Raw genomic sequence first — 60,948 nt, 5'->3', positions numbered from 1 at the left:
TTCAGGACTTGTAGTTACAGCAACAGTAGTAGGAGACAGAGGGTTAACTGTTGTTTGGCTTATTGCTGGAGATGTAGTTGTTTTTTGTAATAGATTTGTTGTTATTATTGGTGAAGTTGTTGGTGAAGTTGTTAATTCTGTTGTTAAACTTTCAGTTGTTGCTGTGGTAGAAGAAAGAAGTGGCAAGCTTGTTTGGCCTGCTGATGTTTCAGGAACAGAAGTTGTGGTTTCTCCATTTGTTGATAAAGTAGTAATTGTTGTTGGTGATTCAGTTGTAGAAGCCGTTGTTTCTTGAACAGTGGTTGATACTATTACTTCAGAGGTTGTTTCCAGTTTAGTTGATTGTGTAGCCTCTGAAGAAGTTAATGACTCCACAGTGGTTGTTGCTGAGCTAGCACTTGTTTCTGTTCCTGTTGTAGTTGCTTCAGGACTTGTAGTGATAGCAACAGTAGTAGGAGACTGAGGGTTAACTGTTGTTTGGCTTATTGCTGGAGATGTAGTTGTTTTTTGTAATAGAGTTGTTGTTATTATTGGTGAAGTTGTTGGTGAAGTTGTTAAATCTGTTGTTAAACTTTCAGTTGTTGCTGTGGTAGAAGAAAGAAGTGGCAAGCTTGTTTGGCCAGCTGATGTTTCAGGAACAGAAGTTGTGGTTTCTCTATTTGTTGATAAAGTAGTAATTGTTGTTGGTGATTCAGTTGTAGAAGCTGTTGTTTCTTGAACAGTGGTTGATACTATTATTTCAGAGGTTGTTTCCAATTTAGTTGATTGTGTAGCCTCTGAAGAAGTTAATGGCACCACAGTGGTTGTTGCTGAGCTAGTACTTTTTTCTGTTCCTGTTGTAGTTGCTTCAGGACTTGTAGATATAGCAACAGTAGTAGGAGACTGAGAGTTAACTGTTGTTTGGCTTATTGCTGGAGATGTAGCTGTTTTTTGTAATATAGTTGTTGTTATTATTGCTGAAGTTGTTGGTGAAGTTAAATCTGCTGTTAAACTTTCAGTTGCTGCTGGGGTAGAAGAAAGAAGTGGCAAGCTTGTTTGGCCTGTTGATGTTTCAGGAACAGAAGTGGTGGTTTCTCCATTTGTTGATAAAGTAGTAATTGTTGTTGGTGATTCAGTTGTAGAAACTGTTGTTTCTTGAACTGTGGTTGATACTGTTGCTTCAGAGGTTGTTTCCAGTTTAGTTGATTGGGTAGTCTCCGAAGAAGTTAATTTCACCACAGTGGTTGTTGCTGAGCTAGCACTTGTTTCTGTTCCTGTTGTAGTTGCTTCAGGACTTGTAGTTATAGCAACAGTAGTAGGAGACTGAGAGTTAACTGTTGTTTGGCTTATTGCTGGAGATGTAGTTGTTTTTTGTAATAGAGTTGTTGTTATTATTGGTGAAGTTGTTGGTGAAGTTGTTAATTCTGTTGTTAAACTTTCAGTTGTTGCTGTGGTAGAAGAAAGAAGTGGCAAGCTTGTTTGGCCTGCTGATGTTTCAGGAACAGAAGTTGTGGTTTCTCTATTTGTTGATAAAGTAGTAATTGTTGTTGGTGATTCAGTTGTAGAAGCTGTTGTTTCTTGAACAGTGGTTGATACTATTATTTCAGAGGTTGTTTCCAATTTAGTTGATTGTGTAGCATCTGAAGAAGTTAATGGCACCACAGTGGTTGTTGCTGAGCTAGTACTTGTTTCTGTTCCTGTTGTAGTTGCTTCAGGACTTGGAGTTATAGCAACAGTAGTAGGAGACTGAGAGTTAACTGTTGTTTGGCTTATTGCTGGAGATGTAGTTGTTTTTTGTAATAGAGTTGTTGTTATTATTGGTGAAGTCGTTGGTGAAGTTGTTAAATCTGATGTTAAACTTTCAGTTGTTGCTGTGGTAGAAGAAAGAAGTGGCAAGCTTGTTTGGCCTGCTGATGTTTCAGGAACAGAAGTTGTGGTTTCTCCATTTGTTGATAAAGTAGTAATTGTTGTTGGTGATTCAGTTGTAGAAGCCGTTGTTTCTTGAACAGTAGTTGTTACTATTACTTCAGAGGTTGTTTCCAGTTTAGTTGATTGTGTTGCCTCTGAAGAAGTTAATGGCACCACAGTGGTTGTTGCTGAGCTAGTACTTGTTTCTATTCCTGTTGTAGTTGCTTCAGGACTTGTAGTTATAGCAACAGTAGTAGGAGACTGAGGGTTAACTGTTGTTTGGCTTATTGCTGGAGATGTAGTTGTTTTTTGTAATAGAGTTGTTGTTATTATTGGTGAAGTTGTTGGTGAAGTTGTTAAATCTGTTGTTAAACTTTCAGTTGTTGCTGTGGTAGAAGAAAGAAGTGGCAAGCTTGTTTGGCCTGCTGATGTTTCAGGAACAGAAGTTGTGGTTTCTCTATTTGTTGATAAAGTAGTAATTGTTGTTGGTGATTCAGTTGTAGAAGCTGTTGTTTCTGGAACAGTGGTTGATACTATTATTTCAGAGGTTGTTTCCAATTTAGTTGATTGTGTAGCCTCTGAAGAAGTTAATGGCACCACAGTGGTTGTTGCTGAGCTAGTACTTGTTTCTGTTCCTGTTGTAGTTGCTTCAGGACTTGTAGTTATAGCAACAGTAGTAGGAGACTGAGAGTTAACTGTTGTTTGGCTTATTGCTGGAGATGTAGCTGTTTTTTGTAATATAGTTGTTGTTATTATTGCTGAAGTTGTTGGTGAAGTTAAATCTGCTGTTAAACTTTCAGTTGTTGCTGGGGTAGAAGAAAGAAGTGGCAAGCTTGTTTGGCCTGTTGATGTTTCAGGAACAGAAGTTGTGGTTTCTCCATTTGTTGATAAAGTAGTAATTGTTGTTGGTGATTCAGTTGTAGAAACTGTTGTTTCTTGAACAGTGGTTGATACTGTTGCTTCAGAGGTTGTTTCCAGTTTAGTTGATTGGGTAGTCTCCGAAGAAGTTAATTTCACCACAGTGGTTGTTGCTGAGCTAGCACTTGTTTCTGTTCCTGTTGTAGTTGCTTCAGGACTTGTAGTTATAGCAACAGTAGTAGGAGACTGAGGGTTAACTGTTGTTTGGCTTATTGCTGGAGATGTAGTTGTTTTTTGTAATAGAGTTGTTGTTATTATTGGTGAAGTTGTTGGTGATGTTGTTAAATCTGTTGTTAAACTTTCAGTTGTTGCTGTGGTAGAAGAAAGAAGTGGCAAGCTTGTTTGGCCTGCTGATGTTTCAGGAACAGAAGTTGTGGTTTCTCCATTTGTTGATAAAGTAGTAATTGTTGTTGGTGATTCAGTTGTAGAAGCCGTTGTTTCTTGAACAGTAGTTGTTACTATTACTTCAGAGGTTGTTTCCAGTTTAGTTGATTGTGTAGCCTCTGAAGTTGTTAATGGCACCACAGTGGTTGTTGCTGAGCTAGTACTTGTTTCTATTCCTGTTGTAGTTGCTTCAGGACTTGTAGTTATAGCAACAGTAGTAGGAGACTGAGAGTTAACTGTTGTTTGGCTTATTGCTGGAGATGTAGTTGTTTTTTGTAATAGAGTTGTTGTTATTATTGGTGAAGTTGTTGCTGAAGTTGTTAAATCTGTTGTTAAACTTTCAGTTGTTGCTGGGGTAGAAGAAAGAAGTGGCAAGCTTGTTTGGCCTGTTGATGTTTCAGGAACAGAAGTTGTGGTTTCTCCATTTGTTGATAAAGTAGTAATTGTTGTTGGTGATTCAGTTGTAGAAGCCGTTGTTTCTTGAACAATGGTTGATACTATTATTTCAGAGGTTGTTTCCAATTTAGTTGATTGTGTAGCCTCTGAAGAAGTTAATGGCACCACAGTGGTTGTTGCTGAGCTAGTACTTGTTTCTGTTCCTGTTGTAGTTGCTTCAGGACTTGTAGTTATAGCAACAGTAGTAGGAGACTGAGGGTTAACTGTTGTTTGGCTTATTGCTGGAGATGTAGTTCTTTTTTGTAATATAGTTGTTGTTATTATTGCTGAAGTTGTTGGTGAAGTTGTTAAATCTGCTGTTAAACTTTCAGTTGTTGCTGGGGTAGAAGAAAGAAGTGGCAAGCTTGTTTGGCCTGTTGAAGTTTCAGGAACAGAAGTTGTGGTTTCTCCATTTGTTGATAAAGTAGTAATTGTTGTTGGTGATTCAGTTGTAGAAACTGTTGTTTCTTGAACAGTGGTTGATACTGTTGCTTCAGAGGTTGTTTCCAGTTTAGTTGATTGGGTAGTCTCCGAAGAAGTTAATTTCACCAGAGTGGTTGTTGCTGAGCTAGCACTTGTTTCTGTTCCTGTTGTAGTTGCTTCAGGACTTGTAGTTATAGCAACAGTAGTAGGAGACTGAGGGTTAACTGTTGTTTGGCTTATTGCTGGAGATGTAGTTGTTTTTTGTAATAGAGTTGTTGCTATTATTGGTGAAGTTGTTGCTGAAGTTGTTAAATCTGTTGTTAAACTTTCAGTTGTTGCTGTGGTAGAAGAAAGAAGTGGCAAGCTTGTTTGGCCTGTTGATGTTTCAGGAACAGAAGTTGTGGTTTCTCCATTTGTTGATAAAGTAGTAATTGTTGTTGGTGATTCAGTTGTAGAAGCCGTTGTTTCTTTAACAATGGTTGATACTATTATTTCAGAGGTTGTTTCCAATTTATTTGATTGTGTAGCCTCTGAAGAAGTTAATGGCACCACAGTGGTTGTTGCTGAGCTAGTACTTGTTTCTGTTTCTGTTGTAGTTGCTTCAGGACTTGTAGTTATAGCAACAGTAGTAGGAGACTGAGGGTTAACTGTTGTTTGGCTTATTGCTGGAGATGTAGTTGTTTTTTGTAATAGAGTTGTTGTTATTATTGGTGAAGTTGTTGGTGAAGTTGTTATATCTGTTGTTAAACTTTCAGTTGTTGCTGTGGTAGAAGAAAGAAGTGGCAAGCTTGTTTGGCCTGCTGATGTTTCAGGAACAGAAGTTGTGGCTTCTCTATTTGTTGATAAAGTAGTAATTGTTGTTGGTGATTCAGTTGTAGAAGCTGTTGTTTCTTCAACAGTGGTTGATACTATTATTTCAGAGGTTGTTTCCAATTTAGTTGATTGTGTAGCCTCTGAAGAAGTTAATGGCACCACAGTGGTTGTTGCTGAGCTAGTACTTGTTTCTGTTCCTGTTGTAGTTGCTTCAGGACTTGTAGTTATAGCAACAGTAGTAGGAGACTGAGGGTTAACTGTTGTTTGGCTTATTGCTGGAGATGTAGTTGTTTTTTGTAATATAGTTGTTGTTATTATTGCTGAAGTTGTTGGTGAAGTTGTTATATCAGCTGTTAAACTTTCAGTTGTTGCTGGGGTAGAAGAAAGAAGTGGCAAGCTTGTTTGGCCTGTTGATGTTTCAGGAACAGAAGTTGTGGTTTCTCCATTTGTTGATAAAGTAGTAATTGTTGTTGGTGATTCAGTTGTAGAAACTGTTGTTTCTTGAACAGTGGTTGATACTGTTGCTTCAGAGGTTGTTTCCAATTTAGTTGATTGGGTAGTCTCCGAAGAAGTTAATTTCACCAGAGTGGTTGTTGCTGAGCTAGTACTTGTTTCTGTTCCTGTTGTAGTTGCTTCAGGACTTGGAGTTATAGCAACAGTAGTAGGAGACTGAGAGTTAACTGTTGTTTGGCTTATTGCTGGAGATGTAGTTGTTTTTTGTAATAGAGTTGTTATTATTGGTGAAGTTGTTGGTGAAGTTGTTAAATCTGTTGTTAAACTTTCAGTTGTTGCTGTGGTAGAAGAAAGAAGTGGCAAGCTTGTTTGGCCTGCTGATGTTTCATGAACAGAAGTTGTGGTTTCTCCATTTGTTGATAAAGTAGTAATTGTTGTTGGTGATTCAGTTGTAGAAGCCGTTGTTTCCTGAACAGTAGTTGTTACTATTACTTCAGAGGTTGTTTCCAGTTTAGTTGATTGTGTAGCCTCTGAAGAAGTTAATGGCACCACAGTGGTTGTTGCTGAGCTAGTACTTGTTTCTGTTCCTGTTGTAGTTGCTTCAGGACTTGTAGTTATAGCAACAGTAGGAGACTGAGGGTTAACTGTTGTTTGGCTTATTGCTGGAGATGTAGTTGTTTTTTGTAATAGAGTTGTTGTTATTATTGGTGAAGTTGTTGGTGAAGTTGTTAAATCTGTTGTTAAACTTTCAGTTGTTGCTGTGGTAGAAGAAAGAAGTGGCAAGCTTGTTTGGCCTGCTGATGTTTCAGGAACAGAAGTTGTGGTTTCTCCATTTGTTGATAAAGTAGTAATTGTTGTTGGTGATTCAGTTGTAGAAGCCGTTGTTTCTTGAACAGTAGTTGTTACTATTACTTCAGAGGTTGTTTCCAGTTTAGTTGATTGTGTAGCCTCTGAAGAAGTTAATGGCACCACAGTGGTTGTTGCTGAGCTAGTACTTGTTTCTGTTCCTGTTGTAGTTGCTTCAGGACTTGTAGTTATAGCAACAGTAGTAGGAGACTGAGGGTTAACTGTTGTTTGGCTTATTGCTGGAGATGTAGTTGTTTTTTGTAATATAGTTGTTGTTATTATTGCTGAAGTTGTTGGTGAAGTTGTTAAATCTGCTGTTAAACTTTCAGTTGTTGCTGGGGTAGAAGAAAGAAGTGGCAAGCTTGTTTGGCCTGTTGATGTGTCAGGAACAGAAGTTGTGGTTTCTCCATTTGTTGATAAAGTAGTAATTGTTGTTGGTGATTCAGTTGTAGAAACTGTTGTTTCTTGAACAGTGGTTGATACTGTTGCTTCAGAGGTTGTTTCCAGTTTAGTTGATTGGGTAGTCTCCGAAGAAGTTAATTTCACCACGGTGGTTGTTGTTGAGCTCGTACTTGTTTCTGTTCCTGCAATATTATCTACAGTATTTGTTGTTATTAAATCTCCAGTAGTTATGGTTGTAGTTGCTGATTGGAAATAAAAAGAATATCATTATAAATACCATTATTTTTATAACTTTTTAAGGATGATCTTCAACTGTTTACTTTGATTTTCTTTGGAGGTGTGTTTGTGTTTTTTTATATGTTTGAAATGATATTACCATATTATGGCATTGTTTTATCATCATTATGTGTTTCACCTCCATTACACCTTACAGCAGAGCTGAATAACCCTTTTCTGTCATGTTCTGTACTATGATACCTTTCCTTCTTTGATGCAAGCTGATTAGCAGACCTTACATAATTGCCAGTAGACACTGTCTTTGTTATCAAGCCATTGTCTTCCTCCAGTAATTGCTAGTGGGGATGAGCTGTGCTCGCTGTTGTTAAACTTTAACCCCTTAACACCCGGAACTTTTTTCGGTTTTGCTTTTTCATTTTTTGCTTCCCTTCTTCTCAGAGCAATAACTTTTTTATTTTTTCGTCAATATGGCCGTGTAAAAAAAAAGTGCAATCCCACACTTGTTTTTTTGTTTAGCTTTTTTACTAGGTTCACTAAATGCTAAAACTGACCCGCCAATATGATTCTCTATGTTATTATGAGTTCATAGTCATCAGACATGTTTAGGTTCTTTTTTATCTAAGTGGTGAAAAAAATTCCAAACTTTGTTTTAAAAAAATTGTGCAATTTTACGAGACCCGTAGGGTCTCCATTTTTCATTATCTGGGGCTGAGTGAGAGTTATTTTTTGCGTGCCATGCTGATGTTTCTAATGATATAATTTTGGTGTGATACGATCTTTTGATCGCCGTTATTGCATTTTAACGCAATGTTGCGGTGACAAAAAAAACATCTTTCTGGTGTTTTGACTTTTTTTTATCACTACACCATTTAGCAATCAGGTTAATCCCTTTTTTATTGATAGATTGGGTGATTCTGAACCCGGAGATACCTAATATATTAACGTTTGATTTTGTTTAATTGTTTAATTTTGAATGGGATGAAAGGGGGGTGATTTGAACGTTTAGATTTTTTTAATTTTTTTATATTTTAAAAATATTGTTTTTTACTTTTGACATGCTTCAATAGTCTCCATGGGAGACTAGAAGCTGCCACAACCTAATCGTCTCTGCTACATAGAGGAGATGATCATATCACCTCTATATAGCAGAATTACTCACTCACTATGAGCGCCGACCACTGGATGGCGCTCATAGCAAGCCGGCACTAACAACCATAGAGGTCTGCAGGAGACCTCCGGTTGTCATGACAACACACTGGTAATCTGTGATCATGAGATGCGGGTCACCGGTTGGCAGATTTCTGGCGCGATTGTCGGAAGCACTTTTGGGTATGTGCACACGCTGCGGATTCTGCTGCAGATCCGCAGCGGATTTGGCCCTGCGGGTCCGCAGCAGATTCTGCTGCGCTGTACAGTACCATTATTTCCTATGGAAATAAAAAAACGCAGTGCACATGCTGCGGATTTTTCCGCGCGGATTTGCTGCTGGTTACAATCCGCAGCATGTCAATTCTTTGTGCGGATTCCGCTGCGGTTTCCTACCTTCACCATTGTGAGGTGAGAAACCGCAGGGCAAAACCGCAGGCTAATCCGCAGGTCTTTTGACCTGCTGAGTTACCTGCGGATTTTACAAAATCCACAGGGAGAAATCCGCAGCACTAAAAACTACGTTGGCACATAGCCTCAAAATGCCGCTGTCAGCGTTTGAGAGTGTCATTTAACGGGTTAATAGCCGCAGGTGGATTGCAATTCCACCCGTGGCTATTCCAGGCACATGTCAGCTGATCAAAACAAGATGTGGGCTCAGTGTCAGAGCCCACATCAATGGGTGGGAGTCGGAAAGGGTTTAAAAGCTGCTGTCAGTCTCTGACAATGGCATTTATTTAGCCCAAACCTGTGGGGAAATGCATCTATCTTCTCTTTGTAGCACGATTAAAGGCTGCTAATGGATTGCTATGGCTGTGGTCTGATGATTTACGTGCCTGCCATTTTATTACTCTGATGAAGAACAGTCTGTGCCTACTGCTGTTTTTAAAAAATTAAATAAATAAAATGAAAGCATTTCTATGTAAAATTATTTCAATTTTTTAGGAATTACCTCCTTTTTTCCCCCCAATAAAATTAATGACATTTTAAAAAATAAAAAAAATACATATATTTAGGATACCTGCAGCTTTAGAAGTCTGATTTATAAAATATAAAATCAATTATTCTAATCAGAAAATGCCAAATAGAGAGAAAAATGTGAACATTTTTTGGCCACCTTAACACCCCAAGGAAATGCAAAAAAGAAGCAATCAAACAATTGTAGCCATTCTAATATGGATCAATAAAAACATCAGTGTGACACTCAAAAAAAACATACCACCACAAAATGGAAAAATTAAAACTTTATGTGTCTCGGAAAAGGACAATACAATCTTTTTTTTAGGGTGAATTTGCTAATTTTTTCACACCTTTAAATAATAGCTATACATATTTAGTATTACTGTAATTGTACTAACCTAAGAGTATCATGTTGTTATTATTATTATTATTATTATTATTATTACTTTTATATAGCACCATTGATTCCATGGTGCTGTACATGAGAAGGGGTTACATACAAAATACAGATATCACTTACAGTAAACAAATTTAGAATGACAGATTGATACAGAGGGGAGAGAGGACACTGCCCTTGCGGACTTACATTTTATGGATTCTGCTATGCTGCCAGTTAATTTTTACTGCACAATGAACACTTTAAAAACAAAACTTAAAAAAAGGCACAATTATATTTTTTGTACAATTTTACCATGCTTGGATTTTTTTTTTGCCTGTTTTACAGTACATTGTAGTGTAAAATGAACATTATAATTTAAAACTAGCAAAAAACAAGCCCTCATTTGGCTATATGGACAGAAAAAAAAGAAATTATCTTGGCTCTTGGAATAAGAGGAAAAAACAAAAACACAAAAATGGAAAATCATTATGCCGAGAATATGTTAAAGGGTTTTCCCACGAACAACAAGTTCATTTTAATAATTAGAGATAATACAGGCATTACAGTACGGGATAGCAGCTTATTCTTTCTTTGAAGTAAAACATTGTTTAAAAACAGGCAGGGAAATCTTTTCCCTCACAAAAAGAATCAGCTGTGACCCCATGCTGTAATGTCTGTATACTCTTCTGCTTCCTCCCCTGCCCAGGAGCTGTGTTATATTCGACCATGTCCCTGCACAGACAGACACAGCCATTACACAGTACACAGCAGGGGCACATTTATAAGATTATCTCAGCACAGGAATATTTTATTTAATGGGAACCTGTCACCTTGTTTTTAGCTATTAAACTGGTCCCAGTGTACTGATAGTGATGCAATGTGCATCACTAACATGTTATTGCCATTTAAAATCTCCAAGTATTAGGTTTAAAAACACCTTATATCATTATAGGATTCCCTCACATACCTTTTCTTTCAGTCATAGGGGTGGTGGCTTTATCTTTTCAGTCATGGATCATTCAGTGTACTTTTAAAATTATGCACGCCCAAGGTATTACATTTGATTGCCGTGACTGGCCCAAAGTCACGGCAACCACATATCAAATCCCGAGCGTGTGCAGTGCCCAACCACTCCCCGGGCATGTGCACTGACTCTGGGTGTACAGCCTTAGCTTCATTTCAGATGCGCACATGCGCCGGAGCTGCTCTGAGTCTGTGGCCACATGATGTGTGAGCGCGCACACAATGTGTGCCCCTCCACTCTGCGCTCTGACACATGCTCGGATCTGTCATGAAGCTGGGGCTGTACACCCAGAGTAAGTGCACAGACCCAGGGAACCTGAAGGGCACTACGCACGCCAGGATTTGATATGTGGTTGCTGTGATTATGGCCAGTCAGGGCAATCAAATGCAATTCTGTGGACGTGCATAATTTTAAAAGTACACTGAATGATCCGTGAATGAAACGATAAAGTCACCACCCCTATGACTGAAAGAAAAGGTATGTGAGGGAATCCTATAATGATATAAGGTGTTTTTTAAACCTAATACTTGGAGATTTTCAATGGCAAAAACATGTTAGTGATGCACATTGCATCACTATCAGTACACTGGGACCAGTTTAATCGCTAAAATTTATGTGACAGGTTCCTTTTAAACACATCCCATTGTGGAACTTATTATTATTCCAAAATCTGTTGATTAAAATCAACTTTTGTTCATGTGAAAACCTCTTTAAGTGCTGCATTAATTTTTAGGCCAGGATCACTTTATCATATAGCATCAGATGTGAGAGCATCTGATGAGTATCTGATGACATTCGGCTCCAGATCTGCTCTTGCATGAGAGAATTGCAGCATAGGTGCGAAGAAGACGGAGAAAGTAATTACTCCATCTCTTCCACGGATGACATCCGAGTGCAGTCTGATGTTTCACACACACCTATAGACTTGTATGAGTGCATGTGAGTCGAGCCGGGCATGTTGCAGTTCTCTCATGCCAAATTGGGTGCTCCATAGTATAACATTGATCCAAGTGCTAAGCAATGTTTTATCGAGCGAGCCCTTACTTGAACGTCAGTGCACTTACTTTTTTCCCAGTTGCGCTGCTCACTTGTTAGGAATACCGCTATTTATACACAACAGGTGAACAGACAATAATTAGTAACTACATCGCTAAAACCACAAAGGTGCTTCTTTAAGGTGCTTTGATCGGTCCAATCAGTGGCTAAAGCGCTTTTCTAGGTCTTGCAATTTTTTTAATGAAACATCTCTAGGAAAGCTGCTCTAAAACTGTTAATCACAGCTTGGCTGTCTAGCTGCCAAACATACAGGGGTCCAAAATAATTAGCTCCCATAATGCAAAAACCATAAGATTATGGGAACATCAGTCGTTAATAAATAGGATCAGTTGGATTTATTTTCATTAAATTTATACAATAGTTATATTTAGCTTTTCTAATTTTTCCTTCAGTAAAATACTAGGGCCATTTAAAAGACAATAATTTTTTTTTAATTAGTAAATTAGTCACACATGCTATTAGACTGTGGTTAATCTTTCCTACCTGTAGACAGACTGTCGCCATTCACATCATTTTGGGATTTCGGGATTCAAAATCAAATCACTAATCACAAACAAGCATAACAACGCACTAAAGATAATTCCATAGGAAACTAAGGTATCAGTATATTTTCTGGAGCACCACTATTGTTTTAATAAAAATATGAATGTTGTGTCACATAAGGAATATGGCATCTACCCAACAATAAGGCAATGGAAAATATTTCATGGTCTTCGAAGGCAACTAAAGTGATGCAAAACAGCAATAATACCAATGAAATTGACCAGAGATCCAAGAGTTCATATTCTATACAGGTCGTTATGTATAAAAAAAAATACATGACAAAGGCTAAAAAAAGCTTTTATAAGACGAACATAATGTACAGCAATGTAAAGAGATCGTCAACATTCGCACATTTAATTTACTCCGTAGCTAATTTTAAAGGGAGCTAATAATCAGTGTTTTCGGAGTGTGAACAATTGTGAACAAATCATAACTATGAGGTTTTTTTAAATCAATTTTTATGTCTTAAAGATTTTATGCTGATATCACATTTAAAAAAAATGTGCATTGCTATTGATTTTTTTGTTTAAGTGCCATTTCTCTCATTACGTAGCCAAATGTGGTCTATTGCCTGTCTGGAAAACATGGCAAGAATTTATTTAGCATTTTTTTTTCTAAAAAGGCACATTTTCCCATTAAAATAAATGGAAGCGTATTTTTCGCACGCCCTCTACATCAAAATCCTACTAAAAAAACTCTATGGTAATAATCATATTGTGCGGATTATGTTCTAATTAGTCTTAAAATATCATCAAAATGAAGTGAAGGGAATTCTATACAATGCTTACAAAATAGCCACTAATATAACCAGAAGAATCAATGCAGATGACAATGTACATTAAGATATTCACTAACATAGAATGTTTTCTCATCTACTCCAACAGTGATTCTTAAAAAAGTCTCAGTTTTATCCACACTACTCATGATTACTTAAAAATTATGATTGTTTTATTTGCTATACATAGACAGAGCTCAATAGAAATTGGTAAGAAATGTGAATACATTCTATCTACACATATAAATGAATAACAGATAATAAAATAAATAAAAAATATTTTAAATCCATACCTATTTGCATGCTGAGAAGAACCATCAAAATCGCTGTACACCATAGTCTAGGCAGAAGAGCATGACTGTACCACTCCATTGCTCCTGCTTCGTATGAGAGGCTGTGAAAAATAATCCTTGCTGTGTCCCTTTTCTATCTCAAAGACTTATGATAACGAAAAGTTGCCGTTGCTTAAGCACCTGTGCTAACTTTTTTTTTGGAGTGAGGCAAGTGACACACCTGTGCCTGAAGCAAGTACAGTATGTCACTTTATGAATTCTATTCAGAGGTCCAAGGTAAAGAATTTTGGAAAAAGGTCATTGAATGAGTCATATTAACCCTACCCAAACAGTTGAAAGTTGAAATAAATATTGTCTGACTATGATCAGAGGAATGTACCATGATGGATTTGTGTTTATCTGAATCACTGTACTTTACTACCTGATATCCTTCAGCCACAAGAGGCACACAATAGCTTCCTCCCCAAAATGCAGTCAGTGTCTTAAAGTCTGGTATGCAGGTGAAAATTCAGGATGATATAGCTTATCAGATTATTTATGGTTTATATATTGAACCACATGTATTAACATTGACTCATTAGTAACTGTTCTAAATTCGAATTTGTAGGATTCGCCGAATTGTCCCCCCAAAGTTTATATGAAGCGAATCAGTTAAAAAGTACTGCAAAGCCTGTAATTGCACGGAATGTAGGTGCATAATGCAGAGGTCTCCTAGGACTGTATCGAATACATTTTCTGCACATTAGTGCAAACGCCGCTATATTAATGTCCATGTGACCTCAACCTATCTAGGTAGATGAAAACAGATGGTAAATGGTGTTAAAGGAAGTCTATCATCACAGAATGTCTGTTCACACAAAGTATAGTGCTTGAAGGTGAGAAGGCACTCATCTCAATGACGATCCGATATCTCAATATGCATATTCCCCAAATCCGGTGGCCATTTTCCAGAAGCCCACTGATCGGAGATCAATGTTCAGAGTGGAGACTCACTCAGCTCCTGCCTCACACCGCCAACATTTTCAAGGAGCCCACCGCCAGGAAATCAGAGGTTCTGTGCCAGGACTCTAATGTCAGGACCCTGTCAGCATCGACAAACTACCACGCAGAGCAGGGTGACTCACCCACACAATGGGAGAGCACGGGGTCCAATACTGTAGTGATAGTTCAAGCAGACAGGACCTGTGGCACTGAAAATAGTAAGGAGTCCCAGAACCTACGATCATGTGACTGCAGGGGGCGGGGCTTAGCGTCCTACTGCTGCAGATAATGTAATGTACCTACTGCAGGGCAAACGCAGGTCACACAAGCGAGGGTCATACACGGAGAGGGCTGTGCGGTACCAGAGGGACAAGCAGAGAATAGTCAAGTCACAGGCAGAGGGTCATACACAGAGAGGTAGTGCAGTACAAGAGGGACAGGCAGAACTCATAACAGGGACAGAACCGGATCAAAACCAAACAAGCAACAAGTTATCAGGCACAAGGCACATGTACGCACGAGGTCAACTAACTCAGCCGAGGGCAGGAGTATAACTGACACCGGACCTAGGTCGAGTGAGCATTAAATAGCCGCCCTCTGCCAGAGAGAGGCAGAAACAACCCCTGTCTGACCAGGACGGGCCAAAGACAAACCCCATCCTGGATCATGACAGTCTGTGCACGTGATTAGGACTGGTAGACCTTAAAGGTACATTGCCCCTTTTATTGATTTGGTATTCTCACCCTTGTCACTTAAAGCACTATGTGTGCTGCATTGGTTTTACAGTTAGGTCCATATATATTTGGACAGAGACATCATTTTTCTAATTTTGGTTCTAGATATTACCACAATGAACTTTAAACAAAACAATTCAGATGCAGTTGAAGTTCAGACTTTCAGCTTTCATTTGAGGGTATCCACATTAAAATTGGATTGGCTGTGAAGGAAACAAAGGAGCCCTCCATGCAGGTGAAACAAGCCATCCTTAAGCTGCAAAAACAGAAAAAACCCATCCGAGAAATTGCTACAACATTAGGAGTGGCAAAATCTACAGTTTGGTACATCCTGAGAAAGAAAGAAAGCACTGGTGAACTCATCAATGCAAAAAGACCTGGGCACCCACGGAAGACAACAGTGGTGGATGATCACAGAATAATCTCCATGGTGAAGAGAAACCCCTTCAAAACAGCCAACCAAGTGAATAACACTCTCCAGGAGGTAGGCGTATCAATATCAAAATCTACTATAAAGAGAAGACTGCATGAAAGTAAATACAGAGGGTTCACTGCACGGAGCAAGCCACTCATAAGCATCAAGAATAAAAAGGCTAGACTGGACTTTGCTAAAAAACATCTAAAAAAGCCAGCACAGTTCTGGAAGAACATTCTTTGGACAGATGAAGCCAAGATCAACCTCTACCAGAATGATGGAAAGAGAAAAGTATGGCGAAGGCGTGGTACAGCTCATGATCCAAAGCATACTACATCATCTGTAAAACACGGAGGAGGCAGTGTGATGGCTTGGGCATGCATGGCTGCCAGTGGCACTGGGTCACTAGTGTTTATTGATGATGTGACACAGGACAGAAGCAGCCGAATGAATTCTGAGGTATTCAGAGCCATACTGTGTGCTCAGATCCAGCCAAATGCAGCCAAACTGATTGGTCGTCGTTTCATACTACAGATGGACAATGACCCAAAACATAAAGCCAAAGCAACCCAGGCGTATACTAAAGCAAAGAAGTGGAATATTCTTGAATAGCCAAGTCAGTCACCTGATCTCAACCCAATTGAGCATGCATTTCACTTGTTAAAGACTAAACTTCAGACAGAAAGGCCCACAAACAGCAACTGAAAACCACCGCAGCGAAGGCCTGGCAGAGCATCAAAAAGGAGGAAACACAGCATCTGGTGGTGTCCATGAGTTCAAGACTTCAGGCAGTCATTGCCAACAAAGGGTTTTCAACCAAGTTCTAGAAATGAACATTTTATTTACGATTATTTAATCTGTCCAATTATTTTTGGTCCCTTTAAAAACAGGGTGGCACATGTTAAGGAGCGGAAACTCCTAAACCCTTCATCCAATTTTAATGTGGATACCCTCAAATGAAAGCTGAAAGTCTGAACTTCAACTGCATCTGAATTGTTTTGTTTAAAATTCATTGTGGTAATGCCTAGAACCAAAACTAGAAAAATGTTGTCTCTGTCCAAATATATATGGACCTAACTGTACTTGTTGTCTTGGCACCTATGCACTTTTAATCATTTCGCAATTGCTGAGTGATCTTTCCTCACATGTTCATTATGACTATTTTTCCTTGGCACTTTTTTTTTAGAGATATATACCCTTCCTCTTTTTTATGTTGTAATTCACGATCAACTGTGGTGACTTCTGTGACCTTATTCATATATATTTCACATAATTTTGATATATTTTGATTTGAATTTTTTATTTATATTTTGTTCTTTGGGGCTCCTTTTGTGATCATATACAAATACTTTATATATACTTCATACAATATAATTTTATGTGATAAAATATTTCATTTTTTCTTGGTTCACCATCTTTAGTATTGAACCTATATATATATTTTGCATCATTTTACATTTCATATTCCTAATACGGGCACATGTTTTTAAATGGTACCACTGTTTGCTATCTTTGTATAATAAAGGCAATTTCATTGGAACTTCTTCTGCCTGGTGTTTCCTTTTAGTCCATTGCTTTGGGTATTTTTTTCCTTGTGTCTGTGTCCTACAGTTTTCCAGTGTCGATCAGTAACGCATACTAATTGGCATCCGGCTGTTGTTTGTTTTTTGTTTTGTTTTTTTGTTTTTCTGTGATAAAAGAATACTAAAAAATAACTTAGATTAGTTGAAAGAACTACATTAGGGACAGTAAAAATATACTATAGCAATCAGCATCGTTTACAATATTTTTTACGGCGCATAGTCACCCCCTGACGAAGGAAATCATTTCCGAATCGCATGTTGGGATGTGCTCGTCATTAGGACCTGGCGGACCTTAAAAGTATACAGTGGGGAAAAAAAGTATTTAGTCAGTCAGCAATAGTGCAAGTTCCACCACTTAAAAAGATGAGAGGCGTCTGTAATTTACATCATAGGTAGACCTCAACTATGGGAGACAAACTGAGAAAAAAAAATCCAGAAAATCACATTGTCTGTTTTTTTTTCATTTTATTTGCATATTATGGTGGAAAATAAGTATTTGGTCAGAAACAAGCAATCAAGATTTCTGGCTCTCACAGACCTGTAACTTCTTCTTTAAGAGTCTCCTCTTTCCTCCACTCATTACCTGTAGTAATGGCACCTGTTTAAACTTGTTATCAGTATAAAAAGACACCTGTGCACACCCTCAAACAGTCTGACTCCAAACTCCACTATGGTGAAGACCAAAGAGCTGTCAAAGGACACCAGAAACAAAATTGTAGCCCTGCACCAGGCTGGGAAGACTGAATCTGCAATAGCCAACCAGCTTGCAGTGAAGAAATCAACTGTGGGAGCAATAATTAGAAAATGGAAGACATACAAGACCACTGATAATCTCCCTCGATCTGGTGCTCCACGCAAAATCCCACCCCGTGGGGTCAGAATGATCACAAGAACGGTGAGCAAAAATCCCAGAACCACGCGGGGGGACCTAGTGAATGAACTGCAGAGAGCTGGGACCAATGTAACAAGGCCTACCATAAGTAACACACTATGCCACCATGGACTCAGATCCTGCAGTGCCAGACGTGTCCCACTGCTTAAGCCTGTACATGTCCGGGCCCGTCTGAAGTTTGCTAGAGAGCATTTGGATGATCCAGAGGAGTTTTGGGAGAATGTCCTATGGTCTGATGAAACCAAACTGGAACTGTTTGGTAGAAACACAACTTGTCGTGTTTGGAGGAAAAAGAATACTGAGTTGCATCCATCAAACACCATACCTACTGTAAAGCATGGTGGTGGAAACATCATGCTTTGGGGCTGTTTCTCTGCAAAGGGGCCAGGACGACTGATCCGGGTACATGAAAGAATGAATGGGGCCATGTATCGTGAGATTTTGAGTGCAAACCTCCTTCCATCAACAAGGGCATTGAAGATGAAACGTGCCTGGGTCTTTCAACATGACAATGATCCAAAGCACACCGCCAGGGCAACGAAGGAGTGGCTTCGTAAGAAGCATTTCAAGGTCCTGGAGTGGCCTAGCCAGTCTCCAGATCTCAACCCTATAGAAAACCTTTGGAGGGAGTTGAAAGTCCGTGTTGCCAAGCGAAAAGCCAAAAACATCACTGCTCTAGAGGAGATCTGCATGGAGGAATGGGCCAACATACCAACAACAGTGTGTGGCAACCTTGTGAAGACTTACAGAAAACGTTTGACCTCTGTCATTGCCAATAAAGGATATATCACAAAGTATTGAGATGAAATTATGTTTCTGACCAAATACTTATTTTCCACCATAATATGCAAATAAAATGAAAAAAAAACAGACAATGATTTTCTGGATTTTTTTTTCTCAGTTTGTCTCCCATAGTTGAGGTCTACCTATGATGTAAATTTCAGACGCCTCTCATCTTTTTAAGTGGTGGAACTTGTACTATTGCTGACTGACTAAATACTTTTTTTCCCCACTGTATACCCTCCTTTTCTCTTACATTGCCACTTTTTTGCACTTTGCACTTTGTGTGCTGCATGGAGTTTATTCGCTAGTTTTGATACTTTTGTACTTTATCTCCACTAGGGGGTGATTTCCCCTCACTTTTGGATATATATAATTATATTTTTTTTGAATGATGTTATTTATCTTTTTTTCGCTGCTATATACAAATTTCACTTGCCAATTGATTTTTTATGATTTTTTACGATTTTTAATCAACACTCTTCCCCCATTTTGTTCTCTTTTGGGGTTTCCTTTATGTGCTCTTCAGTAGCGTAGCTATCGAGGGGGCAGAGGGGCGGTGGCCCCGGCCCCGCACTCTGAGGGGGCCCAGCCGAGCTACGCTTAACTGTTCCATTCTGCAGCAGAGCAGGGAGAATCGATCTCCCTGCTCTGCCGCCCGGCTGCTGCTATGTTGTTCATCCCTTCAGTGCGCACAGGACCTGTGATGAGGTCACAGTAGGGGAGGAGTCAGGAGTCACATGATCAGGAGCCTCAGTGTATGCAGGACGCTGCTGTCACTCTGTGCTGGTTGTCATGGTGCTGAATGAGGTGAAGTTTATGTGTGGGGTCAGGAGGGGTTTACAGGGTGGATGTATCAGAGCTGTGTGTGTAAAAGGTGTACAGAGCGGAGATGTGTACAGAGCGGAGATGTGTACAGAGCAGAGATGTGTGTGTACAAGGTGTACAGAGCCTCATGTGTACTCGGTGTACGGAGCGGAGCCGCGTGTGTACGAGGTGTACGGAGCGGAGCTGCGTGTGTATGAGGTGTACGGAGTGGAGCCGTGGGTGTGCGAGATGTACAGATCAGAGCCGCGTGTGTACGAGGTGTACGGAGCGGAGATGTGTGCGGAGCAGAGCCTCATGTGTACGAGGTGAACGGAGCAGAGCCGCATGTGTACGGAGCAGAGCCACATGTGTACGAGGTGTACAGAGCGGAGCCAGCGGGGGATCACCTTAGGCTTGGGGATATCGGCCATGTGAGCGGATCATGATATGTCCTGCACTGCGAGGCTCAGGTGAGCACTACAATGGGAGCCGGGCTGCTATAGCATTTTTCTTTCTTTCTTTCTTTTTTTCTCCAATGTAGCCTCCTTCATATGGTATAATTCAGTCCCCCAAAGAATATAATGTAGCCCCCTCAGAATATAATGCAGCCCCCCCGCTTGGGGTATCATGCTGCCCTCCCTTGCATGGGGTATCATGCTGCCCCCCCTCATATGGTGTATCTTACTGCCCCCCATCATACAGGGTATATCATGCTGCCCCCTCATAATCATGCAACCAGGACTCACTATATAAATAATAATAAAAAAAACTATACTCACCTCTCCTCCTCGCTCCCACGCTGATTTCGGTGACGGCTCTGCTCCGATGTCAGGAGCTGCGCTGCAGTCAGACCTGCACACAGCGGGGATGCGATGAAGTGATGTCTTTGCACACCCGCTGTGTGTCAGAGGAAGATGGTAATGATGGGAGAGGGAGCGTCATGTGATGCTCTCTCCTCCATTATTGCGGTGCACACTAGGGGCCATGCTGATTCTGCGTCCCCCTGTCTTTTGGCCCCATGGGCTGGGGGCCCCTAGGGGGTGTGGGGGCCCTGGTCTGCAGGCCCTTATAGCGGGCAGTGTTAGCCACAGCTTGCGGCAAACACTGCCCGCTTAATATTCAGTCCTCTCCACACCCATGGGAGCATGGGGAAGTGTGAATATTCATTTCTCTTTAGCAGCGGGAACAGGCTTTTGCTTCCTGTCACCCGCTGCTGCTCTGCTGGCACCGGGGGCCCCATAGCAGATGCTGGTGTGCCGCTATTAGCGACACACCACTGGCTGGGATCCCCTGGAGCAGCAGGGACCCTAGGCAGCTGGACCTATATGCCAGCAGGTTTCAGTGCCTGGGCCCACCGGAGAATCCTCCGGTGGCCCAGTCCGACCCTGAATGTGGGCACTGTTTTCTAAGGCACTTGCACCAGGCATTACTATATTCTAGAGAGTTGCTTTAGAATTTATAGGTCACACAGAACCACACAATAGGTGCAGTAATAGGGACACATACGGCAGCAGCAGCTCAGTATTGGAGTATCAGGTGCACTAATAGGGACACATATGGCAGCAGCAGCTCAGTATTGGGGTATCAGATGCAGTAATAGGGACACATACAGCAGCAGCTGCTCAGCATTGGGGTATCAGGTGCAATAATAAGGACACATACGGAAGCAGCGGCTCAGTATTGGGGTATGAGGTGCAGTAATAGGGACACATACGGCAGCAGCGGCTCAGCATTGGGGTATCAGGTGCAGTAATAGGGACACATACCACAGCAGCGGCTCAGCATTGGGGTGTCAGGTGCAGTAATAGGGACACATATGGCAGCAGCGGCCCAGTATTGGGGTATCTGGTGCAGTAATAGGGACACATACGGCAGCAGTGGCTCCGTACTGGGGTATCAGGTGCAGTAATAGGGACACATACGGCAGCAGAGGCTCAGCATTGGGGTGTCAGGTGCAGTAATAGGGACACATATAGCAGCAGAGGCTCAGTATTGGGGTATCAGGTGCAGTAATAAGGACACATACGGCAGCAGTGGCTCAGCATTGGGGTATCAGGTGCAGTAATAGGGACACATACGGCAGCAGCGGCTCAACATTGGGGTATTAGGTGCAGTAATAGGGACACATACGACAGCAGCGGCTCAGCATTGGGGTATCAGGTGCAGTAATAGGGATACATACGACAGCAGCGTCTCAGCATTGGGGTATCAGGTGCAGTAATAGGGACACATACGGCATCAGTGGCTCAGTATTGGGGTATCAGATGCAGTAATAGGGACACATACGGCAGCAGCGGCTCAGTATTCGGGTGTCATGTGCAGTAATAGGGACACATACGGCAGCAGCGGCTCAGTATTGGGGTATCAGCAGGATGAGCAGTTTGTGCAGGTTGAGAATAGTCCAATTGGTGACGGTGCTGACAATATGAGAAGTGAAACGTGTCTTTGTTGTATTCTCTGTAGCCGAGTCCTGGCTGGAGGAGTCGTCATGTCGGTCTGGGCCAGATGGAAAAGATGTGAAAAGTGAACGATTCCATCAGAAAGAATGTCAGCGGTAAGTCATTATCTGTAACTCTGCTGTAATCTATTATATGTTCTGTAGGACTGGTATTATTTACCACTGACCATATGGTGATAATATCAATACTGGTCTTTTCACATATAGATCATTTTTGGCAACAGCACGGTCATCTGCTGAGGTTCTCTGGTTAGGGGCCCACTCAGAAGTTTCACCCCCCCCGAACCAAAACCCTAGCTACGCCTCTGGTACAATTATACTTTTTTATATATTTATATCATTGTATATATATTTTTTTTTTCGTATATGTACCTACCTACTGTCAATGTAATGCCTTTATGCATCTGTATCTGTACTTGTTCCTGCCTTGCTGCTGTAATGCTCTGAATTTCCCCATGGTGGGACGATTAAAGGATTATCTTATCTTATCTTATCTTATCTAGTCCTAATATGTGCACATGTTTTTAATACAGTACTACTGTTTGCCACTATTGTTGAATAAAGGTAATTCAACTAGAACATTCCTTGTCTGGGCTCTCATGTCTATCCATTGATCTAGGGTGTTTCTTTTGGTTTTTCCATTCTGAGTGGTTCCCTCTCCCTTCACAGAGCACCGGGGCTGATCACTATATATATATATATATATATATATATATATATATATATATATATATATTATTCAATTGAATATATCATATAGGCATATAGGACCTATAGGTGCTACTGTTGTGCTGATGGAATATAGTCAGGTTAGTGTCAGATAGTTGAGGGCGCTCAGTAATTTTTTTTAACTGATTCAGTTTATTAATGCCCAAGGGTGGTTTGCACGTTCATGACCGGGCCAATTTTTACAATTCTGACCACTGTCCCTTTATGAGGTAATAACTCTGAAATGCTTCCATGGATCCCAGTGATTTTGACACTGTTTTCTCGTGACATATTGTACTTCTTGTTAGTGATAAAATTTAATTCAAATAACTTGCGTATATTTGTGAAAAAAATGGAAATTTGGCAAAAATTTTGCAATTTTCCAAATTTGAAATTTTATGCCCTTAAATCACAGAGATATGGCACACAAAAAAAATTTTGTTAGGAAGTTATAAGGGTTAAAAGTTAACCAGCGATTTCTCATTTTTGCAGCACTATTTTATTTTTACGAACCACATCACATTTGAAGTCACTTTAAGGGGTCTATATGATAGAAAATGCCCAAAAGTGACACCATTCTGAAAACTGCACCCCTGAAGGTGCTGAAAACCATATTCAAGAAGTTAATTAACCCTTCAGGTGCTTCACAGGAATTTTTTGAATGTTTAAAAAAATGAACATTTAACTTTTTTTCACAAAAAAATTACTTCAGGTCCAATTTTTTTTTATTTTACCAAGGGTAACAGGAGAAATTGGACTGCAAAAGTTTTTGTGCAATTTGTCCTGAGTACGCTGATACCTGATATGTCGGGGGAACCACTGTTTCGGTGCATGGCAGAGCTCAGAAGGGAAGGAGCGCCGTTTGACTTTTTCAATGCAAAATTGGCTGGAATTCAGATCGGACGCCATGTCACGTTTGGAGAGCACCTGATGTACCTAAACAGTGGAAACCCCCCACAAGTGACCCCATTTTGGAAACTAGACCCCCAAGGAACTTATCTAGATATGTGGTGAGAACTTTGAACCCACAAGGGCTTCACAGAAGTTTATAACGTACAGCGGTACAATTAAAAAATCATATTTTTTCCACAAAAATGATATTTTCACCCCCAATTTTTATTTTCCCAAGGGTAACAGGACTCTAAAAGTTATTGTGCAATTTGTCCTGAGTACGCTGATACCCCACATCTGGGGGTAAACCACTATTTGGGCGCATGGCAGAGGTCGGAAGGGTAGCAGCGCCATTTGACTTTTTTGGCTGGAATTGGGATTGGACACCATGCCGCTTTTGGAAAGCCCCTGATGTGCCTAAACTATGGAAACCCCCCACAAGTGACCCCATTTTGGAAACTAGACCCCCTAAGGAACTTTTTTAGATGTGTGGTGAGCACTTTGAACCCCCAATTGCTTCACAGAAGTTTATAACGCCCGGGCGTGAAAATAAAAAAAATCATATTTTTTTCCAAAAAAATTATATTTTTGCCCCCAATTTTTTATTTTCCTAAGGGCAACAGGAGAAATTGGACACCAAAAGTTGTTTTGCAATTTGTCCTGCGTAGGCTGTTACCCCATATGTGGGGGTAAAACACTGATTGGGCACATGGCAGAGCTTGGAAGGGACTTTTTCAACGCAGAATTGGCTGTAATTGAGATCAGACGCCATGTTGCGCTTGTAGAGCACCTGATGTGCTCAAACAGTGGAAACCCCCCAATTATAACTCCAACCCTAACCCCAACACACCCCTAACCCTAGCCCTAATGGGAAAATGGAAATAAATACATTTTTTAAATTTTATTATTTTTCCCTAACTAAGGGGGTGATAAAGGGGGGTTTGATTTACTATTTATGGCGGTTTTTATGTTTGGCAGCTGTCACATAATAAAAGACGCTTTTTATTACAAAAATAGTTTTTGCATCACCACATTTTGAGAGTTATAAATTTTCCATATTTTGACCCACCGAGTCATGTGAAGTCTTATTTTTTTGTGGGACGAGTTGACATTTTTATTGGTACCATTTTCGGGCACGTGACATTTTTTGATCTGTTTTTATTCCGATTTTTGGGACGCAGAATGAACAAAAACCAGCATTTCAAGAATTTCTTTTGGGGGGAGGGTTTACACCGTTCCGAGTGCGGTAAAATTGATAAGGCGGTTTTATTCTTTGGGTCAGTACGATTACAGCGATACCTCATTTATATTGTATGCAATAAAAACAATTTTATATAAAACATAATTATTTTTGCATCGCTTTATTCTGCGAGCTATAACTTTTTTATTTTTTCGCTGATGATGCTGTGTGGCAGCTCGTTTTTTGCGTGACAAGATGACATTTTCAGCGGTACCATGGTTATTTATATCCATCTTTTTGATTGCGCGTTATTGCACTTTTTGTTTGGCGGTATGATAATAAAGCATTATTTTTTGCTTTGTTTTTTATTTTTAATTTTAAGGGGTTCGCTAAAGGGGTTAACTAATGGGACAGTTTTATAGGGCGAGTCATTACGGATGCGGCGATACTAAATATGTGTACTTTTATTGTTTTTTTTTTATTTCCAAAAAATGAATTTATTAGGGAATATTTTTTTTTTATTTATTTAGCGATTTTTTATAAATTATTTTTACACCTTTTTTTTTTTCACTTTATTATATTGTCCTGGGGGGACATCACTGTCATGTGTGAGATCGCTGATCTGACACATCACAGATCGCTGTGACAGATCAGTCAATGCAGCATGCTTCCTTATGCCTGCACTCTGCGGGCAGTGAGGAAGCCGGCTCCCTGCAGGCCCCCGAAGGTCCCTGCCGCCATATTGGATCTGGGGACCTGCAGGGAAGGAGACCGTCGGAGCAGCGCAGCACATCCCGCTGCTGCGGGGGTCTCAGGGAAGAACGGAGGGAACCCCCTCCCTGCCGATGCTTCTCTAATCCCCCGGTACACTGTGATCATGTTTGATCGCAGTGTGCCAGGGGTTAACGTGTCGGGGGCGGTCCGTGACCACCACTGACACATAGTGCCCGGTGTCAGCTGTGATAATCAGCTGACACCCGGCTGCGATCAGCGGCGCTCACCCCGTGAGCGCCGCTGATCGCTATGACGTACTATCCCATCCTTGGGAATTAAGTCCCAGGGCATATGGACGGGATAGAACGTCATATGGCAGAAAGGGGTTAAGCTTGTTTTTTATTTTCCCAAATTGGTATATTCATTTTATTTTGTTATTATCTTTTTCTTTCTATATTTTTTTCATTCTTCTAAATTAAAAAAGTTTACACCAAACAATCACACACACACCTGAATAAAATTTGGTATACAGAAACTACTCTCATGAAAAAATGTCTCCCTCATCCTAATCACGGTATACAGCCTAGGAGGCATACACCTTCCATGCCTCCAACACTGATACTGAGGGACAGGATGTCGTCTTCCTTTATTTTTCATCTTCCTCCTGCTCCTCTTCCTCAAGTGATACCAAACTGCTACGCAGACGCCCCAGGCAGGGCTGGTTTTAGGCAAAGTGGGGCCCTAGGCAAAGTTTAAAATGGGGCCCCCAAATGCTAACATATTGCACATCACACAGAAGCATTTCGGTTATAGTTACATGCGCTGAGTTCAGGCCGCTAAATGAGTGTGATCGACAATATTGAAGTCGTTCAACACTTGTTTCCCGGCCTCTTTCCACCGTCTGAGAAAGAATCATGGGGACAGAACAATCACTAATGGATCACTAACAGATCACCATACAGTATCATGTTATCAGCAGCACCTCTGCAGTTTACACCGCATAGTCCTCCATATAATATAACACACTCCTCAGTCCTCCATATAGTATAATACACTCCACCCATAGTCCTCCTTATAGTATAATACACTCCTCATAGTGCTCCATATAGTATAATGCATCGCCATAGTCATCCATGTAGTACAATTCACTTCCCATAGTATAATGCACCCCATAGTTAATCATATAATGTATTCCCCATAGTCCTCGATACAGTATAATTCAGCCCACATAAAGTATAATGTAGCCACCCCATAGAGCATAATGCAGCCACCCCACAGAGTATAATGCAGCCTCGCCATACAATATAATGTAACCCCCATAGAATATAATGCAGCTACCCCACAGAGTATAATACAGCCACTCCACAGAATATAATGTAACCTCCCCATAGATTATAATGTAGCCCCCCTCATATAGTATAATGAAGCCCCCTCACAGAGTATATTGTAGCCCCACATAGAATATAAGAATATAATGCAGCCTCTTATATAGTATAATGTAGCCCCTCCATAGAATACATTGTAGCCCTCCTCATATAGTATAATGCAGCCCCCATAGAATATAATGTAGACTCTCATAAAGTATAATGAAGCCCCCATACAATATAATCTAGCCCCCCACAGAATATAATGCAGCCTCTCCATAGAATACAATGGAGCCTCCTCATATAGTATAATGTAGCCCCAAGTAGAATATAATACAGCCCACCTCCCCATAGAATATAATGCATATAATGCAGCCCCCCATATTATATAACACAGCCTCCCCCATAGAATATAATGTAAAATGTAACCCCCAAGGTATATAACACAGCCGCATAGTATATAGCCCAGCCCCACAATGGTATATAGCCAAGCCCCATGGTATATAGCCCAGCACCACATGATATATATAGTCCAGCCCCACATGGTATATACAGCCCAGCCCCACATGGTATACACAGCCCAGCCCCACATGGTATATACAGCCCAGCCGCACATGGTATATACAGCCCAGCCACACATGGTATATACAGCCCAGATGCACATGGTATATACAGCCCAGCCACACAGGGTATATACAGCCCAGCCGCTCATGGTATATACAGCGCAGCCCCACATGGTATACACAGCCCAGCCACACATGGTATACACAGCCCAGCCCCACATGGTATATACAGTCCAGCCGCACATGGTATATACAGCCTAGCCACACATGGTATATACAGCCCAGCCCCACATGGCATATACAGCCCAGCCCCACATGGTATATACAGCCCAGCCGCATATGGTATATACAGCCCAGCCGCACATGGTATATACAGCCCAGCACCACATAGTACACATGGTATATATAGCCCAGCCGCACATGGTATACACAGCCCAACCTCACATGGTATACACAGCCCAGCCCCACATGATATATATAGCCCAGCCGCACATGGTATATATAGTCCAGCACCACATGGTATACACAGCCCAGCACCACATGGCATTGGTATATATAGCCCAGCCGCACATAGCATTCACCCCCCGAGAGTGGCCCAACAGTCCAGCACACACAACAATAGATTTAAAAAAAAAACACTCTCCTCACCTTCTCCTCATGCCTGCGCTTCTCCCTGCTCCTGTCTCCTGCTTTGCCGGCACCCAGTGAGAGTGCGATGATGTCATTGCGCACCCGCTGTGTCAGAGGCAGAGCGGGGAATGATGGGAGAAGGGAGCGTCAGCTGACGCTCTCTCATCCATCATTGCTGTGAACTGTACTGGCGTCTATGACGCCGCTATAAGTTGAATGCGGCGGCAGGGGGAGTCAGCACCGGGGGCAGGCGGGCCCTCCCGACCTCACAGGGGCCCCATAGCGGCTGCGTGATATGCCGCTAGCTGGGGGCCCCTGGGGGAGCGGGGGCCCTAGGCAGCTACCTTGTCTGCCTGCTCCTAACACCGGCCCTGGCCCCAGGACAGAAAATGAATCAGCGCCCACTGTTACTTACCCCGTGTTGACCTCATCCCCCGAAGATTATGAGCCACAGATTCCTGATTTTGTGGCACAATCAGGGATTCCAATTTGACACTATCAGACTCAGAAAAATAAACTTTTTCAAAGATTTTTTTTCTCTGAGGATTTTGTAAACCTCATGGCAGCCGAGGCAAAATTGTATGCCAAGCAATTTTTCACCAAAAAACCCCACTACTACATTTTGTTACTGGACCCCTGTAAACACATTTTGGGGCCTTGTTCTTCACATGAGGTTAGTGAAGAAGCCAGAACTTCAGCAATATTGGAGTGCTGATATTTTATACAACACTCCAGTGTTCCACATGGTTATGACCCGTAATTGTTTTGAGGTCATCCACAAGTTTTTGCATTAAAATGATAATGCACAATGTCCTCAACAAGATGATCCCAATTTTGATTGACTTTTTAAAGTTTGGCCTATCATTGATCACTTCAGTAAAAAGTTTGCTGAGGTGTATGTTCAACAAAGGGACATCTGCGTGGATGAGTCCCTAATACATTTCAAGGGCAGGTTCATATTCCAATAATACATGTCCAATAAGAAGGCCATGTATGGAATTAAACTCTACAAAGTGTGTAAGAGCACCTCAGGGTACTTACAGGGGATTAGAGTTCATGATGGAATGGTCTGCGGGCAACATGCCACATTTGAAGAGGTCTTGAGATGCCTAAACACTGAAACCCAACAAAATTACCCTATATTGGAACTGATCTAATTTTGTCCTGGTATGTGGCATACGTGAGTTGTATAGAATGCATCAGGTTGGCATACAGTATGTAAGTCGTCAAAATCTACAAGAAACAAAATGATCATATACCCTGATGTAACTAAAGAAGTTCTAATAAAATATTTTTTTCCTATTTCTCTCTCTTTGTTTCTCCCTTGTTTTTCCAGACTGACACTGAACACTGAAAGCTCTGGCCTTCAGCTATTTTAGCCCAGACTTTGTGACTCCTCCATCATGTGATTCATTACATGATCCTGACATCACACAAGTCCTGTCAGGACTCTGCATGTGGAGATATGGTGGACCCCCTTTCACCCACTCTATGGAAGTCCACTAAAACCAGCTCATAACATAACTCTCAATAAACTGTCCCAACACATAGTGTGCTGGAGGAAACACAGTTAACTATTAAGTTACGTTAAGGCCACCAACAAATGGGAGGCTGGCAGCTGGCGTCAGCGTGCACGTCACCAGCGTATGATGTCATTCACCGGTGATTGCGCGCTTGAAACGCATGGAGGGACCATCGCTGCAGGAGCGCGGCCAGGTAAGGAGAAAAGTTTTTTATTTTTATTGAAAGCAGCAAGCCGCAATATGTTTCACCGGCAGGATGGAGACACATGAACCATGTGTCTCCATCCTGCCCGGGGCAGAATGGAGACACGGGGCAGAATTGAGACACGGGGCAGGATGGGAGACACAGGGGGCAGAATGGAGACACAGGGGGTAGGATGGGAGACACGGGGCAGAATGAAGACATGTTGCAGGATTGGAGACACAGAGGGCAGGATGGAGACACAGGGGGCAAGATGGGAGACACAGGGCAGGATGGGAGACACGGGGCAGGATGGGAGACACAGGGCAGGATGGGAGAAACGGGGGCAGAATGGAGACACGAGGGAAGGATTGGAGACAAGGGGCATGATGGGATACACAGGGCAGAATTGAGACACGGGGCAGAATGGAGACACGGGGCAGGATTGGAGACACAGAGGTCAGGATGGAGACATGGTGCAGGATGGAGACATGGTACAGGATGGAGACAGATAGGGCAGGATCGAGACAGATGGGGCAGGATCATGGGGCAGGATAGAGACATGGCGCAGGATCACGGGGCAGGATTGATACAATGGAGACAGATGGGGCAGGATCATGGGACAGATGGGGCAGGATCATGGGACAGATGGGGCAGGATGGGGAGATCATATGGGGCAGGATGGGACATCACATGGGGGCAGAATGGATACTCATGAGGTAAGGATGGGAGAACATATGGCTGGAGCCAGGAATGAGACACACGGGCCAAAATGGGGGATATTATTGCCATGGGGCTAATTAAGGGATATTATTACTGCAGTGATGTATTTATTTTATTTTTTGAAGATACTGTTTTAAATGGGAGAGGCAGTTCTGCTACTGTACAGAGCGACACTGTTACCTTTTTTTTCTTCATCTGGTGTAGTTTAGAATTTGGGAAAAAATTAAGTAATGTGTTCTGCAAGGTGATACTGGGGCGAGGGGGTTAAGCAGGGGTGATATGATTGAGGGGGTGTAGTCAGGGGTGATACAAGAGATGGAGCTCAGTCAGGGGTGATATAGTGGGAGAGGGCTCAGTCAGGGGTGATATAGAGGGAAGTGGCACAGTCAGGAGTAAAACAGTGGTACAGGGGCTCAGTCAGGGTGATTCCAAGGTGAGGGGGTTCAGCAGGGGTGTTACGGGGAGGGGGTGCAGTCAGTGGTGAAACAAGAGAGGGGGCTCTGTCAGGGGTCATACAGCGGGAGGGGGCTCAGTCAGGGGTCATATAGTGGGAGAGGGCTCAGTCATAGGTGATATAGAGGGAGGAAGTGCAGTCAGGAGTGAAAGGAGAGATGATTTAATGGGGCCCTCATTCATCCCTAAGTAACTTAGTCTCTCCCCCCTCTCTCACCCCAGATTAAAGGACCCCATTCACATATGATTTTAGGCTGGCAGGGGGGACCCTTGTTTAACCATTACAACTGTAGCAGGGAGTCATCTATCTTCCTCTGCTGCTTACACTGTGGGGGGAGTGCACGTTATGGATGACAGCAGCTCATTACCTGAGCTGTGCTGTACGGCTGGGGAGAAGAGGACAAAAACAAAGCTAACACTGATTGGCTGCACTGCGGCCAATCAGTGTTAGCCAGGGGCGTAACTACCGCAATCTCAGCGGTCACAGCTGTGACGGGGCCTGGAGGGCTTAGGGGCCTGATCGCAGAGCTGCAGCCACTCATTGGCTGTGTACCTCCGTGCTTTCATTGGCTGCCTGGCTGCAATTGGCTTGATGAGATGGCTGCTCTGTGCGCACAGAACCTGTGATAAGGTCACAAGAGGGGAGGAGTCAGGAGTCACATGATCAGGAGCCTCTGTGTATGCAGGACTCTGCTGTGCTGGCTGTCATGGTGCTGCTGGATGAGGGTAAGTTTATGTGTGGGGTCAGGAGTGGTTTACAGTGTGTATATAGCAGAGCTGTGTGTGTGTACAAGGTGTATGGAGCAGATCTGTGTGTACAAGGTGTATGGAGCGGAGCCATGTGTGTAAGACGTGTATGTAGCGCAGCCGTGTGTGTACGAGGTGAGCGGAGCCGTGTGTGTACGAGGTGAGCAGAGCCGTGTGTGTACGAAGCGGAGTCGCATATGTACGAGGTGTACATAGCAGAGCCGCGCGTGTACAAGGTGTACGGAGCGGTGCTGCGCGTGTACGAGGTGTACGGAGCGGAACCGCGCGTGTACAAGGTGTACGGAGCGGAGCCGCGCGTGTACGAGGTATACGGAGCAGAGCCGCACGTGTATGACGAGGGCGGAGCGGAGTTGTGCTTGTACAAGGTGTGCGGAGCGGAGTCACGCGTGTACGAGGTGTATGGAGCAGAAATGTGCGTGTATTTTGGCATGGGGGGCCCCATTTGAAAGTTCGCACTGGGGCCCATAACTTTGTAGTTACGCCACTGGTGTTAGCCTTATCAAGATCTGCACCACTTTCCCTTCTTGTTCATCGTAGGGAAGAGCGGTGTCATAAAAAGTCATGAGGACACAAGAGTGCTCTGTTACTTACAAATAGTGCGCCGCAGTCTGCAGCAGCTGAACATGTCAGCCATGTTATCAGTGACGCCCGCACTGCTCTCTGAGTAGCTCTGAGCGCCGGAGCCTTGAGTAGTGGTGATGACGTCATGCTTGGAGGATGTATTGCTTGCGGCTCCTCCCACAGTTAGAGAGCAGTGCTGGCATCACTGAAAACACGGCTGACATGTTCGGCTGCTGCAGACTGCGGCGTACTATTTGTAAGTAACAGAGTGCTCTTGTGTCCTCATGACTTTTTCTGGCCCTGCTAGGGGGAGAGCGGTCGGTATGAGCAGTGCTGGCACACGTGACTTATGTTCACTGTGCAGACTGCGGCAAACACTGCCCGCTGCTAAAGTGAAATAAATATTCACCCCTCTCCATGCCCATGGGGGCGTGGGGAAAAGTGAATATTCATCTCTCTTTAGCAGCGGGGACAGGCTTTAGCTGCAGCACCGACTTCTGCTTCCTGTCACCCACTGCTGCTCCGCTGGCACCTGGGGGGCCCCCATAGCAGCTGCCCACTGGTTGGGGACCCCAGGAGCAGTGGGGGCCCTCAGCAGCTGCTGGCCAGTATGCCAGCAGGTGTCAGTGCCTGGGCCCACCTGAGAATCAGTCCAACCCTGGGCTTAGGGGTAGTTGAGGACAAAGCTGAAGAGGTACTGTACTAAGGAAGGAAGAAATATAAACTGCTGTGCCCTATCACACATATCAATGCCTGATGAAATGGAACTGACTAGTAAACCTTTGCCTGTTGTAAAGAACTCGGTGTCTCCTGAATTGTTTATGGCGGCTCCTGAGGACCAAAGGCTGGAGGCAGCAGCTTACAAGTGAGTGTGATGCACCCCACATTTGACAGCACACTGGGGCTGGGACACCGTATGTCTGTAAGGTGCCAGAGCATAACAGAACAGTGACTGGGCCATGACTACTGATATTGCCCACTTTTTATAAGCATGCCCAGGCACTTTAACTGACAGACTACCCATGAGTACAGAGCTGACTGTGAGTCATGGACTGTGCTGTGAGCAATGACTTTAGCTGTGCTGCCACACATTTATGACTGAAATCCAGCAGCTCCTGGGAGGATGCAAAGTTAATTTCCTTCTGGTAGCCACACTTTCAGCACAGCGACCTGGTAAGTAACCAGGGGAGGGCGCCTGAGGAGAGAATTTTCATATTCCCAGTGCTTTCTGGGATAAGTGAAGAGTGTCCATGAGCTCAAAGAACACTGGATTTTTCACCACTTTGATATCTCTTTAACAGTAAGAACATGGAAGAGTCCAGGACCTATTTGGTGAGCTGCATTTCTTGCTACATGTTCACAAACTTACCAGTGGAAAAGCCAAAAGGAAAGGCTGCAAAATCTGCAAAAAGTAAGGTGAAGAGTTCTTAGACAGAGCAGAATTATCTCATGAAGTTACAGAAAGAGAAGAATTTCGAAGTGCACCTGAAGAAACAGAGAAATGGAAACGTGACCCAGAGAAGCAGAAGGATCGGGAGGCAGTCAGCATCAGCACCCATACTGATCAGGAATCAGTACCAGGCTCTCACGCAGGAGAAAGATGAAGAAATACATCAAGATAAGACTTTACCCACAAACAGCAACCTTGTACGCCTTCAGAATACTCCAGGATAGAAAAAGAAAAATGTTGTGAAGAAGAAATGGAGAGTGGTGGTCATGGGGATTCCCTGTTGAGAGAAACAGAGGCCACTATCTGCAGACTGGATATAACTTCAAGAGAAATGTGCTGTCTTCCAGGTGCAAAAATTAAACGTGTGTCTGACAGGATATCAAGACTCTTCAGACCTACAGATGACCACCCATTCCTGCTAATACATGCGGGGACAAATGACACCGCAAGAAACGACCTGTAAACCATCTGCAGTGACTTTCAAAACTTAGGTAAAGTGAAAGAACTGGGAGTGCAGGTGGTCTTCTCTTCCATCCTCCCAGTGGATGGCCATGGAACAAGGAGGTGGAATAAGATTCTGCATGTGAACAACTGGCTACGTTGATGGTGCCGTCAGGAAGGATTTGGATTTCTGGATTACGGAGTGAATTATACGACTATATACGATAGACTGTTTGCTAGAGATGGAGTGCACCTTATGAAGACTGGAAAATATGTATTTGGAAGTCGCCTTCCTACACTCATCAGGAGAGCTTTAAGCTAGAGCAATGTGGGAAGGGAAGCAAAAGGCCAGAAAAAGCCATACACATGACAAATGCTATTGAGAACTCTGCTATTAGAAGTGGAAAGGAAGAACAAAGACATAAAAATCTAAATAATATAAATATTGTTGGAAGAGAAACCAATCACAAACTAAAATGTTTCTATACAAGTGCAGAAAGCATGGGCAACAAACAAGGAGAATTGGAACTACTAGCACAGGAGAAGAAATATGATGTCATTGGAATCACTGAAACTTGGTAGGACAGTACCCATGATTGGAATACAAGGCTAGAAGGATACAACTTAATTGCAAGAAGCAAACTTGATAAATGAAGAGGAGGTGTCGCTTGTATGTTAGAAAAGCGTATATCTGCACAGAGATTGAAGCTTCAGAGACTGGGAGTTCTGTGGAAACTGCTCGGGTAAGAATACAAGGAGAGTACAACGGAAAGGACACCATTGTAAGCATTTACTACAGGCCGCCTGTGCAAGCTGAAGATATGGATGAACTCTTTATGCATCAAATGGCCAAGTTTCCCAAAAATATGACATAGTGGTCATGGGAGATTTCAATTATCCAGATGTTTGTTGGGAATCTCTCTCAGGTAAAGCTAACAGGTCAAGGAAATTCTTATCCTCTCTTTGCTGACAACTTTATCTTCCAAAAGGTAGAGGAGAAAACAAGGGGATCTGATACCTTGGATCTAATCTGTCACGAACGTGGTTTGTGGAACCACTGTGGCACGGACCACAGAGAGCCTGGAAGGGCATGACTAAGCGATCACCTGACTATTCACTAGAGCCTCTGATGGTGAGGTTAGACCTGGCTCCCTATGAACGCCAGGTACCCACTCCAGGGCAGACCAACAGTCGCGCAGCAGCTGGACCCGAAGAACAGACTGGATGAAGCATCAGGCAGAGCTTGTATCAGAGTGCAGCAGACAGAGTTGGTGTCAGAGACAGAGTCTGTGTCAGAGTGCAACTAGCAGGATTTGCTTCAGAGAGCAGCAGGCAGGATTGGCCTCAGAGTGCAGTGGGCAGGACTTGCTTCAGAGTTCATCAAGCAGGATTTGCTTCAGAGTGCAGCTGTGATTTGCAATTAGAGTACAGCAGGCAGAACCTGCACTGGTATGCGACCTTACACAACATAGATCAAAACAGGAATGTTGCTCAGGCATCTCCCCAGTGAAGAGAAAGCAATATAAACATAATGCCTCAAAACCATTGGCTGGGGAGGAAATAACAAGTGTTCACGCTGGCCCTTTAAGAAGGCAGGAGCGTTCGTTCCCTTAGAACAGGGCCAGAGGCCTGGCTGGCAGTTCTGCTGGGAGCATGTAGAGCATGAGGGGAAGAGGGAGCAAATGCAGCACGGGTGAGTGAACTGACACGCCTGGAAGCCGGCGTATTGCTAACAGTACCCCCCCTTTATGATCCCTCCTCTTCAGGCCATCAAGGAAGTTCTGGAGAAGAATTGGAGCATGGATATTCTCCTTGGGCTCCAAGGACCTCTCTTTTGGACCAATTCCCTTCCATTCAACAAGGAAGAAGTCTTGCCTTTCACCCTCTTCATGGCCAAGGTGTTCTCCACTTCAAAAACATCATCCGAGGCTGTTGTCATGGCCGTAGCACTGGGATCCTTGAAGAAGGGACTCAGGATGACTGGCTTCAGTAGAGATACATGAAAGGAATTTGGAATCCGCAGAGAAGGAGGCAGTTTCAATTTATAGGAGACCTCGTTGATCTGCTTCAACACCTCAAAATGCCTGAAAAAATGAGGACCCAACTTGTAAGAACTGATCTTCAGCCAGACATACCTGGACGAAAGCCATACCTTGTCTCCAGGACAGAAGCACGGAGGATCCAGGCGCCTCTTCTCTGCATGCCTCTTCATACGAAGTGAGGATGCTTCTAACGTGACTATGGTGTCCTCCCACAACTTCACAAAATTCTTGGAAAGGACATCTGCCGCAGAAACATCAGAAGGAACCGTCACTGGAAGGGGAACCTCGGGTTGCCGACCGAACACGATGTAGAAAGGCAACTCTCCAGAGGCTTCACCAACATGATTGTTGCATGAGAACTCAGCCCAGGGAAGTAATTTCACCCAATCATTATGGTGGACATTGACAAAGTGTCGCAGGTAGTTGCCCAGGACCTGGTTGACCCACTCCACATGTCCATTGGACTGAGGGTGATAAGCCGAAGAGAAATCCAAGACAATATCTAGATGTTTACAGAGTGCTCACCAGAATCTGAAAGTAAGCTGCAAACCTCAATCGGATACACTGTGGCAAGGAAATCCATGCAGGTGGAAAATATGCTTAATGAAGCTGTCAGCCAATTCAGGAGTGGACGGAAAGCAGACAACTGGGTAAAATGTGCCATTTTTGAGAAGCAATCCACGACTACCCAGATGACGGTGCAACCCTCGGAAACTGGCAAATCCGTAATGAAGTCCATTGCTATGTGCTGTCAAGGAATGGATGGTGCAGGTAATGGAAGAGGAGAACTGGTGGGAAGCCGTGTAGGAACTTTATTGTGGGCACAAGCCGGACAGGCAGCTGCATAGGCATAGATATCCTTCCTCATTGATGGCCAAGAGTAATGATGAGAGATCAATTGTAATGTCTTTCTTTGTCCCGCGTGACCAGCTACCATGGACAAGTGACCCCAAGACAAAACCCGCTCCTTCTCAGATTCACCCACAAGGGTCTTTCCTGGAGGAATTTGCGACAGGCAGACAGGGGCAACTATAACCATCTTAGAGGGATCAATAATGAATTGAGGATCCTCCTCTTGGTCCTCAGATAGAAATGAGCGAGAGAGGGTGTCAGCTCTGACATTCTTGTCACCGTATCTGAAATACAAAAGAAAATTAAAGCTTGCAAAAAGCAAAGACCACCTGGCTTGGCGAGGATTACGTCTCTGAGTAGGCTGAAGATAGCCCAGATTCTTATGGTTTGTGTATATCACCACTTGATAAACTGGACCCTCCAGCAGGTATCGCCACTCCTCCAGAGCCATCTTAACAGCGAGCAACTCCCGGTCCCCGATGGAGTAGTTACGTTCTGGAGTGGAGAAGGCTAGAAGAATAAGCCACAGCACATGTGGTGACCCGAGGAGGACTTCTGCCTAAGCACAGCTCCAGCTCCCAATGAGGATGCATCCACCTCAAGGAAGAACTGTTTATTCAGATCCGCCGATGCAGAACGGGTGCGGTGGGGAAGTAAAGTTTGAGAGAGTGGAAGGCCTCTTCAGCCTTCGGGGGACCAGTTCTTTGGATTGTCTCCTTTTCAGGTCATGGCAGAGATGGGGGCAGTCAGCGTGGAGAAGTGCATGATAAATTGATGATAATAATTAGCAAAGCCAAGGAATCTTTGAATTGCCTTGACTCCCATGGGCAGCGGCCATTTAAGGATGGAAGAGACCTTCTCGGGATCCATCCTAAGTCCGGTATCTGAGACAATGTATCCCAAGAAAGGAAGAGAGGACTTTTCGAAAATGCACTTCTCATATGTGGCATAGAGTCGATTCTCCCTAAAATGCTGAAGAACTTGCCGAACAGTTCGTCTGTGGAAGGTCAGATCTGGAGAAAATATCAGAATATCGTCCAGGTACACCACAATGCAGGTATAAAGCAGGTCCCATAAGATATCGTTGACGAACTCTTGGAAAACTGCCGGTGCATTACTGAGATCGAAGGGCATCACTCGGTACTCATAGTGTCCGTCCCTGATGATGAAAGCCGTCTTCCATTCGTCTACTCGGCGAATGCGGATTAGATTTTAAGCGCATCTTAAATCTAATTTGGTGAAGATCCTTGCACCTCTTTATCGGTCAAACAACTCTGTAATCAGTGGGATAGGAAATTTATTTTTCACCCTGATCTGATTGAGATCTTGATAGTCTATACAGGGTCGTAGAGATCCGTCCTTCTTCTTGACAAAGAAAAAAACGTCCCCATCAGGTGAGGAGGACTTCTAAATGAACCTCCTGGCCAAATTCTCTTGAATGTAGTCTGACATAGCTTGTGTCTCAGCTGGGAACAGAGGGTAAATTCGGCATCTAAGGGCTGTAGACCCGGGAATCAAGTCAATAGGGCAGTCATACGGCCTGTGGGGCGGCAAAGTCTCTGCCTCCTTCTTGTCAAATACGTCGGTGGAGGACCAATAGGCAGGTGGCAAACTGGGCAGTGATGCCGGACTAGATGGGACCTTAGCAGGGCATATGGGAGCTGGACACCTCCCATGACAAAAATGTCCCCAGCGGAGAACCTCTCCAGTTCTCCAGTACAACACAGGTTCATGCTGACAAAGCCATGGTAGGCCCAAGAGAAAGGCGTGAGGCATGTTGGAGAGGACATAGAAGACCATTTTCTCTGTATAGGGCATCCCAATATGGAACTCAAGTGGCTCAGTAGCCAAACGAACCATCTCCCGAAGAGTTCTCCCATCGACAGATGTTATTGCCAGGGGGTTCTGGAGTGGATGAACTGGGTATTTGGAACCAATCCACTACAGCCTGAAAGATGAAATTTCCAGCTGTCCCGGAATCCAAATATGCTGACTCAAAAAATGTGATTCACTGGTTGTCACGGCCACAGTAAGAATCAGGGGTTGAGAGACTTCCTCTCCATTTAGAGAGACCTCTCCTACCGCCCCAAGATGCCTGAGCTTCTTCGGTCCTTGAGAAATCGGAACCAGGCACTGCGGTTTACTTTCACTTGCCACTTCATTAGCAAACTCATGGAAGTGGAGATCTATATGGATGGTGAGGGAGATCAGATCATCAAGGGTAGTTGGTAGGTCTCAACCGGTTAGCTCATCCTTAATATCTCCAGAAAGCCCCTCCCAGAATGTCACCACCAAAGCTTCATTATTCTATCGGAGTTCGGATGCCAGGATGTGAAAGTGTACTGTATATTGCCACACAGTAGAATTGGACTGACATAAACGGAGAAGAGCTGAAGCTGCTGAGGTGGTTCGACAAGGCTGATCGAACACTTTGCGGAAAGCTTTCAAGAATGCTGGCAAATTGGAGATGATCGGATCCTCTCTCTCCCATAAGGGATTCAGCCACGCCAGGGCCTCGCCTCCAAGATGCGACATTAGAAACGCCACCTTTGCTCGGTCCATTGCTGTGGAAGAAGTTCTAAATGTAACCGGCACTGGCTGATGAACCCACAGCAGAGCTTCGGATTGCCATCAAAAAGTAGTGGGGCTGCCATTCGGGGGCCAGGATCTTGAACTAAGCAAATTGTCTGGGAAGTTTCCTGGTACCTGTTCTGCACGGGCAGGGTCCTGGATCCAGCGGGATTCATGGCCTGAGCAAATTGTCACGAACGTGGCTTGTGGAACCACTGTACCATGGATCGCGGAGAACCTGGAGGGGCATGACTAAGCAATCACCTGACTATTCACTAGAGCCTCTGATGGTGAGGCTAGACTTAGCTCCCGATGAATGTCAGGTACCACTCAAGAGCAGACCAACAGTCGTGCAGCAGCTGTACCCGAAAAACAGACTGGATGAAGCAGCAGGCAGAGCTTGTATCAGAGTGCAGCAGAAAGAGTTGTTGCTAGAGACAGAGTTTGTGTCAGAGTGCAGCTAGCAGGATTTGCTTCATAGTTCAGCAGGCAGAATTAGCATCAAAATGCATCGGGCAGGATTTGCTTCAGAGTGCAGCAAGCAGGATTTGCCTCAGAGTGCAGCAAGTGGGATTTGCACTTAAAGTACCGCAGGCAAATGCCAGGCTAGAAGTGCTGCTGGGAGCGTGCGGAACATGAGGGGGAAGAGGGACCAACTGCATCGTGGGTGAGTGAACTGACACGCCAGGAAGCTGTCATGGTGCTAATATAATCCTTATAAACAGGGAGGAAATGGTTGAGGTAAGAGTGTCTGGGACCCTAGGAGGTAGCGACTATGCTATTTTAGAATTTTGGATAACTAGAGGAGGAAGACTTGTGAAGACTCAGACTTCAAGGTTAGATTTCAGAAAGGCAGATTTTAAGGGACTCAGAAAGAGAATCAGAGGAATCCATTGGCTGGACATCCTTAAGGGCAAAAATGTCCAGGAAGGATGGGAAATCTTGAAAATTGAGATTCTCAAAGCACAATCATTAACAATTCCAAAAAGAGGGAAGAATATGAAGCATTTAAGGAAACCAGGATGGATGAACAAAGAATTCAAACACATGCTAAAAAGAAGAAATTAATGTTTATCAAATGGAAAGAGGGAGGCATAGCTAAAGAAGAATATAATGCTGTCTGCAGTACCTGCAGGGCATGAATCAGATTAGTAAAGCTGACAATAAATTAAGGCTTGAAAGAGACATCAAAATCAATAAAAAAGAATTTCGGAGAAATGTCAAAAGTAAAAGAAAAGTCAAGTCAAAGATGCTATAGGATTTTTACAGGATGAAAATTATAAAATGGTAAGAAAGGATGTTGAGAAAGCCGAACTTTTAAATTCCTATTTTGCATTTGCTTTCTTTCAGAAAGGAAATGTAACATCAACTGTCACACTCATGCCTTGGCTGATTGGCGCGAGCCAGGGAGTTGTGGCCCCACTGTGCCACAGACCAGACTACCCTGGAAGGGGCGTGGCTAAGACAGCTGCCTTGGTCTTCTGTGGAGCCTCCAATGGTGAGGTCAGGTTGTGCGGCAGACAGCTGCCAGGTGCCACTCCAGGGTGGTGTCTGGCTGTGACTGCTGATCCCACTCTGGGACAGGACACTTGATCAGGTGCGAGTAACAGGCAGGCAAGTAGACACGGCAGGCACGGCTGAGACACAGGGTAGGCGGGCACAGCTTGAGACACAGGACAGATGGGCACGGCTTGAGACATAGGAAAGGCTGGCATGGATGAGACACAGGGCAGGCTGGCACAGACGAGACACAGGTTGGGCTGGCATGGTATGAGAAGGAACAGGAAGGAGCCTGTTCACACAGCAGGTACAGGTACTAGTATAGGCAGGAAGGAGTGGAGTATGTTGGAACAGGTTAGGAACTGAGCCGCTGGAGTACAGAGAAGGTGGAGCCGCAGGAGTGCGGAGTAGGCAGAGCCGCAGGAGTGCAGAGCAGACAGAGCCGCAGGAGTGTGGAGCAGGCTGAGCCGCAATGGTGTGGAGCAGGCGGAGCTGCAAGGGTGCAGAGCAGGAGAGCTGCAAGGGTGCAGAGCTGCAAGGGTGCAGAGCAGGCAGGGCTGCAAGGGTGCAGAGCAGGCAGGGCTGCAAGGGTGCAGAGCACAGACAGGGAGGACATAAGGAAACACACAGCAGGGAAAGAAGCCAAGGACAAGGAGCCTGACAGAAAGAGGTAGGACAGAGTTCAGACAGGGAAACAGTATGAGACAATGTACAGGGACCGAAGGATACAGGAACCAGGATATTCTGCCTCCTGGAGGGCGGCCAGAGAAGTACTAGGCAAGGTACAGAGACAAAGCTAGGACAAGACAGAGACCAGGATATTCGCCTCCTGGTGAGTAGCCAGAGTGTACTAGACAGAGCTAGGAGTAAAGCCTCTCAGAGAAGGTGAGACATAGGACAGGGCCTGTCTTACTCAGCAGCAAGGAGCTAACTGAGCTGAGACATTGCACAGGCAATGTTCCAGTGGATGGGGCAGGCCTGAATAGTCAAGGGCTCTAGGTAATTGGTCAAGGACACATTAGCCAGGTGCACCCTGACTCCATAAGAAGCAGAGAGTTCAGGCGCCGCCCCCCTATACACACAGTCAGGAAACATGAACACAGCAGACAGGAGGCAAGGCAATCAGCTTCCAGTAAACAGAATTCAGAGCAAGACCTGAAGCAGTGAGCAAGTTGGTGAGTGGGGAATGGGAGGCCATGCAGCGATGCCAGCAGAGTTGTTACATCTTCACTGTCCTATGAAAGGAATAGAAAAATCCAGGATATATATAAACAGAAAGATAGTGAGGAAACACTTAGCTAACATAAATTAATTCAAGTCTCCAGGTCCAGGTGAATTACACCACAGAGTAATGAAGGAGATAGCAAAAGAAATTCTTGAACCACTCTATATAATCTAATTCTTGGAGAACTGAAGTCCCAGAAGAATGCAGAAGAGCAAATGTTCCTATTTTCAAAAAGGGGAAGAAAGTGGACCCAGGGAACTATTGGCCAGTGAGCAGGGCTGCCACTAGGAATTTCGGGGCCCCATACTGGCAAAATTTTCGGGGCCCCCTTTAGACTCCGCCCAGGCTCCATCCAGCCCCGCCTCCACCCCTCGAACTGTCCACAGTCCCACCGCTCTCTCATGGAAAAATTCCACTTCTCACCTATCACACATTAACAGTTCCCATCACCAGGTCACACATATAGCCAGCAGCTTTTGCTTTGGCCAAAAGATTTTTTTAAGCCGCCACCATAACAGGGTAGACACTTTTGGCCAGGCCCTACTCTACTGTAACCTATTAAATATTTGTTAAAATATGCAATACAATTTAGGTATATCTTTATTTATTTTTCAATTTTTTAAAATGACCAATAATATCACATACAAGGAACAAATACCACCGCACCATGTCCAGACCACAACCTACCACCACATACAAGGAACAAATACCGCTACACCATGTCCAGACCACATATTACAACCACATAGTGACCTATAATAAGACATACAAGGAACAAATACCGCCATACCATGACCAGACCACATATTACTACCATAGTGACCGAATAATATCACATACAAGGAACAAATACCACCGCAACATGAACAGACCACAAATTACCACCACAAAGTGACCAAATAATAAAATATACAAGGGACAAATACCACCGCACCACACCCAGACCACATATTACCACCACATGGAGACTGAATATTACAATACTGACATTAATTAAAAAAAACATAATACTATGACCATAAGAGACATTATACACACAAGATCTGTACTTAGTATGCAGTGTCTGTGTACAGGTAATATAGTGATCAATGACATTATACACAGGAGCTCTGTATATAATGTACAGGTAACACAGTGATCACTGGTGACATTATACACAGGACCTCTGTATATAGTATACATACTGTATATAGTGTCAGTGTACAGGTAACACACTAACTCACCAGTGATGTCTCTACGTGAAGTCCTTCATCTTTGCTTTTCATCTTTCATCCAGCACAGATCGCCATCACGTCTTCCAGCCAGGACTCGTCTCTGCAGGAAATAACACAGTTATCTAGAGCTCCGCTTGCAGAACACATTACATATTTTTTCAAAACTACATTACACCACATGAAGAAAAAAAGGCGACATAGTGTCACTCTACACAGTAACAGGACCGCCCCCCCATTTACAACAGTATCCTCAAGAAAATAAAATAAATACATCACTGCAGTAATAATATCCCTTAATTAGCCCCTATAATAATAATATCCCCCATCCTGACCCCCGTGTGTCTCATTCCTGGCTTCAGCCATATGTCCTCCCATCCCACCCTCATGAGTATCCATTCTGCCCCATATGATCTCCCCTCCTGACCAATCTGTCTAAATCGTATCCATCTTGCCCCATGACCCTGCCCCATCTGTCTCAATCATGCCCTGTGTCTCACATTCTGCCCCCTCCTGTGTCTCACTGTCACATTCTGCCCCCTCCTGTGTCTTACTGTCACATTCTGCCCCTCCTGTGTCTCACTGTCACATTCTGCCCCCTCCTGTGTCTCACTGTCACATTCTGCCCCCTCCTGTGTCTCACTGTCACATTCTGCCCCATCCAGTGTCTCACTATCACATTCTGCCCCCTCCTGTGTCTCACTGTCACATTCTGCCCCCTCCTGTTTCTCACTGTCACATTCTGCCCCCATGTCCAGCATTCTGCCCCAGTGTCTTGCATTCTACCCCCAGCGTCCAGCATTCTGCCCGCAGCGTCCAGCATTCTGCCCCAGCTAACAGTCTGCCCCCATGTCCAGCATTCTGCCCCCAGCATCCAGCATTCTGCCTCAGTCTCCAGCATTCTGCCCCAGCTTCGAGCATTCTGCCCCATGTCCAGAATTCTGCCCCAGCGTCCAGCAATCTTCTGCCCCATGTCCAGCATTCTGCCCCGTCTCACAATCTGCCCCCATTTCCAGCATTCTGCCCCCAGCATCCAGCATTCTGCCCCATGTCCATTCTGCCCCTAGCATCCAGCATTCTGCCCCATGTCCATTCTGCCCCCAGCATTCTGCCCCATGTCCAGCATTATGCCCCCAGCATCCAGCATTCTGCCCCATGTCCATTCTGTCCCCAGCGTCCAGCATTCTGCCCCCAGCATCCAGCATTCTGCCCCATGTCCATTCTGCCCCCAGCATCCAGCATTCTGCCCCCAGCATCCAGCATTCTGCCCCATGTCCATTCTGCCCCCAGCATCCAGCATTCTGCCCCCAGCATCCAGCATTCTGCCCCATGTCCATTCTGCCCCCAGCATTCTGCCCCATGTCCAGCATTATGCCCCCAGCATCCAGCATTCTGCCCCATGTCCATTCTGCCCCCAGCATCCAGCATTCTGCCCCCAGCGTCCAGCATTCTGCCCCCAGCATTCTTCCCCCAGCGTCCAGCATTCTGCCCCATGTCCATTCTGCCCCCAGCATCCAGCATTCTGCCCCCAGCGTCCAGCATTCTGCCCCATGTCCATTCTGCCCCCAGCGTCCAGCATTCTGCCCCCAGCGCCCAGCATTCTGCCTCGGGCCCCCTGGATAGCCGCTCTCAAAAAAAAAAATTCTTCTTACCTTGTTATCTGGCTGTGCTCCAGCAGCGAGGCTCCATCCCTCTCCCAGTCCCATGTGGCACACTGCACTGACTGAATGAGGAAGTGGAGGAGCAGAGCAGTGTGTGACGTCAGGTGAGGGCGGAGCTGTGGCTGGACCATTGTGCAGGGGGGGATTGCAGCGCTGGCTGGACCATGGTGCGGGGGGGGCCTGCCCGAGGGGCCCGGGGGGGCCCGGCAGGCGCTGAGTCTGAATTTAAAATAAAGCTGCAGAAGCCTGAATAAAATGTAGGGGGGCCCCAGCGCGGATCGGGCTGCCAGCGTAGTCAGGCCCCCCTAATCACCGGGCCCCATACACATGTAAGGCCTGTCATGCCCTGATGGTGGCCCTGCCAGTGAGTCTGACTTCTATACCAGGAAAGATCTTTGAACAAATTATTTAGCAACATGTATGTAAGTACCTGGATAAGAATGAAGTGATTAACCAGAGTCAGCATGGGTTTGTAACTAATAGGTCATGTCAGACTAACTTAATTTCCTTCTATGACAGAATCACTGACTGGGTGGATCAGGGAAATGCTGTAGATATAGTATATCTTGACTTCAGCAAAGCATTTGACAAAGTATCTCACACCATCCTTATTGAAAAAATGACTAAGTATAGAATGGACAAGGTAACTGTTAGGTGGATTCATAACTGGCTTAGTGATCGGCCCCAAAGAGTGGTTGTAAACGGCTGCACATCCTGTTGGAAGAATGTCTTAAGTGGGGTACCACAGGGTCCTGTCCTGTGCCCTGTATTGTTCAACATCTTTATCAATGATTTAGATGAAGGAATTGAGGGTACATTGATTAAATTTGCTGATGACACAAAGCAAGGAAGGATAGCTAATACTAGAGAAGAGAGAGAGAGGATTCAAAAAGATATAAATAATCTGGAGCAGTAGGCAGCAACTAACAGAATGGTTTTTAACAGGGAAAAAGGGAAAAATGAAAAGTACTACATCTGGGCAATAACAATAAAAAAAGCATATATAGAATGGGAGGAATAGGGCTAAGCAGCAGCACATGTGAAAAAGACTTGGGTATACTAATAGATCATAAACTGAACATGAGTCAACAATGTGATGGAGCAGCAAAAAAGGCAAATGCCATTCTGGGATGTATTAACAGAAACATACAGTCTAGATCTCGTGAAGTTATTATTGCCCTCTACTCCTCCTTGGTCAGACCTCATTTGGAATACTGTGTCCAGTTTTGGACACCACATTTTAAAAAAGGCATCAACAAACTGGAGCAAGTTCAGAGAAGAGCGACCAGAATGGTGACCGGTCTGCAAACAATGCCCTATGAGGAACGGTTACAGGATTTGGAAATGTTTAGCTTGCAAAAAAGAAGATTGAGAGGAGACTTAATAACTGTCTACAAATATCTCAAGGACTGTCACATTGTAGAAGAATCAATTTTATTCTCATTTTCACAAGGAAAGACTAGAAGCAATGGGATGAAACTGAATGGGAGGAGACACAGATTAGATATTAGAAAAAACTTTTTGACAGTTAGGGTGATCAATGAGTGGAATAGGCTGCCACTAGAGGTGGTGAGTTCTCCTTCCATGGAAGTCTTCAAACAGAGGCTGGACAGACAGCTGTCTGGGATGATTTAGTGAATCCTGCTTTGAGCAGGGGGTTGAACCAGATGACCCAGGAGGTCCCATCCAACTCTACCATTCTATGATTCTATGTAGCATTACCAATGTGACAGGTTTCATTAAAAATAAAAAAAATCATACATGTTTATACACCATGTTCCAAATTATTATGCAGCTGATATTTTTCTCTGATTTTCCTAAATGGTCGGTGCAAATGACAGTCAGTCTAATAAAAGTCATCACCCGTTAGAGTATACATTGAATGTTAATGAAGAAACCTCCCATTGATAACAGTATAATCTCCAAAATAAATAAAAACTCAGAATGCACTGATCCAAATTAGGCACCAGGGGCGTATCTAGGGGGGGCAGCTGGGGCAGTTTCCCCGGGCGCAGCCGGCAGGGGGCGCAGTCGGGCCGCCTTATGCAGCGGTCCGCAGTGTCCTCCCTGGTGGCTGCGTTCTGCTGCCCCCCCCGGCCTGAGAGTCGGCGGTTCTCTGTGTCATCTGTCAAGCTGACAGCTGGCGCAGAGAAGATGCTTGTGCTGGCTCCCAGGGAACAATTGTACTGGCGTCTATACAGACGCCAGTACAACTGAAGCTCTGACTGCCGGGCCAGAGCAACGTCAGCAGCATAATCAGGTCATGTGATCACGCTGCTGATGTCACTCCCCGGCGCCCAGAGCAAGCGCTGGTGGTAAGTGCTCCACTGTGGAGCTGAAGACACCAAAGATGGGGGGTGTTAATGTGGGGAAGGGGGTTAATGAGTGGGGGGTTAATGAGTGGGGATGGGGGTTAATGTGGGGAAGGGGGTTAATGAGTGGGGGTTAATGAGTGGGGATGGGGGTTAATGTGTGGGGGGACTAATGAGGGAATGGGGTTAATTTGTGGGGGGTTAATGTGTGTGGGGGTTAATGAGTGGGGATGGGAGTTAATGTGTGTGGGGGGTTAATGAGTGGGGATGGGGGTTAATGTGTGGGGGGTTAATGAGTGGGGGGGTTAATGAGTGGGGATGGGGGTTAATGTGTGGGGGGGTTAATGAGTGGGGATGTGGGTTAATGAGGGGATGGGGGTTAATGAGGGGATGGGGGTTAATGTGTGGAGATGGGGGTTAATGTGTGTGGGGGTTAATGAGTGGGGTGGGGGGTTAATGATTGGGGATGGGGGTTATTGTGTGGGGGGGGTTAATGAGTGGGGATGGGGGATACTTAATGTGTGGGGGGATTTGGAGTGGGGATGGGGTTAATGTGTGTGGGGATTTGGAGTGGGGGGTACATAATGTGTGGGGCGATTTGGGAGTAGGGATGGGGGGTTATTTAATGTGTGGGGGGATTTGGAGTGGGGATGGAGGGTTATTTAATGTGTGGGGGGATTTGGAGTGGGGATGGGGGTTATTTTATGTGTGTGAGGGATTTGGAGTGGGGATGGGGGGTTAATTAATGTGGGGGGGATTTGGAGTGGGGATGGGGGTTATTTAACATGTGTGAGGGATTTGGAGTGGGGATGGGGGTTATTTATTGTGTGTAAGGGATTTGGAGTGGGAATGGGGGATTTAATGTGGGGGGATTTGGAGTGGGGATGGGGGGTACTTATGGGGGATTTGGAGTAGGGATGGGGGGTTATTTAATGTGTGGGGGGATTTGGAGTGGGGATGGAGGGTTATTTAATGTGTGGTGCGATTTGGGAGTAGGGATGGGGGGTTATTTAATGTGTGGGGGGATTTGGAGTGGGGATGGAGGGTTATTTAATGTGTGGGGGATTTGGAGTGGGGATGGGGGTTATTTTATGTGTGTGAGGGATTTGGAGTGGGGATGGGATGTTAATTAATGTGGGGGGATTTGGAGTGGGGATGGGGGTTATTTAACATGTGTGAGGGATTTGGAGTGGGGATGGGGGTTATTTATTGTGTGTAAGGGATTTGGAGTGGGAATGGGGGATTTAATGTGGGGGGGATTTGGAGTGGGGATGGGGGGTACTTATGGGGGATTTGGAGTGGGGATGGGGTTAATGTGTGTGGGGATTTGGAGTGGGGGTACATAGTGTGTGGGGCGATTTGGGAGTAGGGATGGGGGGTTATTTAATGTGTGGGGGGATTTGGAGTGGGGATGGAGGGTTATTTAATGTGTGGGGGGATTTGGAGTGGGGATGGGGGTTATTTTATGTGTGTGAGGGATTTGGAGTGGGGATGGGGGTTATTTAATGTGTGGGGGGATTTGGAGTGGGGATGGGGGTTATTTAACGTGTGTGAGGGATTTGGAGTGGGGATGGGGATTATTTATTGTGTGTGAGGGATTTGGAGTGGGGATGGGGGATTTAATGTGGGGGGGATTTGGAGTGGGGAAGGGGGGTACTTGTGGGGGATTTGGAGTGGGGATGGGGGATTTAATGTGTGTGGGGAGATTTGAGGACACAAAATGAAGAGTATGTATGAGGAAACAGTATGGGGGATGGGTGCAGACAGTATGGGGAGCGAACGGGTTAATGTATGTGGGCACAGTGTGGCGAGTGAGGGTGATGGGATGTGAGCAGACACAGTATGGGGAGTCGGGGGTATGTGTGAGCAGACAGTAAAGAGAGTGAGGAGGTAAATATATGAGGAGACAGTATGGTGAACAGAGGGGATGTTAGAGGAGACAGTGTGAGGAGGGAGTGGAATAGTGTGAGTTGACAGTATATTGCAGACATTTTTATTTAGGAGCATTATAATGACACTTCTATCTTTAAGGGGATCATGTGGAGATTTGCTGCAGAAGACCGGAGAAGATGGACGTCTGCAGAGACGGCTGTGGATGAGAAAACTCATCATGGGGTCTGGACACGAAGAAGAAACGGAGAACGATTCCAGAGACGACGTCATCTATAAGGTACCTGGATGTAAATATTATTAGTGATACTGACTAATTCTCATGTTTTTTTTTGTTAGGAACATTAAAGAGGTTGTCCAGGTTTGTGCTGAGTCTGCAGTCATTCTATGTGACTGCAGAATTGTGAATTCTCACAGTGCTCACTGAACGCTTTCAGGATTCTCTCGTGCCGGTAATTTACATACATGCAGTCACATGCTGACTAGACATGTGTGGCCTCACTCAATGAAAATGAACAGAGCGAGGCTGGGCACGTCTAGTTGGAATGTGGCCAGAAGTATATAAATCACATATGTGTGCTGACATGACTGTATATCTGCAAGGGAGAATCCTAAAAGTGTGCAGTGCATTAGTTGTGAGAATTCAGAAGCCTGCAATGTCAGGATTCAGCTCTGCAGGTTCCAGTGTCATCACATAGACACTTCACTCATATGCGATTTTCATACTTATGGTCCTGTGACAACGAGCTTCTCTTCCTGCTTTCAGTTTTTTACTGAACACTGAGAGGATTAGGGAGAGCACCTCGTCGGTACATGACTAACTGTGCAAGTCGCATATGTACTTGGGGGGGGCGCCGAACCAATTTCTTGCCCCGGGTGGCCCGGGTCCCAGAAAGCCTAGATATGCCCCTGTTAGGCACAGTAGAATTTCTAAACATTTGATATGTTTTAAAGAGCTGAAAATGCTCATTTGTGGAATTTGCAGCATTAGGAGTAGAGTTGAGCGACTTTGCCTTTTTTTGGGTCGAGTCGGGTTTCATGAAACTTTCGCAAAACACGAAACCCAATGCAAGTCAATGGGGAAGCAAAGTCGGCAGGGAGTGGAGGCCAGGAAACACACCTACAGTGCCCTTTTGAATGCCAAAAACATCAAATCTTATTACTGAAGCTTTTCAACCTTAATTTACTTCATAATACTAGTTACGCACTGAAAAATGGGGGTTATTTGGCTAAATTTGTGGGGAAGTAGGGCTGGCTCCAGGTTTTCATGTGCCCTGGGCCAAAGAGCGCCCCTTTAACACATACCACAACTCATGAGGCTCCGATACGGCAGAGAAATAGCGGTATAGTACAAATACTTCACTTTTTACATCTCATGACTGATATCCATTTTAAATTCTCCAATAGCCCCAAAAACGGACAGTATCTTACTCCATACAGTATTATGGCCACCGCATAGGGCGCTAGACAGAGTAATGAGGCCCATATATTTCACCTTACAGAATCATTGGTCCCATATAATGTTTGAAACAGTATATGATTAGCTCCACATAATGCTACAGTATATGTTGGTCCCCATGGATGAAGCTGCACTGTCTTATGGGCCCAAATAATGTTCTATATATAATGGGCCCCATTGCTAATGCTCTAGTGTATAATGGGCCCTGTAAATGCTGCTCCAGTGTCTGATGTCCACCTTTGGAATGCTCCAGTGTATGGTGGGCCCCATATATCATTCTCCAGAGTATAGTGCTCCCCAAAAATTGCTGTCCCAACATTGAAAACAATTAAATAAGTCTCCTCAAATAAGTCTACTCGCTAGGGAATCCCTGTACTAGTCTGGGCGTACAGACGTGATGTCATTGCGCTCTCTGATCAGAATATCACTGTCAGGAAACGCGGAAGACGTCATGGCGGTGGAGCAGGGAGAGGTAAGTATTTCAACTTTGCAAGTGCTGTGATCCAGAGCAAGCAGGGGGGGGCCCACTCGTTGGCGATGGCACTGGCACAGGGCCCCTCATAGTACGGCGGTGTGTCTGACGGCGGGTGGGCCGAACCTGCACTTTCAGCTGCACCTTCCTTTTTGTCACTGTGTAAGGTGGTACAGTATATGGGAAGGGTAACCTGAGTTTCATCTGGGTCACATTCAGGCTGTGTAGAGTGCGAGGGGAATGTAGTTGTCTGGGTCAATGTACCAGCAGAATCATCTAGCAGTGGCTGTGCCTCAGTGCACTTGAGGCGCCCCCAGGAGTACGGTCGCCACAGTGGCATTACCTTCCTCCTAGGGAGTGTGATGTCATGCTTGGGAGCAACGAAGGATCTCTCTAGCAGTTAAACCAACACACAACACATTTCCCACTCCAGGCCAGCAGGGAGACCTCTGAACCTGACTGCTGAGGAGCTGCTGTCTGTGGTCGGGAGCAGGTAAGTTAGGGCAGTCTGTGAAGGGAAGGGGAAGTGTGTGGACATGAAAAGGGGAGCGGGAGGATGAGCATGGTCCGGATTCCGGTCTCCGAGTTTGTAGGGACACTGACGTTCCTGCAGCAGAAACCAGAGGAAGTAGCAGCTGTAAATGCTCTGTACCCAACTAAGGCTCGGAGGCCCAAGCAGCGACGTGTGGGAGCCAGAAGGAAAAGGCTACGGCTGCCTGCCATATGAGAAAGTTCCAAGAGAGAGTCAACAGGGGGAACTTCATTGAACTCAGCACTGCGAGTACCTCAGATAAGCGCTAGAACGGAGGCCACACTACCTATCTGCAGAGAGAGAATTCCAAATTGGCTTCCAGGCTGACCAACTCCTTCTCCATCTGTACTCTGGGTCCCGGACGGCACTTACCAAGTACAGGTAAAGGAACTGCACGACTGTGTCTGTCCTCTTTCTCCTGCGCCTGGTGCACGGCTCTGCTACATCCTGCACTGCACCCCATCTACCAACTCTTTCATGTGCCCTGCGACAATGGCTATACCTGTGCAGGGCTTCTACATCTTAGCTGCACCACAACTTCTGTCCCAGAGAAGCGCCACTGCAGCGCTGGTCAATCTACTCAGAAACCACAGGTGGCGTCACGTATCATTCACCTATAAACGTAATTCACCCCTTTGCATGGACGCCCAGGGCCACGGAACGGGTCACCACCATTGTGACACATCCCAGGGAGACACCGTCCCGGTACCGATTAACCCCACTGCCCTGCCTGGCCACCCACACTCCATGTCAGATTCATCTTGGACTGGGGAATTCGCGATTTGACTTGATAACCCATGTATGGTATGATAGAAAGAGCTACATGGACTAATGTGAAGTGAGGCCTGCTGCATCATTTACTTTGGGTGGGGGTGCAGGAGACAAGGAAAGGGGTTCTTCCTGACCAGGAGCCAGCACTTGACGACTCAGTGTTTGCATTTTTTGATACTTCAGAAGAGGAGGGCATATTTGCTGGAGTCTGTTTTGGCAATGTAAGCCCAAACCAGTTCCTCATGCTCCGGCTTTAAAAACGGTTAACCTACTCCCAGAAAAGGTAGCCTTCCAGGCGTTCCGTAGACAGACCATGACGCAGGCTCAACACCTCCTGCCTTAGCTGCTATTGTGCTTTTGCCACTACCAGCAGATGCGCCACCACCATCAGCACCAGCTGGCCCCCCCATGCCCACGTCCGTGGCCTCTTCCACCAAACTTCCAAATTTAGCACAAAATAGACACAAAATAACATCACATATATGGTACTGTATCAGAAGCGTACAGCTCTATTCAGTCAAAGGATAATTGTCAATCTCCATATATATTCCATCAGTCACACAGAGACACTCCAAGGCTCAGTATGGATTAGACAAAAATATAAAAAGTAGACAAAGTGTACAGTATCATCAGATAGCAGGTATATATAGCATAGTTTAAACATTAACAATGTACGTCTATATATCATGAGTAGTGTTGAGCCACCCCGCTAGTGTTTTGGTTCGTCGCACAGGAGGCAAGTTCGTCGAATGTTCGTCGAACCACACTGAAAACAATGGCAGGCAAACACAAACCCATACTAACCCATAGAAAACAATTACAAAACACCTTAAAAGGTGTCCCAAAGCTGACAAAATGCTCTGAAGCCAAAAATAACATATGGAAAAGGGCAACTACATTTACAAAAGAGGTGGAGGAGTAAATGGAGGAGGTGGAGGAGACACAGATATAGGCTTGTCATGCCCTTATGAAGTCAAGAAAGTCTGGACTAAAAATGTAAAAACCAAACCCAAAAAAACAAAATCTGAAAACGAACACGATCATATACCGTCGTACTTCCCACCAATAAATTATGGCAACTGGCGATCGGGCGGTGTTATTCCCATGAACCTCCAAACAGCGACCATGAAGCCAAAGTGTTTGCTTTCCGGGGGCAGTATGATTGCAAAGCTGAACCTTAAAGGAATGTCCAAAAGGGCACCACCAGGAGTGGAGCCTGCGGCTTAATTCGACTCCACCCGGGAAACCACAACCATGCCACCTCAAAAAAAGATGCACACATTGAAAGCTTTGTCGATTTTGTGTGTCAGCTTTATTCCGTTAACGAACGAGACTCCGGCATGCCCATGGGGTACACATAAAGCTTACTAGAGGGATATGCGAGGCTATGGCACACGCGATCGAGCAATAACAGGGCTATCATGGCCTTCCATGTCCGGGGCTACATGCGTGCTACACTGAAAGGACCATCTTTTGTCGCTTACAGGTGCAGATAACCCGCTGAACACCGTTAGTGATGGGGATCTGGGATTCCAATAATTCGCCGTCAACGATGATTTTCCAGTAAGTGCAGGTCAACAGCAATTCCTGATTTCGGCCTAACCGCCATTCCAGAAAAAATGCAAAACATTACGTGTCCAAACCACAGGTGCTGTAGCTTGCTTAACAGCTCTGCAGCTGTTCTCAGGCCCAGTATGGATTCTACAAGATTCGAGAAAGTTGATAAAGGGTACAGTTTCACCGGATAACACGTATATATGTTGCATAGTTTACACATTAAAAACCTATGTGTATCAATCAGGAGGCAGGCTCAGACGGTCTCAGGCCCAGTATGGATTAGACCAGATTGTACAAAGTTGAGATAGGGTACATTATCACTGGATAGCAGGTATAAAGAGCATAGTTTAAACATTTAAAATCTCCGTGTTCTCTGCATGGATTACACAACAATCTAAAAACTAGAAAAAAGGAAATGTATTTCAAGCGTACACCATGATACACTTTTGGTGGTATTTTTAAATCTTCATTTATATTTCTGTCTCAGTAAGACAGCCCAGACTCTCTGCAATAGGAAATTAGATGCATACAATTATTTACCTAAAGTCTAGTGATTGCAGAAATCTACGAATTACTATTCACGGGAACAACTTCCATCACAATTCTCAGAGGCGATGCTGACCCTCAATTAATTAGTGTGTGGACACAGCAAAAACCTTTCTTTGTGAAGAAAGTGTTGCTGTATCGCAGTACCATTGATCCCATCGCCGTTACTCATATCCATCCAATTTTGATCACAGGGAGAGATGTAAACATGGTGCTCACTGCCTATCATGATCTGTCACGTAACTTTGGAGTGCAAAACACAGAAGCCACAGGCCGTAGGTGATTCAATTGGATTGGCATGAGAGGGAGGGCACATTTAAAAATGTGCGCTGGAATGTCACACGTCTGTGGGTAGGAAAACTGTTAAAGCTGATGAGAAACCACCACTGCATCTCATTGTGAGTCGATGTCCATAAAAATGGAAGCCATTGATCATCTGAAGCTGGATCCCGGCCAGTGGGACAAGGCATAGCTATGTCTTAACCATCATCTTCTATCAGTTGACCAAATTTGAAGTGCCAGTCCCAGTGATGGATTTGACAGCCCAGACTACACAGCGGAGGAGCAGGGAGAGGTAAACATTGCAAATGCTGGGGCCCTGCCCAAGCAAGGGGGGCCCACTCGTGGGCGTCGGCACTGGCACTGGGCCCCTCATAGTACGGCGGTGTGTCTGACGGCGGGTGTGCACCACCACCGTCAGAGGCACTTGATTGCACTATGAGGGACCCTGTGCCAGTGCCCGCGCCCACGAGTCAGCCCACCCACCTGTCCAGGGCAATGGCACTCTCACGGTTGCGTGCGCTCGGTGGTGACCCCGGCCATTGGGGGAGGAGGCTGCCCAGTTAGGAAGGTTTACAAAATGGCATATGTTGATGTGGGGACATTCACCTGCTGCTAAAGGCGAAATTGGTCAAGTCCCAGGAACAGGCGGACCAAAGAAAACAATTTTTCTGGCAACCTATGTGTCATCAGGGTAAGGTGGGACAAAATCCTTGGAAACCCATGCATGGTTCATTTTAATGAAGGTTAGATCATCCACATTTTGGGTCGACAGACGGGTCCTTTTTTCTGTCAGTATTGATCCAGCAGCACTGAAGACTCTTTCCGATAGCACACTTGCAGCTGGGCATGCGAGCTCCTGTAAGGCATATTGTGCCAATTCAGGCCAGGTGTCCAGTTTAGCTGCCCAATAGTCAAATGGGAATGACCTGTGAGGGAGAACATCGATATGGGAGGAAAAGTAGTTTGTAACCATACTTGACAAGTGCTGTCTCCTGTCACTTTCAATTGATGCAGTATTACCAGTCGTGTGAGCGGGACTTGAAAAATCAGTCCACAACATGGTCATGAAACCCCTGTCTCCAACGCCACTTCTGATGTGTCCACCACCAACACCGCTTCCAAGTTGCCCCCGGCCCCTACGGCTCGTCTGAGAACTATCACCGCTGCTGTGTGTTGGGATTGCCTCAACCAACCGGTTTACCAGAGTAGCTTGTTTGTTAGCCAATATTAGGACAAGGTTCTCCTGTGGCATGATGTTTTGTAAGTTTCCTTTATAGCGTGGATCCAGGATGCTGGCCAACCAGTAGTCATCATCGTTCATCAATGCGGGGGTCCCTTTTTAGGATCTGCAAGGCATAATCTGACATGTGGGCCAATGTTCCCGGTGTCAATGATGCACTGCGAGTGCTGGGTGGAGGAGCACTTTCTGGCAAATCCACATCCCTCCAGTCACGCACAAACCCTATACCAGACCTTGCAAAGCCAACATTTTCTCTTGCCCCAAGAGAAGCATCCTCCTCCCCTAAATAATCATACGCATCATCATCCTCCTCCTCTTCTTCCTCCACCTCGTCTACGACAGTTCCCTGACCAGACAATGGCTGACTGTCATCAAGACTTCCCTCCTCCTCTTCCTCCTCATCAACTTCGGCTGCAGACGCCTGCTCCTTAATGTGCGTCAAAGTTTGCATGAGCAGACGCATAAGTGGGATGCTCATGCTTATGATGGCGTCATCTGCGCTTACCAGCCGTGTGCATTCCTCAAAACACTGAAGGACTTTACAGAGGTCTTTCAGCTTCGACCACTGCACACCTGTCAACTCCATGTCTGCCCTCAAAGTGCCTGCCCGTGTATCCTCCCACAAATGCATTATGGCCTGCCTTTGATCACACAGCCACTCAACCATGTGCAGGGTGGAGTTCCACCTTGTTGCAATGTCGATAATTAGGCGGGGCTTGGGAAGGTGGAGCAATCGCTGCAGCTTCTGCATACGACTGGAGTGTACCGGCTACCGGCGGATGTGCGAGCACAGTCTTCGAACCTTAAGGAGCAGGCCTGTTAAATCCGGATAATTATTGAGGAACCACTGCACCACCAGGTACAAGGTGTGAGCCAAGCAAGGTATGTGTCTGAGTTTTGAAAGGGCTATGGCTGCCACAAAATTCCGGCCGTTATCACTAACTACCTTGCCTGCCTCAAGATGTAGACTGCCCAGCCATGACTCAGTTTGTCGCTGAAAGTAGTCAGCCAGTACCTCTGCGGTGTGTCTGTCGCCCAAACACATCATCTGCAACACAGCCTGCTGATGCTTTCCACTAGCTGATCGATAGGGGGACACCTCGTTTGCAACACTGTCAACTGCGGATGCAGTGCTCGTGCGACTGCACTCTGTGGACCAGCTTTCGCTTCTGGAGGAGGAGGAGGAGGAGGAGGGTCGAGCGCCTACAGCCAACTGTTTCCTATACCGTGGGCTAGGCAGCACTGTGCCACCACCGCTGTCCCCTGTGTACCCTGCATCCACCACATTAACCCAGTGCACAGTGATGGACACGTAACGGCCCTGGCCATACCTACTGGACCATGCATCAGTTGTGAGGTGCACCTTTCTACTCACTGACAGCTTGAGTGCATGGACAATGCGGTCTTTCACATGAAGGTGGAGGGCTGGGATGGCTTTGCGAGAAAAGAAGTGGCAACTGGGTAGTTCATAGCGTGTAACTGCGTAGGCCATTAGTTCGCGGAAAGCTGCGCTTTCAACCAAACGATAGGGCATCATCTCTAACAAGATTAGTTTGGCAATGTGGGTGTTCAAAGCCAGTGTACGTGGATGAGAGGATGAGTACTTTTTTGTCCTACTCATAGTCTCTGGTAGGGTGAGCTGGACTTCAGAGCTGCATATGGTGGAACTAGCGGTGGATATGGCGGACTGGGAGAGGGTTGATGATGGTGATGGAGTTGGTGTTCTTTCTGATGGCCTAGATTCAGTCTTTCGTTGCAATAACAGTGTGATTCGCTGAATGATTTGCCCTTGCAGCGACAACTCAACATTTGCTGCTGGTGGTGTGCTAACCGGTGGACTTACAGTGGGGGAAACAATGTTGCGTTGCTGACTACCTTCTTTGGGAGCAGTAGCACATGTGGTACGTGAGTTTTGGTAGTCCATCCATGCTTGCAAGTGCATGGTGGTTAAATGTCTTAACATGCAACTGGTATTCAAATTTCTGAGATTTTTCCCTCGGCTAAAGGTCTTTGCGTACTTCTTACAGATTACCTTTGCCTGATCATTAGGATTTTGTTCAAAATAGTGCCACACTGCACTCTTCCTACTAGGGAAGACAGTTTGAGGCCTTGCACGCTGTGCTTTTTTGACCGTCTGGCCAAGCTGTCCTGCAATTTTTGGGGTTTTTGTAACCCATTTTTGGACTGCTTCGGACGTTCCAGGTAACAACTGTTGCGATGTCGATGCCCCCACACTCTACCCCCAATTGATGCCAATCTGGGTCAACAACTGGGTCATCCATCACCTCCTCTTCAATGTCATGTGCACCTTCCTCTCACAGTGAGTGTCACAGTGTATGGTGGTATAGTATGCGGGAGGGGGCAACTGAGTTTCATCAGGGTCAGATTCTGGCTCAGTACACTGCGAGGACAATGTAGTGCTCTGAGTGAATGTACCAGCAGATAAATTTAGCAGTGGCTGTGCATCAGTGCACTCCATGTCAGATTCATCTTGGCCTGGGTAATTCACGATTTGACTTGATAACCCAGGCATGGTATGTGAAAACAGCTCCATGGAGTAATCTGTAGTGTGGCCTACCGCATCCTTCAATTTTGGTAGTGGTGAAGGACACAAGGAAAGGTGTGTTTCATGACCATGAGCCTCCAATGATGACTCAGTGCTTTTATTTTTTAAAACTTCAGAAGAGGAGGCGATAGAGCTGGAGGCTGAGTCAGCAATGAAAGCCAAAACTTGTTCTTGAAGCTCCGGCTTTAGAAGCAGTTTACCTACTCCCAGAAAAGAGAGCCTTCGAGGCCTTGTGGAGCCAGACGATGACGCAGCCTCAACACCTCCAGTATTAGGTGCTATTTTGCTTTTGCCACTACCAGCAGATCCACCACCAACACCAACACCATCATTACCAGCTGCCAACCCCCACCCACTTCCACGGAGTCTTCCACCACACTTCCTCATTTTTTGGAAAAATTTACCAAAATTTACACCAACTCTCTGGTACTGTAAAGCAAGGTACAAGGTGCATATAGTACTGGGGAGAATTGGAATGTCTCTACACTTCAGGACACTGTGGGATTCAGTCAGGCCCTCTTTATTTAACACCGCAATATGACAGGCAGATTCTCTATGCTGTTAGAAGGGTGTATAGAGGACTGTGGAGAATAGGAATGTCTCTACACTTCAGGACACTGTGGGATTCAGTCAGGCCCTGTTTATTTAACACCGCAATATGACAGGCAGATTCTCTATGCTGCTAGAAAGGTGTATAGAGGACTGTGTAGAATTGGAATGTCTCTACACTTCAGGACACTGTGGGATTCAGTCAGGCCCTGTTTTTTTAACACTGCTATATGACAGGCAGATTCTCTATGCTGTTGGAAGGGTGTATAGAGGACTGTGGAGAATTGGAATGTCTCTACACTTCAGGACACTGTGGGATTCACTCAGGCCCTGTTTATTTAACACCGCAATATGACAGGCAGATTCTCTATGCTGTTAGAAAGGCAACACAAACAAAAAGCACAGAATGACAAATGTGCAAAAATACCTTGCAATAAGACATATAACAGTAATCAGCAAGTGCTGATAAAAGGTAATAACAAACACAGGGTATTTAGTCGATACGTTTTCTTGCAAAAAAATATATGCCAAGCTGCTTCACCAATGTCAAGGTAACCCATATTGAAGCAGTCCCTATCTAATGCATTTAAAACCTGAACATATGAACAGTGTCTAAATGAGCAGGATTAAGACAGGCGCTTTCTGGTATGGGCACGTGGTGCAAGACAGCTCTTTATGTGCATGTCACACAAGAGAGGGGTGGGGTCTCTCAAATCATGCATAAGCACGAAAAAAACTGGATTGAAAACACACATGTGACATGTACAATGTGAACAAGTCTGTTGGACCATGTTCACACCACCCTGACTGAAACACAAACAAAAAGCACAGAATGACAAATGTGCAAAAATACCTTGCAATAAGACATATAACAGTAATCAGCAAGTGCTGATAAAAGGTAATAACAAACACAGGGTATTTAGTCAATACGTTTTCTTGCGAAAAAATGTATGCCAAGCTGCTTCACCAACGTCAAGGTAACCCGTATTGAAGCAGTCCCTGTCTAATGTATTTAAAACCTGAACATATGAACAGTGTCTAAATGAGCAGGATTAAGACAGGCGCTTTCTGGTATGGGCACGTGGTGCAAGACAGCAATCCAGTTTTTCGTGCTGTTAGAAAGGTGTATAGAGGACTGTGGAGAATTGGAATGTCTCTACACTTCAGGACAGGATTCAGTCAGGCCCTTTTTATTTAACACCGCAATGTGACCGGTAGAAATTGCCTAGTGTATGACAAACTACAAGGTGTATATAGAATTGGGCAGAACTGGAATCTCCCTACAGTGTAGGTCTGTAAGAATGGAACAACTCCTCGACTTATCCTTACAGAGTCACACACAGATAGCTTCACTGTGGCCATGATAACAGCCGTTACACGGTACTGAGAGAGGACTGTGCACGTACACCGCTGTCCAGTGTATGTAAAATTGTCAAGCTCCGTGTTTTAGTATACGGACTGACACGCTGTCGCTCTATAGTTTTGAATGTAATCAAACAGCAAATATACTAAACTGTTTGAAAACCTGACAAAACTATAAGGTGCAGGTCTGTAAGAACGGAACAACTCCTCGACTTATCTTTACAGAGTCACACACAGATAGCTTCACTGTGGCCGTGATAACAGCCGTTACACGGTACTTAGGGATGGGCGAATCCTGAAATATTCGGAATCGCTAGGCTGTAACGAGTCCGACTTGGAAACTCGCTACTCGTTGCGAGTCTAGCGAGTCCAATGTTAATGAATGGGGATGCGAGTTTTGCAGTGATTCCTGTGCTGGGGAGGAAGAGAATGGGGATGCAGATTTTTTTTTTTTGGAGAGTTTCTTAGCGATTTTGTGTCAGCAGCTGGACACAAAATCGCTAAGAAACTAGGATTGCTTGTATTAAACTGTTAAAAAACTAGCTAGGAGTTCTCTCTCTCTGTTTTGCAGCGA

At 44.7% G+C, this 60,948-nt stretch overlaps 1 protein-coding gene across 1 annotated transcript; it reads right to left on the bottom strand.

The window, feature by feature from the left end:
* Window positions 1–566: 566 nt before the first annotated feature.
* Window positions 567–37,802, bottom strand: LOC141100409 (uncharacterized). Its single transcript, XM_073588898.1, has 7 exons — window positions 37,654–37,802; window positions 36,751–36,952; window positions 35,650–36,280; window positions 33,253–33,309; window positions 1,416–6,803; window positions 1,216–1,313; window positions 567–713 (listed from the first exon to the last, which is right to left on the bottom strand). The coding sequence occupies exons 1-7, from the start codon at window positions 37,800–37,802 to the stop codon at window positions 567–569; spliced, it is 6,672 nt and encodes a 2,223-aa protein (XP_073444999.1).
* Window positions 37,803–60,948: the final 23,146 nt, after the last annotated feature.

The sequence above is a fragment of the Dendrobates tinctorius genome, unplaced genomic scaffold, assembly GCF_039654945.1.
Source record: "Dendrobates tinctorius isolate UK_male_01 unplaced genomic scaffold, ASM3965494v1 ptg000011l, whole genome shotgun sequence".
Taxonomy (NCBI): Eukaryota; Metazoa; Chordata; class Amphibia; order Anura; family Dendrobatidae; genus Dendrobates; species Dendrobates tinctorius.
This window is presented reverse-complemented; position numbering and strand designations above follow the sequence as displayed.

Excerpts from the sequence above, each read along its gene's own strand:
- LOC141100409 (XM_073588898.1), bottom strand. The coding sequence starts at position 37,802 with ATGCCCTTCGATCTCAGTAATGCACCGGCAGTTTTCCAAGAGTTCGTC. Across the intron at positions 36,953-37,653 it reads TTCCACAGACGAACTGTTCG|ATACGGTGACAAGAATGTCA; the intron begins GCAAGTTCTTCA and ends TTTGTATTTCAG. Across the intron at positions 1,314-1,415 it reads TACCACAGCAACAACTGAAA|TTAACTCTCAGTCTCCTACT; the intron begins GTTTAACAACAG and ends GCCAAACAACAG.